We start from the raw sequence: 72,089 nt of genomic DNA, 5'->3' as shown, positions 1-72,089 counted from the left end.
TCTTTCCGGGCACACTTTGTACTATATGAAGGTTATTCGGGTATACTTTGCATAAGATTGTTGTCCGAGCACACTTTACATCTGAAAGAGTGCTCGAGCACACTATGTGTTCAAGCATACTTGAATGAATGCGTCGATTGAATATGTGAGTTAGTATGATAAAATTGTTTAGTGATTCATACTTGAATGAATGCGTTGATTGAATATGTTTGTTAGTATGATAAAATTGATTATGATTCTTATTAGGGTTCATGCTAGATAAGTTTTAATTTGAAATTGAGAAATCTTTATGAGGATCTTAATTGATTCTTAGTAAGAATGTTTATTTGATGGTTATATTTGATTATTTGCCTTGTGATTAATTTCTCAAGAAATCGAGTATTTCGGGTAAGCTTTCTTCATTATGTCTTAACTTTAAATTAATTTACTTAATCGAGCAAGATTTGTAAATGGGCATATTCGGGCAAACTTTGTATATTCCAAATTGAAAAGTATTCCGAGCAAAGTTTGACAGAGTAAGGTTTGTAAGTGGAGATATACCGAGTAGACTTTGGACATATTAATCTTTCGAGTAAGGTCTAATAAACTTAAATGAAATTAAATGTTTTTAATGTATCAAGTGGATAATGTTACTGGTTGACAGCTAGTAATGCACAAGAGGACAAAAAACATTTTAAACCCATTTTCAAAAAGGTATAAAAGAGGGACTTAAGAAAATTTTTCAACATTATTTCCCTCTCTCTCCTTCCACTGCAAATTCCTACTCACTAAGAAACATAACCGACTTATCGAATTCAACATTAATCCAAACCCTAATTTTTATCAGCTTTCTAATTCCGACTCGGTAAGCATTAATAATATGTTTTTCGATCACGATTAGACTGTAATATGACTTAATTATGTATTTGAGTACTGACACTCTGTTTATATGTATAGGTTATAAATTTGTCGAAGAACAGGTTCTTGAAGATTTCTCCCTATCTTCTTCTTTCTTTATAAACTGAAATTTTCTAAAGTACTAAACTTTATGTCTAATTTCACTTTGAATTTGTTTGTTTATGTATAACAGATATGGCAGACAATGAGCCAAAGTATGTTTTTGAGCCGAAGCACAATATGTGCGCATTACTACAAGTGACACCAGAGAATGAACCGATGGCTCGAATGATATTATGGATGGCACGGTCAAACATCAGCTTTGCACTCACTGAAAGCCCTATAATTTACAGAAATCACTCCTTAGATTTCTGGAGATCTGCAGAGTTGGTTGAAGATGTGAATGGAAAACGAATAGAAGCAACCGTGGCCAGACAGGAGATTCAGATCACAGAAAGGATGATCAGAAGGTGTTTGAGACTGAATGACGATGATCACAATCACATAAACTTCAATACAAAGCACTTATTGAAGATTTTTAAAGAAACGATGGGGTATCAAGGAAACTCCATGAAGGACAGTTTCAGAAGGGTCTATTTCCGATGCTATACAGATTTCTTATTCATCATATTATTCATGGATTTGCTCCGAGGAAGGGATCATGGACTTTGATGAGTCATGATCTAGCAAATGCCACAGTTGGAACAATCTTTGATCTGCCCTTTAACTTTTCCATGATGATTTTTGAGGGGTTAGTGGGGAATCTGAAGAAACCAGAAAGGAAAAGATTTTTACAGTACCCAAGATTCCTGCAGATCATATTCAATAGTGTATTACAAGACTTACCAACAATTGGAGACACACATAAATTGCAAGACCCTGATGCTTATAAAAGAATCAAGAATCCTGGTGTCTCTAATACCTTTAATGCAAATGCTCCATTTGAAATTTTACCTTGGTTGTTAAACCATGATTTGGCTATAATGCCAGTGCCTGAGCTGAGCTCAGAGGAGGAAGCAGGGGGTGATGATGAGAGTGATGAAGGTAATTCTGATGATGATGATGCCGATGGAGATGAAGGGGGAGATGGTTTACAAATGGAGATCATGGCACCTGAACAGGGGGAACATAGAGAAGAACTTGAACAACCTATCCCTACACTACCACACTCACCACCACCAACCTCACCACATCAAACACCACCTCAAACCCTTACCCTAGACCAAACTGAAACATCCACACATCAATACACACATCAATCACCAACACCACAAACACCTACCACCAACCAACCTGAATTTGAACCATTTACTACATCAGAACCTACAAGTCCACATGTTGATATATTCCAAAGAAATCTTGAGTTGATGTTGGAAAATGATGAGTTGAAAAGACAAGTTGAGGAGGTTAGGGGTGAGAATGTTGAGTTGAGAAGAAAGAATGAAGAGATAACTAACGAAAATGAAATGTTATTGAGAAAGTTGGCTGAAGCTGAAATGATGATTCGAACCCTAGTGCAGGAGGTTGAGAAGACCTCAGCTGCCCCAAAATAGGGGGAGAATATGGATGATACTGATGTGAGCATGGATGATGCTGAAAGTGTTGATAATGTTGATGCTTTGAAGATGATAACGAACAATTATGATGATAGTGATGAGACTGAAAGGGAAGTGAGAGGAGAGGAAACCATTGATGATGAAGAGGCTGTGCTTACAAAAGAACTGACTGAGATTGTGGATGAGGAAATGACTGTTGAGAATACTGGTTTGAATGCTACTACTGAGGAACTGGTATACACTGAGCCAGAAGATGATCAAGAGGCTAGTTCCAAGAGAGAAGAGCATGATTCTGAACTAGATCAACTGCTCAAAGAAATTGATGAGTATGAAACTTCTAATGAAGAAGAAGATGAAGAGCAGTTGAGAAGGAGGATAGAAAAGGGTAAAGGAATAGCAACAGAGGAAGAACCTGTAATGTATGCTGAGAAAGATGTAACTTTCAAAGATGATACTGCTGCTGCTGCTCTTGAAGAGCAAGAAAGAATAATCAAAGAAACTATGGAAAGGGAGAAAATAGCCCTATCACTGACTCTAGAAGAGATTGCAGAGCAGGAAGATCTGATCAGGAAAGCCAACATTGAAAAAGAACTGGCTGTAGATGAGGCTGAACAAGAAGTTATAGAAGAATTGATTAAGATGAGAAGAGTTGAGGAAGTAGACAACTCTTTGGCTTTGGTAGTCAGCATGTTTCAACCTAAAAGTCAAACACCTGAAACTGCTGATGAACCAGCCACTGGCATGATTCCTGAAGAGGAGATTGGCGAGTCAATTGCTTCAAAGGCTGCCAAGAAATGGGCTGAACAAGTGAAAGAGGATTTAAGAAAGAACCCTACTGATAACTGGCCAGAAAGAAGATTTGAAAAGACTTATGAGAGAAGAAAAAGAACATTTAAACAAAGTCCTATTAGGGCTACACCTTTGCAAAGTCTAAGACCTGATGAACATATGCAAGGTGTCCCTGATGTAACAACTAGAGATGAAGCAGATCATACAGCTCCTGATGAACCAAAGATAGATGCTATGAATGATCTGACAGAAAAGGAGGATGACTCTGAGAACTCTGATGATGACAATAATGACAAACCTGAGAATGATGAAGGGAAAATTGGAACAACAGCTAATGTTATGTCCCCACAAGTTGAAATGACTGATGAACACAGGGCAAACATTAAGCTGAGTATGTTGGAAGACAAAAGACTGATGGAACAGAAGAACAAAGATGCCAAGAAATACAAAGATTATCTGAGAAGACATGGTTACTCTGAGAAAGATTTGGCACATTTCTCTTTTGATGAATTACAAGATTTATACATCAGTGAAAGAGAGAAAATAGTGGAAAAATGTGTTAAAGAAAATGAGGAAATTGAGTTAGAAGAGTTGAAAAGAAAATTCAATGGTATGTGTGGATATTTGTTGGAGAAAGGAATGAAGCCTGAAATTGTGAAGAATTTGGATAAAAAGACTGTTGTGGATCAATATAACAAAAGGAAAAGAAAAGAAAAATCTACAAGGGTCCAAGCTGAAAGCACAATTCAAACTGAAACAACTGATGAGCCACCAAAGAAGAAAAGAAGAATTCAGTCAATAAGGGAAAAAGAAAAAGAAAAAGTCAAACATGTTGAAATCCCTATTATTCAAGAAGAAGTGAAACCTGAACCAGAAGATGAACCATTCATGCCTTGGGAGAATGAGGAAATGATAAACATTCTCAGGAACATAATGGTAAATCAAAGAGGAAAGACTGAAGCAGATTTCAATGCCCTGGAAAAAGTGGATTTTAAAAACTTGTTTTATATTAAGAAGAAAGAATGGGAGAAGGCTTTAAGGGTGGGTGAAAATCCAAGATACTATGGATATGGCAGGTTTGTACCTGCTAGATCAGGAAACACCCCTGGAATGGCCAAAATGCTGGAAGAAATGTACAAGGCAGGATGCAATATTGATGAAATTGTTAATCTTCCTACTGAGATGGTGGAAGCTATGTATGTAAAGCTCTTCACCTTGGGACCTCAAAAGCCCAAGAAGTCAATTCCCTTCAGACCTCCATTTCATCAAAGATTTCCTAGAGGAAGAGGTCAAGGTGGAAGAGGTGAATCAAGCAGCTCAGTACAACACAGAACAAGACCACAATCTGATGTTGATCTACCCAGAGAGCTGTATTATGATTCAGTCACTGATTCCCTCAAAGTGATTATGTAGAGCAGGTTATTAAAAGAGATTGTGGTCAGAAATGACTTCAGGGATTATAATGAAGAACAGCTAAGAAGAATGGAGTCTCTTCACCTGTATGATTTCCGAAACAGGGACTAGTCTGCAAAAAGGCAAATGAATGACTTATCAAAATACCTTCATGAACAGGCTGGTGATGGATTCAGATTTTTGAAAGAAAAGAGAAGTTGGAGAATGATTTAACTCCACAGATCAAAAAGGTCAGAAAAGCTAAAGAGAATGGACAGGGCTAAACTGAACTACCAAATAAGTGTCCGAGATCAGAATGCACTGTCCAACATGAATACATGTATAAACTTGAGAAGAAGAATGAGAAGGCCAAACTATACAGTACAGAAGAACGGTGTCATTACTGAAGTGGAATACAAAGAAGACACAGGTCACTATGTGCTGAGGAACTCTGATGGAAAAGTTTTGGCAATAATCAAGAAGGATGCAGATCTGACATGCTTACACAATGATGATCTTACAGATATAAGAGACTTGGTGATACCAGAAGGACACACTCACTACCAAGTGCTCAATATCTTCAGAGAAAGAGCTACATAAGTAATACAGTTAAGAAGACAAGCAGCCTACAATGAAAGGAAAAGACATAATAGATAGAATAGGCTTTGCTTTGAAGTGTCTTTGGACAACTTTTGATTATGTAATTTTGTTTAGGTAATTTGATTATGAAATTTGACTTTTAATTTGATGTGTATTTTGCTAAGTGTAAGTAACCATAGAGTGTTTTGGGTCAGCTGAGGTGTTCCAATCTAGGGGGAGATTGTTGGGTCAAGAGTTTGACCCAAATGAGGAGATTTGACCTAAACGAAGAATATGGAAGATTGGAATCTTCTCAACCTCCTCAGAAACAGCTAAGTATTGAATCCGAGCACACCTTGGAACTCCGAGCAAGCTTTTACTTAGCCGAGTACGAGATTTTGCCTTCCGGGCAAGGTTTACTTCAAATAGTCTTCTTAAGTGGATATCCGAGCAAGGTATGCTTTTTAGTGATTTCCCGAGTAAGGATCACTGATTTGGCATCTCCGAGCAAGGTTCACATTGTCAAGAAGGGTTGTTCTTCAAGACCAAGTATTTTACTCATCCGAGTAAGGTTTGGTTAACCAAGTCCATGAAGCCAAGTGATTGGAAGACCGGGCAAGGTATTCTTTAATAATTATGGTCCGAGTATACTTGATGAGTTAATGGAATATCTCTAAGTTATATCGAGTAAGGTTCTGCTCAAGTAAGGTATGTACTCCCGTGTACGCCTTATCAACAAGTTATTCAATGACAATGAGCCGAACAGGACCATAGAAGAACAAGGTTGCTCGTAAGGATTTGTAGGGCAAAGTTTGATAAGTTCAAGAAGATTGAAGTCTACTCGGTGAATATTTTACTTGGTAAAATATTCTTTAAGTAAAGTCTACCCGGAAACTGATCCCGAGTACACTTCTATATTTACCAAGTCTGAAGGAAGGCCGAGTACACTGCGTACTCGGAGACTGAAGATTAATGAAAAGCCTACCCGGAAGACTTGTTTTACACTTAGCTTATTTTGAATATGTAATTTGAATACGTATGATTGTATTTAGGGTTTCTAGAAGGAATGACAGCTGTCCTAGGTTGCCAGGCCTATAAATAGAATATTTAGGGCACGCCGCCAAGGAGAGGCAGATGGACACATGATACGGATAAGACCGACACATTAATTGAGAATATTTTGTGTGTGCCAGCTGTCCTAGGATTCCTTATAAAACCCTAAATCGATTTCCCCGTTTGTATGATTAACATTATATAAATGGAAATATTTTGAGTGAATCCTGTGTGTGCCATCTATCTTTGAATATTCATTGCAACCGTATGTTTGTTATTGATTCCGCCTTTAACAAACGGTTATCTTTCTAAATATAGTAACCCGTCATTAACTCTTTTGTCAACACGATTAATTTTGTGTGAGTTATGACATGATTGATTAAGATCCGAGCCGAATCGACCATATGAAGGGACCTGACACACGTTATATTCGGGTACGCTTTTGTTCCCCCAATATACTTGGTAATTTCAAAATTTAACTTTCGGGTACACTTTCTGCTTGATATCTTTTCGGGCACACTTTATACTCTAGTAAGGTTATTCGGGTATACTTTGCTTAAGAAGATTGTCGGGCACACTAGGAGGGTTGCTCGGGCACACTGTGCATCAAAGTATGCTTGATTGAATGTGTTTCTTATACTGATAGGGTTTATGTTATTTCGGAATTTTAATTTAAAAATGAGAAATTTATATGGGTATCATAAGTGATTCCTAGCAAGATTGCTTATTTGATGATTTTATACTTGATTATCTATCTTGTGATTTGATTCTCAAGAAATCTGGTATTTCGGGTAAGCTTTCTTCATTATATCTTAACTTTAAATTACTTAATTTGACCAAGCAAGGTTTATAACTGGAAGGTACTAGGCAAACTTTATCAATTTAAATAATGAAAATTTTACCAAGCAAAGTTTGACATTTTGATTGTATCGGGTAAGGTTTAGCTATTACTGTTTTAAATGGATAAGGTTATTATGTTTGATAGCTAAAAATTCACTACACGACAAATGCATTTAAAACCCACTTTCAAAAGGTATATAAGAGGGAGTTAGAAATATTTTCAACGTTATTTCTCTCTCTCTCTCTCTCTCTCTCTCTCTCTCCTTCCCCTGCAACTGCTTATTCACAAAGAAACCTAAACCGACTTATCACATTCGTTTTTAATCCAAACCCTAACTCTAATAAGCCCTCTAATTCCGACTCGGTAAGTAATAATAATGTGTTTTCTGATAACGATTAGACTCTAATGGGCTTTGATTGTGTATTTATATGCTAACATTCTGTTTTTGTGTTTAGGTTATAAATTTGTCGAAGAACATGTTCTTGATGATTTTTCTCTCTTTCTTCTTCATTTTTTATAACTTGAAATTATTTAAAGTTGTGAACTTTATGATTAATTTCATATTGAATGTGTGTGATTATGTTTTTCAGACACGGCAGATGATGAACAACCGAAGTATCCCTTTGAACAGAAGCATAATATGTGCGCCTTGTTGCGGATTACTCCTGACAATGAAGAGGTGGCGATGATGATAACTTGGTTGTTGAGATCAACTGTTCGTTTTGCCTTCACTGATTGTCCAATCATTTATAGAAATTACTCACTGGATTTCTGGCGCTCAGTAACACTGTTTGACGACGTTAATGGTCGAAGAATTGAAGCGATAGTGGCAAGACAAGAAATTCATATCACGGAACAAATGATCAGAAGATGTTTGCAGTTACACGATGACGACCACAATCATATCAACTTCAACACTGATCACCTGCTGAGAATTTTTGAACAGACTATGGGATACCAAGGGAAAGTTCATGATGGGCAATTTCAGAAAGGAATGTTCCCTTTGATATACAGATTTTTAATTCACCATGTGGTTCAAGGATTTTCTCCAAGGAAAGGCTCATGGACTTTGATGAGTAGAGATTTAGCAAATGCTACAGTTGCAATCATTTATGACCTACCATTCAATTTCTCCAAGATGATCTTTTAAGGATTGGTAGCAAATTTAAAGAAGGCTGAGAAGGATAGGTTTCTGCAATATCCCAGGTTTTTGCAGATAATTTTCAATAGAGAGTTGCGAGATTTACCTACCATAGGCACTACTCATACTCTGCAAAATCCTAACACCTTTAAACGAATTAAAAATCCAAGGAATGCGAATAGATATAATCCAAACATTCCATTTGAAATTTTACCATGGTTATTGAACCATGATTTGGAGATTATGCCAGTACCTGAGTTGAGCTCAGAGGAGGAGGAAGGGGAAGATGATGTTGAAGGTAATGATGATGATTCTGATGATGGAGATAATGATGATGATGGAAATGCAGGAGGGGATGGAGTAGCCATGAATGTTGATGTATTTGATCAGGGGAAGAACCAACCTTTACCACTTAACCAACCAATACAATCACCACCACAAACTCCACCACACCAACCATTACCAACTTACTACCTATTCAAACACCACCTGAATCACCACAACCTGAATCACCTACCCAAACCTTAACCTTGAGCCATCATGAAACATCAACTCATACATCTACAACACCACTAACACCACCAACCAACAACCCAATCCAAACTGATACACTTATTCGAAGCCCTCCCCACACTCAATCACCACCACAAACAATCCCTACAACCCAGCCTACACCTACTCATACTCAAACCCCACCTGAATCACCTACCCCACCCTCAATAACCATCAACCCAATAATCATTCAAACCACTGCTCAAGAACAATCCGAAGCTAACCCTTTCTCTACCTCACCACCAATAACCCATGCTTCTAACAATCTTTTGTTTCAAAGAAACCTTGATCTAATGATGGTGAATGCAGGGCTAAGAGAAAGAAATGAGGAGGTTACTCAGGAGAATGTGTTACTGTTAAACAAGTTGGCCCGGGCTATGATGAAAATTCAATCTCTGGAGCAGGAGGTTTGAGAAGACCTCAGCTACCCCAAAACAAGGGGAGAATGTAAATATGTCAACTGATGCTATGGTGAGTGTTGAAACTGAAAAATATACAAGTGTGGAGACTATGAATGGTTTGACATGCATTCTAAATGCCTATGAGGATGAGGAGGAAAGTGATGAAAGAAGGATGGAGGATGCTGATTATGAAGGAGATAAATTTGATGTAGGAGAGGAAAACTATGGTGTTAATAATGAAATAATGAATGTTGTTTGGAGAGAGGAGGGGTCTAATGAAGATGAGGCAGAGGATGAAATTGAACAGACTAATGAAGAAGAGAATGTGGCTACCTCTGATGTGGTCACAAATGCTTTAACAGAAACTCAAAATGATGAAATCAATATGGGAAATACAAAGAGCCTGTCACTGAAACTGAACAACCTGAAAGCTCCAAGGTAGAGTTTGATCCAGAGTTCGAATCATTTGAAAAAGAGATTGATGATTATGAACAATCTGAGAATGAAAAAGATAAATAGAAGAGATTAGAAAAGGGTAAGGAAAAGTGGTTGAAGAAGAGCCTGTTGAGGCTAATCCTGAAAAAGACATTTTATTTAAAGATAATGAAGAAGTTGCTGCTGATGCAAGGAGAAAGTTTGAGAATGTAATAAGAGAGATAAGGGATAGGGAAATACTAGCCCAAACCTTGACAACTGAGGAGATAGCAGCACAAGAAGAGTTGATCAGTCAAGCCAATGTAGCCAAAGTAATTAATGAAGAGGTTGATGATCAAGATGTCATTGAAGCACTGATTAAGTTGAAAAGAGTTGAGGAAGCTGATAACTCCCTAGCTCTGGTAGTAAGTGTGCTTGCTCAAACTACAAGTCAATCTCAACAGGAACCTGAAAAGGAAAAAGAAAAATCAATAGAAGAGATGTTGGCTAAAGCCTCAAGGATACATGAGAATGTGGGAAGATTTGAGAAGGCTTATTCTAGAAAAAGGAAAACCACTGATCAGGGTATGAAAGATGATTTGAATGTAAAAAGAGGGAAATGGGATGAAAATAACAAGTGTTATGTGGAAACTCCTGATGATGAAGATAGTCCAATTAGGGCAGTCCCCCTACAAACATTGAAACCGGGTGAAAAGATGACTGGTGTCCCTAATGTTCCTGTTGTGAGTGAACCAAACCCAGAACATCCAACCTCTGATGAGCCCAAAATCGATGCAGTTAATGAATCAACAGAAGAGGAGGATGAGTCAGATTAATCTGAAGATAATAATGATAATGATGGAAAAGGTGGTGAAGCTGCCAGTGTTGTGTCTCCTCAAGTCACAATGACTGAGGAACAAAGGGCAAACATTGAGATGAGTATGATAGAAGCAAAAAGGAAACATCCATTGTTTGTGAAATTGAGAAGCTTTGGTGTATGCTTTGAAACTTTGCTGCTATGAATGATGATGAATTGAAGCAGAGATTAGAAAAGGAAAATGACACTATCAAAAAGCTTATGCAACAAAATAATAGAGATGCTCGGAAACACAGAGATTATCTAAGGAAGCATGGTTATTCTGAAAAAGATTTGAGCCACTTCAAGTATGACAAGCTTCAAGATCTCTACAATAGTGAAAGAGAGAAAGTAAAAGAAAAATATTTCAAAGAAAATGAAGATATTGAAAAGATTGAAGCTTTGAATAGGAAGTGTTGGTACATGATGTCAGTAGTTCAGTGTCAAGTGTCTGTAATCGAGTTTGTTAGATTTGTATTTGGATGTAAGCGAAGTTAGCTCACAAGTTCGCTGATACAGGCGAACTTATGAACTAAGCAAAGTTAGGGACAACTTCGCCTGAACATGCTAGGCGAAGTTGTCATGTTTATATATGGCTAGGTTACGGCTTAGAACGTGGTTTTTTTATTGTACGAGTCAGTTAACGTGTTGTGTAATCGGTGATCATTGATATCACGTGTTTCCAGTTGCAATACAAGAGTATTTGTTTATTGTAACGTGTGTTCGATCGTGTTAACGTATATCGTCTTCTACGCTCGTAACGTCTTACGTAGGGATTCCGCACCTACGTAGAACTAGTTATTCCGTGTAGATCCGGCTGGGAACCTACAGGAAGTTTGGAGGCATGTGTGGATACCTATTGGAAAAAGGGTTGAAGCCTGGGGTAGTTGAAAAGTTATCAAAAGAATCAGTGTTGGATCAATACAACAAATTCAAAAGAAAAGAAAAATTGAAAAGAGTCCAACCTGAACCCCCCACTGAGCAATCAAAAGGTGAACAAGAACGTCCCAAAAGGAAGAGAAAATTAATGACTGTAGGGGAGAAACAAAAAGTTCAAGCTGTAAAAGAAAAAGCAAAAGAAGCACCTGATGTTGAAACCCTAATCCCAGAGGAATCAAATTCTGAAACAGCTGATGAACCTATAATTCCTTGATAGAATGAAGAGATGATTAAGATACTGAGGGGTATAATGACAAATCAGAGGGGAATGGATGAAGCCACTTTTAATGCCTTAGAAAAGGAAGATTTGAAAGAACTTTTCTATATTCAAAAGGCTGACTAGGAAAACACTCTGAGGGAAGGTGAGAACCCGAGAAGCTTTATTGATGGAAGGTTTGTGCCTGCAGGGTTTTCAAACAATCCTGGGATAGAGAAGATGATGATTATTCTCAAAGAACAAGCAGGACACAACCTTGTTGATCTTGCCAACCTCCCACCTGAAATGGTAGAATCAATCTACATCAATACTTTCAAATTGGGACCTAGAAAACCCATGAAGTCTATTCCATTTAGGCCACCAATTTCAAGAAGATATCCACAAGCCGGAAGAGGTGGAAGAGGTGAATCAAGTAGGGATGGATCACAAAGAACAACAAGACCACAATCATATGTGGATCTTCCAAGAGAACTCTACTATGATTCTGTGTCTGAATCTCTGAAAGTGATTATGGAAAGTAGATAACTGAGAGACATAGTTGTGAGGAATGACTTTGCTGAATACACTCAAGAACAACTGGAAAGAATGGCAAATCTCAATTTGTATGATTATAGAGATAGAAACAAGATGGCTGGAAGACAGCAGAATGATCTCTCCAAGTACTTAAAAGATGAAGCTAACAAAGGATTCCCATTCCTAAAAGAAAAGAGAAGCTGGAGAACAATTCAACTTAACAAATCAAGAAGGACAGCAAAGTTAAAGAAAATGGATAGTGCTGAAACGTATATAAGTTGAATGCTAATGATAAAAATCCATTGTCAAACGTGAATGCCTGCATCAGCTTAGGAAGAAGAATGACACGCCCCAATTACACAGTTCAAAAGAATGGTGTAATAGCTGACATTGAATATAAAGAAAACGGCTATTATGTGCTAAGAAACTCTGATGGGAGAATACTGGGGATAATCAAAAGAGATGAAGACCTGACTTACCTGCACAATGAAGATCTGATAGACATCAGGGACATGGTCATTCCTGAAAATCACACTCAGTACCATGTCCTTGAAATCTTTAAACAAAGAGCAGGGAGTGTCATTGCAACTAGAAGACAAGCTTACTACAATGCAAGAAGAATACAAGATTCTTAGACTAGGATTTACTATGTAATGTCTTCTGACAGCATTTGATTATGTAATTTAATTATGTTATTTGAATATGTAATTTGACTTTGAATTTGATGTGTATTTTTCATCCTTGTGTAACTGTAGAAATGTTTTGGGACAGCTGAGGTGTTCCAATCTAGGGGGAGATTGTTGAGTTAAGATTTGACCCAAAACTGATCAGATTGAAAATTGGAATCTTCTCAACCTCCTGAGAAATAACTAAGTATGGAACCGGGCACACCTAAGACATCCGAGCAAGGTTTTACTTAGCCGGGCATGATATCTTGCCTACCGGGCAAGGTTATCTTCTAGAAGTCTTCTTTAGTGGATATCCAGGCAGAGTTCACTCTTTTGTGTACAGCCAGGGAAGGTTCACTATATCAAGCAGGTTTGTTCTTCATAGCCGAGTAAGGTTTACTTCAGAGTAAGCTCTTGGCTAACCAAGCTCTTGAAGCCAAGTAATTGGAAGATCGGGCAATGTATTCTTTAATTATGCAGTAGTCCGAGTAAGCTTGATGTGTAAAGAAATATATTAAGGAACATCGGGCAAGGTTCAACTCAAGCAAGGTACAATGATCCCAAACACACTTTGCAAATAAGCTTATTCCAAGCAAGGAGTTGATGAGACCATTGAAGAACAAGATTGCTAGTTGGATTATGTTGGGCAAAGTCTAATATAATCAGAAAGATTGAAGTCTACTCGGTGAGTATTTTTCTCTTGGAAAATACTCTAAGTAAAGCATACCCGGAAAACTGTTCCCGGGCACACTTCAAGGTTACCAAGTCTAACAAGGCAGGTAAAGCACACAGTCTACTCGGAGAAGTTTACTTCTACAAAGCCTACCTGGAATACTTGTTTTACACTTAGGATTATTTTGAATATGTAATTTTAGTATGTACGATATATTTAGGGTTTCTAGAAGGAATTACAGCTGTCCTGAGGTGTCACGCCTATAAAAGGAATAATTAGGTCACACCTCAAGGAGAGACGGAAAAACAGACGGCTGAATAGAATTCTATGGAAATAACTTTCCCTTCAAGAAACCCTAAATCGATTACCGTTTGTATGATGAACATTATATGAATGGAAATCTTTTAAGTGAATCTCGATTGTGTTAGTTACCTTTTGATTTATTTTTCAGCAACTACCCTGTTTGTTATTGATTCCGCCTTTAAAAAACTGTTATCTTTCTAAAAATAGCAACCCGCCATTAACTCCCTTGTCGACACATTTATCTGTGTGAGTTATGACTTGATTTTGTAAAGATCTACCTGAAATCGGGGACCTGACAATTATTAGCATAAATAACCAACGTACAATCATTTCCAAAAAGGTTTGATCAATTTACATTGAAAACCTTTTAAGCTTCTACAAAGCTTTGAACTGAATAATCTTATCATGTATATGAACCATACAACTTGCTCACATTGTCAAAAACAATTTTCTTGAAAATACTTCTTTTACAAAATATTCATTTAAGCATACAAGTTTGACACACAAACTTAGTATTGACACAAGCAGTAGGTAACATATTCATGAATAATCAGAACATCAATGACACATTTAAAAAAAGAAGACTTAACATAATGTACATCCAAGATAGCTTATGCAAAGGCTATCCTATTCTAATCACATCATCAGTTCAAATTATCCAAGTAATCAAGAATATCAGACAAGCACTCAGATTCATCATTTCAAGTCATATTCAAACACACTTATCCTGATATCACACAAATTCACTGAATATAAGTAACCTAAGAATCATAAATACTTAAGTCACACAAATGATCATTCAAAGCACATATCAGTTAAACATGCACATAGTTACAACTTTCACTCATAAGACCATCAAAGATAATCGGTTAGCACAGTGAGCACACATCGTTAATCAGATCTCATCAGAGTTGATCAATCCCAATGCTTTAAGGAGAATGTTGAATTTGGTTTTATCTATTGTCTTGGTGAATAGGTCAGCCAAGTTGTCACTAGTGTCAACTTTTATTCATTTCAATCAGTCCTTTCTCATTGCAATCTCTAATGAAATGATGTCTGATTTCAATGTGCTTGGTCTTAGAATGTCGGACAGGATTCCTATCAATGAACAAAGTAGCAGTATTGTCAATAAAGATAGGAGTGTTCATGAATGTCAAACAATAGTCTAATAGTTGGTTTTGAATTTAAAGGACTTGTGCACAATAGGCAGATGCAGCAATGTACTCAGCTTCAGCAGTTGAAATAGACACTGTAGTTTACTTCTTGCATTGCCAAGAAACCAGCCTGTCTCCCATATTTCAAACAGTTTTATCATTAAAATTCATTGAGAGAAAATGGTACATTAAGAGATCAAATTTTAGTTATTTCCTTCCAAATATTTTTCTAAAAAGATTTCGACACGGGATCATATTGATTAATTCACCTTTCAATACTTCATTCTTAGTATTATTATGACATATCAGACAGGTTATAGCAGGTCTAGACTTAGCATTAATTTCGTTACATATTGGTGATATGATTATGGTTCAACTAATTTACATAATTTAAAAATGGATAACACTTATTGTGCTATGACGTCCCATATATCTTCTCAAAGCTTATTTTGTTTTCCCCAGATCACCCCAATTTGACTTCAACCCCCTAATATTTGGTCAAAATATTTTGTATTACACAACGTATAAATTTTTATGGATTTTTTTTCTTTTCAAAGATTTCAAACAAATTGAGGTTGAACGTCGGACATACATGCCACGCAATACGGACTTACATGCCTTTCATTCAAGATGTGACAGGACTTATTTCTGTGCCCCCATCTTTGTAGTACTATAGTTAACCCTCATGTTTGCATTTTTCTCAAAATTTGTGAACATTTTTCAACTTTTGGTTGATAATAAAACTTTGCTCACATTTGTTCTTTGTCATATATATAAAATGTTTCATTTTTTGTGACCAAATACCAACAGGCTCGTGTATGACTGGGTAATCACTTTTCTGCCTATCATTCGGAGAGATTTATCTTGAAACATGCATATTCAACAATGTATCTCCACATTAAGATTTGCATTTTCATTTTTTTTATATCACCTCAGTTTTACACATCATGGAAAGCAATCATACATATTAATGACTTCACTAATAGTCTTATTAGCTTATTAAATCCATATGATTAGCATAAATAACCAATTTATTATCATTTCCAAAAAGGTTGGATCAATTTTCATTGAAAACCTTTTAAGATTTTACAAAGCTTTGAACTGAATAATCATATCATGTCTCTACACCATACAACTTGCTCACTTTGTCAAAAACAATATTCTCGGAAAAACTTCTTTTGCAAAATATTCATTTAAGCATACAAGTTTGATACACAAACCTAGTATTGACACAAGCAGTAGGTATCATATTCATGAATAATCAGAACATCAATGACACATTTAAAACAAGCAGACTTAATATAATGTACATCCAAGACAGCTTATGCAAAGGCTATCCTATTCTAATCACATCATCAGTTCAAATTATCAAAGTAATCAAGAATATCAGACAAGCACTCAGATTCATCATTTCAAGTCATATTCACACACACATATCCTGATATCACACATATTCATTGAATATAAGTAACCTAAGCATCATAAACACTTAAGTCACACAAATGATCATTCAAAGCACATATCAGTTAAACATGCACATAAATACAACTTTCACTCATAAGACCATCAAAGATAATCGGTTAGCACAGTGAGCACACATCGTTAATCAGATCTCATCAGAGTTGATCAATACCAATGCTTTCAGGAGAAAGTTGAATTTAGTTTTATCTAGTGTCTTGGTGAATAGGTCGGCCAAGTTGTCACTAGTGTCAACTTTTTTTCTTTCCAATCAGTCCTTTCTCATTGCAATCTCTAATGAAATGATGTCTGATTTCAATGTGTTTGGTCTTAGAGTGTTGGACTGGATTCCTAACAAAGAACAAAGCAGTAGTATTGTCAATAAAGATGTAGTGTTAATGAATGTCAAACCATAGTCCAACAGTTGGTTTTGAATCTAAACGACTTGTGCACAGTAGGCAGATGCAGCAATGTACTCAGCTTCAGCAGTTGACATAGACACTGTAGTTTACTTCTTGCATTGCCAAGAAACCAGCCTGTCTCCCATATTTCAATCAGTTTTATCATTAAAATTCATTGAGAGAAAATGGTACATTAAGAGATCAAATTTCAGTTATTTCCTCCCAAATATTTTTCTGAAAAGATCTCAACATGGGATCATATTGATTAAGTCAACTCTCAATACTTCATTCTTAGCATTATTATGACATATCAGACAGGTTAATAGCAGGTCTAGACTTAGCATGAATTTCATGATATATTGTTGATATGATTGAGGTTCAACTAATTTACATAATTCAAAAATGGATAACACTTATTGTGCTATGACGTCCCATATATCTTCTCAAAGCTTATTTTGTTTTCCCCAGATCACCCCAATTTGACTTCAACCCCCTAATATTTGGTCAAAATATTTTGTATTACACAACGTATAAATTTTTATGGATTTTTATTCTTTTCAAAGATTTCAAACAAATTGAGGTTGAACGTCGGACATACATGCCTCGCAATACGGACTTACATGCCTTTCATTCAAGATGTGACAGGACTTATTTCTGTGCCCCCATCTTTGTAGTACTATAGTTAACCCTCATGTTTGCATTTTTCTCAAAATTTGTGAACATTTTTCAACTTTTGGTTGATAATAAAACTTTGCTCACATTTGTTCTTTGTCATATATATAAAATGTTTCATTTTTTGTGACCAAATACCAACAGGCTCGTGTATGACTGGGTAATCACTTTTCTGCCTATCATTCGGAGAGATTTATCTTGAAACATGCATATTCAACAATGTATCTCCACATTAAGATTTGCATTTTCATTTTTTTTATATCACCTCAGTTTTACACATCATGGAAAGCAATCATACATATTAATGACTTCACTAATAGTCTTATTAGCTTATTAAATCCATATGATTAGCATAAATAACCAATTTATTATCATTTCCAAAAAGGTTGGATCAATTTTCATTGAAAACCTTTTAAGATTTTACAAAGCTTTGAACTGAATAATCATATCATGTCTCTACACCATACAACTTGCTCACTTTGTCAAAAACAATATTCTCGGAAAAACTTCTTTTGCAAAATATTCATTTAAGCATACAAGTTTGATACACAAACCTAGTATTGACACAAGCAGTAGGTATCATATTCATGAATAATCAGAACATCAATGACACATTTAAAACAAGCAGACTTAATATAATGTACATCCAAGACAGCTTATGCAAAGGCTATCCTATTCTAATCACATCATCAGTTCAAATTATCCAAGTAATCAAGAATATCAGACAAGCACTCAGATTCATCATTTCAAGTCATATTCACACACACATTTCCTGATATCACACATATTCATTGAATATAAGTAACCTAAGCATCATAAACACTTAAGTCACACAAATGATCATTCAAAGCACATATCAGTTAAACATGCACATAAATACAACTTTCACTCATAAGACCATCAAAGATAATCGGTTAGCACAGTGAGCACACATCGTTAATCAGATCTCATCAGAGTTGATCAATACCAATGCTTTCAGGAGAAAGTTGAATTTAGTTTTATCTAGTGTCTTGGTGAATAGGTCGGCCAAGTTGTCACTAGTGTCAACTTTTTTTCTTTCCAATCAGTCCTTTCTCATTGCAATCTCTAATGAAATGATGTCTGATTTCAATGTGTTTGGTCTTAGAGTGTTAGACTGGATTCCTAACAAAGAACAAAGCAGCAGTATTGTCAATAAAGATTGTAGTGTTAATGAACGTCAAACCATAGTCCAACAGTTGGTTTTGAATCAAAACGACTTGTGCACAGTAGGCAGATGCAGCAATGTACTCAGCTTCAGCAGTTGAGATAGACACTGTAGTTTACTCCATGCATTGCCAAGACACCAGCCTGCCTCACATATTTCAAACAGTTTTATTAATAAAATTCATTGAGAGAAAATGGGGCATTAACAAATCAAATTTCAGTTATTTCCTCCCAAATATTTTTCTGAAAAGATCTCAACATGGGATCATATTGATTAAGTCAACTCTCAATACTTCATTCTTAGCATTATTATGACATATCAGACAGGTTAATAGCAGGTCTAGACTTAGCATGAATTTCATGATATATTGTTGATATGATTGAGGTTCAACTAATTTACATAATTCAAAAATGGATAACACTTATTGTGCTATGTTGTCTCATATCTCTTCTCAAAGCTTACTTGGCTTTCACCAGATCACTCCAATTTGACTTCAACCCCCTAATATTTGGTCAAAATATTTTGTATAACAGAACGCATAAATTTTTATGGAATTTTTTTCTTTTCAAAGATTTCAAACAAATTGAGGTTGAACGTTGGACATACATGCCACGCAATACGAATTTTTATCAAAATTTGTTAACATTTTTCAACTTTTGGTTGATAATAAAACTTTGCTCAAATTTGTTCTTTTTCATATGTATAAAATGTTTCATTTTTGTTGACCAAATACCAACAGTCTTGTGTATGACTGGGTAATCACTTTCTGCATATCATTGAGAGAGATTTATCTTAAAACATGCATATTCAACAATGTATCTCCATATTAAGATATGCATTTTCATTTTGTTTATATCACCTCAGTTTTACACATCATGGAAAGCAACCATACATATTAATGACTGCACTAATAGTTTTTTTATTCTATTAAATCCATATGATTAGCATAAATAACCAATGTACTATCATTTCCAAAAAGGTTGGATCAATTTTCATTGAAAACTTTTAAGCTTCTACAATGCTTTGAACTGAATAATCTTATCATGTATCTACACAATACAACTTGCTCACTTGTCAAAAACAATTTTCTTGGAAAAACTTCTTTTGCAAAATATTCAATTAAGCATACAAGTTTGACACACAAACTTAGTATTGACACAAGCAGTAGGTAGCATATTCATGAATGTGACACTCGTCAATTTTAGGTTAACTCCGTTAATCCAAACTCCGTTAGTTCAAATGCAAGATCACACGAATTATGTCATTCTAGTTAACGCATATGTCATTACATTTAATTAGTGTTTAAACGACGCATGACAATCATAACTAAAGTAGTCTTTCGGAGTTTCACCGAAACACACACGAGTCGACTCAAACCTTTGGTGAACAAACAATAAATATTATAAACAAGTACTTGGTATAATTAGGTGTTATGTTCATATATGACTTCATGTTTTCATGTATAACAATTATATTATGGATGAAAAAGAATAGTTGTGCAAGAACTAACTAAACTAGAAGGCTAGGGGGTAAAATGTAACTTGGATCATTATATAAACAACTTAAAATAACAAATCCTAACCCTTTCCCTCCCTCCCTCTCTCCCTTACGATGGCAGCCACCCACACACCCCTCCCATCTCCTTGTTCGATCGAAACACACCACACACACATACATGCATACATCAATCTTGCAAGCTTCTTGAAGGTTTAAGGTGCTAACTAGGTAAACTAAACACTATACCTAATCTATACTATGAACATTGCATCATTAAACATATTAATCACAATCCCTAAATGCTAAATATGTTGATTGTTGATGAGTTAGAGTTGTATGCATGATTGTTAGTTCATAGGTTAATAGTTTGTTGAGTTTTTGATGAAAACTGATGCTGGACAGATTCTTAATTTCATGTTTAAATAACTATAACTTGATGTTAATTTTGTATTTGGAAGTGATTATTTACTCTAAAATGTAGTAGGTCGAGTCTAGTTTCTAAAGAGTCTGAGTTTGTAATTTTTGGAGATGTGAAAGTTCGATTTTATAAATTTACAAATCCGTTGTGCAAGTCTGATTCAGGAAGCCTGCTAGTAGGCTGTTTTGTAATTAGTGTATCTCATAAACGGCAAGAGAAATTGAGTTGATTCCACTTCTGGAAGTTAATAATTTTAGTTAGGAATCTGACCCAGTTGGCCTTGCATTAATTGGATTTTCCATGTAACGGGAATAACAAATAACGTTCTGTTGCGCAACGCTTAAATTTACTAAAACCAGTGAACTCACCAACCCTGTGTTGACACTTTTAGTATGTTTATCTCAGGTAGCCGAAGCGGGCGAGCGGTATAGGAAATGCATTCTTTGAACACCATTGTTTTAAACTTCTTTTAAATTTTATCATGGAAATTGTGTTTTAAGTCGTCCTGTGTGGCCCAACTATTTGCTTTAAATTCACGCTTCCGCATTTTTACTTAAGACATGTTTGTCTTGGTTGTTTTTGAAAACTTTAAATATGGTGTTTGATATAACTAATGATTCCGATCCTGTAAGTTCACACCCTCTGACGGTAAAACTCCGTTAGTGGATTTTGAGGGTGAGACAATGAATAATCAGAACATCAATGACACATTTATAACAAGCAGACTTAACATAATGTACATCCAAGAAAGCTATGCAAAGGCTTTCCTATTCTAATCACATCATCAGTTCAAATTATCCAAGTAATTAAGAATATCTAATAAGCACTCAGATTCATCATTTCAAGTCATATTCAAGCACACTTATCCTGATAACACACATATTCACTGAATATAAGTAACCTAAGCATCATAAACACTTAAGTCACACAAGTGATCATTGAAAGCACATATCAGTTAAACATGCACATAAATACAACTTTCACTCATAAGACCATCAAAGATAATCGGTTAGCACAGTGAGCACACATCGTTAATCAGATCTCATCAGAGTTGATCAATACCAATGCTTCAGGAGAAAGTTGAATTTAGTTTTATCTAGTGTCTTGGTGAATAGGTCGGCCAAGTTGTCACTAGTGTCAACTTTTTTTCTTTCCAATCAGTCCTTTCTCATTGCAATCTCTAATGAAATGATGTCTGATTTCAATGTGTTTGGTCTTAGAGTGTTGGACTGGATTCCTAACAAAGAACAAAGCAGCAGTATTGTCAATAAAGATTGGAGTGTTAATGAATGTCAAACCATAGTCCAACAGTTGGTTTTGAATCTAAACGACTTGTGCACAGTAGGCAGATGCAGCAATGTACTCAGCTTCAGCAGTTGAGATAGACACTGTAGTTTACTCCATCCATTGCCAAGACACCAGCCTGCCTCACATATTTCAAACAGTTTTATTAATAAAATTCATTGAGAGAAAATGGGGCATTAACAAATCAAATTTCAGTTATTTCCTCCCAAATATTTTTCTGAAAAGATCTCAACATGGGATCATATTGATTAAGTCAACTCTCAATACTTCATTCTTAGCATTATTATGACATATCAGACAGGTTAATAGCAGGTCTAGACTTAGCATGAATTTCATGACATATTGTTGATATGATTGAGGTTCAACTAATTTACATAATTCAAAAATGGATAACACTTATTGTGCTATGTTGTCTCATATCTCTTCTCAAAGCTTACTTGGCTTTCACCAGATCACTCCAATTTCACTTCAACCCCCTAATATTTGGTCAAAATATTTTGTATAACAGAACGCATAAATTTTTATGGAATTTTTTTCTTTTCAAAGATTTCAAACATATTGAGGTTGAACGTTGGACATACATGCCACGCAATACGGACTTACACGCCTTTCATTCAAGATGTGACAGGACTTATTTTTGTGCCCCTGTCTTTGTAGTTCTATAGTTAACACTCATGTTTGCATTTTTCTCAAAATTTGTTAACATTTTTCAACTTTTGGTTGATAATAAAACTTTTCTCAAATTTGTTCTTTGTCATATGTATAAAATGTTTCATTTTTGTTGACCAAATACCAACAGTCTTGTGTATGACTGGGTAATCACTTTCTGCATATCATTGAGAGAGATTTATCTTAAAACATGCATATTCAACAATGTATCTCCATATTAAGACATGCATTTTCATTTTGTTTATATCACCTCAGTTTTACACATCATGGAAAGCAACCATACATATTAATGACTGCACTAATAGTTTTTTATTCTATTAAATCCATATGATTAGCATAAATAACCAATGTACTATCATTTCCAAAAAGGTTGGATCAATTTTCATTGAAAACTTTTAAGCTTCTACAATGCTTTGAACTAAATAATCTTATCATGTATCTGCACCATACAACTTGCTCACCTTGTCAAAAACAATTTTCTTGGAAAAACTTCTTTTGCAAAATATTCAATTAAGCATACAAGTTTGACACACAAACTTAGTATTGACACAAGCAGTAGGTAGCATATTCATGAATGTGACACTCGTCAATTTTAGGTTAACTCCGTTAATCCAAACTCCGTTAGTTCAAATGCAAGATCACACGAATTAAGTCTTTCTAGTTAACGCATATGTCATTACATTTAATTAGTGTTTAAACGACGCATGACAATCATAACAAAAGTAGTCTTTCGGAGTTTCACCGAAACACACACGAGTCGACTCAAACCTTTGGTGAACAAACAATAAATATTATAAACAAGTACTTGGTATAATTAGGTGTTATGTTCATATATGACTTCATGTTTTCATGTATAACAATTATATTATGGATGATAAAGAATAGTTGTGCTAGAACTAACTAAACTAGAAGGCTAGGGGGTAAAATGTAACTTGGATCATTATATAAACAACTTAAAATAACAACCCCTAACCCTTTCCCTCCCTCCCTCTCTCCCTTATGATGGCAGCCACCCACACACCCCTCCCATCTCCTTGTTCGATCGAAACACACCACACACACATACATGCATACATCAATCTTGCAAGCTTCTTGAAGGTTTAAGGTGCTAACTAGGTAAACTAAACACTATACCTAATCTATACTATGAACATTGCATCATTAAACATATTAATCACAAACCCTAAATGCTAAATATGTTGATTGTTGATGAGTTTGAGTTGTATGCATGATTGTTAGTTCATAGGTTAATAGTTTGTTGAGTTTTTGATGAAAACTGATGCTGGACAGATTCTTAATTTCATGTTTAAATAACTATAACTTGATGTTAATTTTGTATTTGGAAGTGATTATTGACTCTAAAATGTAGTAGGTCGAGTCTAGTTTCTAAGGAGTCTAAGTTTGTAATTTTTGGAGATGTGAAAGTTAGATTTTATAAATTTACAAATCCGTTATGCAAGTCTGATTCGGGAAGCCTGCTAGTATGCTGTTTTGTAATTAGTGTATCTCATAAACGGCAAGAGAAATTGAGTTGATTCCACTTCTGGAAGTTAATAATTTGAGTTAGGAATCTGACCCATTTAGCCTTTTGCATTAATTGGATTTTCCATGTAACGGGAGTAACAAATAACGTTCTGTTGCGCAATGCTTAAATTTACTAAAACCAGTGAACTCACCAACCCTGTGTTGACACTTTTAGTATGTTTATCTCAGGTAGCCGAAGCGGGCGAGCGGTATAGGAAATGCATTCTTTGAACACCATTGTTTTAAACTTCTTTTAAATTTTATCATGGAAATTGTGTTTTAAGTCGTCCTGTGTGGCGCAACTATTTGCTTTAAATTCACGCTTCCGCATTTTTACTTAAGACATGTTTGTCTTGGTTGTTTTTGAAAACTTTAAATATGGTGTTTGCTATAACTAATGATTCCGATCCTGTAAGTTCACACCCTCTGACGGTAAAACTCCATTATTGGATTTTGAGGGTGAGACAATGAATAATCAGAACATCAATGACACATTTATAACAAGCAGACTTAACATAATGTACATCCAAGAAAGCTTATGCAAAGGCTTTCCTATTCTAATCACATCATCAGTTCAAATTATCCAAGTAATTAAGAATATCAAATAAGCACTCAGATTCATCATTTCAAGTCATATTCAAGCACACTTATCCTGATAACACACATATTCACTGAATATAAGTAACCTAAGCATCATAAACACTTAAGTCACACAAATGATCATTCAAAGCACATATCAGTTAAACATGCACATAAATACAACTTTCACGCATAAGAGCATCAAAGATAATCGGTTAGCACAGTGAGCACACATCGTTAATCAGATCTCATCAGAGTTGATAAATGCTTTCAGGAGAAAGTTGAATTTAGTTTTATCTAGTGTCTTGGTGAATAGGTCGGCCAAGTTGTCACTAGTGTCAACTTTTTTTCTTTCCAATCGGTCCTTTCTCATTGCAATCTCTAATGAAATGATTTTATATTTCAATGTGCTTGGTCTTAGAATGTCAGACTGGATTCCAAACAAAGAACAAAGCAGCTGTATTGTCAATAAAGATTGGAGTGTTCATGAATGTCAACCATAGTCCAGCAGTTGGTTTTGAATCTAAAGGACTTGTGCACAGCAGGCAGGTGCAGCAATGTACTCAGCTTCAGAAGTTGACATAAACAATGTTTTACTCCTTGCATTGCCAAGACACTAGCCTGTCTCCCATATTTCAAACAGTTTTATCTTGAAACTCATTGAGAGAAAATGGCGCATTAAGAGATCAAATTTCAGCTATTTCCTTTCAAATCTTTGAAGATCTCAATATGGGATCATATTCATTAATCACCTCTCAATACTTCATTCTTAACATTATTATGCCATATCAAACAGGTTAATAGCAGGTCTAGACTTAGCATGAATTTCATGACATATTGTTGATATAAACATACTTATTGTGCTTTGATGTCCCATATATCTTCTCAAAGCTTATTTTGCTTTCCCCAGATCACCCCAATTTGACTTCAACCCCCTAATATTTGGTCAAAATATTTTGTATAACACAACGTATAAATTTTTATGGATTTTTTTTTCTTTTCAAAGATTTCAAACAAATTGAGGTTGAACGTCGGACATACATGCCACGCAATACGGACTTACACGCCTTTCATTCAAGATGTGACAGGACTTATTTCTGTGCCCCCATCTTTGTAGTACTATAGTTAACCCTCATGTTTGCATTTTTCTCAAAATTTGTGAACATTTTTCAACTTTTGGTTGATAATAAAACTTTGCTCACATTTGTTCTTTGTCATATATATAAAATGTTTCATTTTTTGTGACCAAATACCAACAGGCTCGTGTATGACTGGGTAATCACTTTTCTGCCTATCATTCGGAGAGATTTATCTTGAAACATGCATATTCAACAATGTATCTCCACATTAAGATTTGCATTTTCATTTTTTTTATATCACCTCAGTTTTACACATCATGGAAAGCAATCATACATATTAATGACTTCACTAATAGTCTTATTAGCTTATTAAATCCATATGATTAGCATAAATAACCAATGTATTATCATTTCCAAAAAGGTTGGATCAATTTTCATTGAAAACCTTTTAAGATTTTACAAAGCTTTGAACTGAATAATCATATCATGTCTCTACACCATACAACTTGCTCACTTTGTCAAAAACAATATTCTTGGAAAAACTTCTTTTGCAAAATATTCATTTAAGCATACAAGTTTGACACACAAACCTAGTATTGACACAAGCAGTAGGTATCATATTCATGAATAATCAGAACATCAATGACACATTTAAAACAAGTAGACTTAATATAATGTACATCCAAGACAGCTTATGCAAAGGCTATCCTATTCTTATCACATCATCAGTTCAAAGTATCCATATAATCAAGAATATCAGATAAGCACTCAGATTCATCATTTCAAGTCATATTCAAACACACTTATCCTGATATCACACATATTCACTGAATATATGTAACCTAAGCATCATAAACACTTAAGTCAGGCAAATGATCATTCAAAGCACATATCAGTTAAACATGCACGTAATTACAACTTTCACTCATTAGAACATAAAAAATAATCGGTTAGCACTTTGATCTCACATCGTTAATCAGATCTCATCAGAGTTGATCAATCCCAATGCTTTAAGGAGAAAGTTAAATTTGGTTTTATCTAGTGTCTTGGTGAATAGGTCAGCCAAATTGTCACTAGTGTAAAATTTTATTCATTTCAATAAGTCCTTTCTCATTGCAATCTCTAATGAAATGATGTCTGATTTCAATGTGCTTGGTCTTAGAGTGTTGGACCGGATTCCTAATAATGATCAAAGCAGCAGTATTTTCAATAAAGATAGGAGTGTTTATGATTGCCAAACCATAGTCCATCAGTTGGTTTTGAATCTAAAAGACTAGTGCCCAGCAGACAGATGCAGCAATGTACTTAGCTTCAGCAGTTGAGATAGACATTGTAGTTTACTCCTTGCATTGCCAAGAAACCAGCATGTCTCCCATATTTCAAACGGTTTTATCATTAAAATTCATTGAGAGAAAATGTTGCAATAAGAGATCAAATTTCAGTTATTTCCTTCCAAATCATTTTCTGAAAAGATCTCAACATGGGATCATATTGATTAAGTCACCTCTCAATACTTCATTCTTAGCATTATTATGACATATCAGACAGGTTAATAGCATGTCCAAACTTAGCATGAATTTCATTACATTTTGGTGATATGATTAAGGTTCAACTAATTTACATAATTCAAAAATGGATAACACTTACTAAGCTATGATGTCCCATATATCTTCTTAAAGCTTATTTGGCTTTTCAAAGATTACCCCAATTTGACTTCAACCCCCTAATATTTGGTCAAAATATTTTGTATAACAGAACGTATAAATTTTTATTGATTTTTTTTTCATTTCAAAGATTTCAAACATATTGAGGTTGAACGTTGGACATACATGCCACGTAATACAGACCTACACGCCTTTTCTTCAAGATATGACAGGACTTACTTTTGTGCCCCCATCTTTGTAGTTCTATAGTTAACCCTCATGTTTGCATTTTTCTCAAAATTTATGAACATTTTTCAACTTTTAGTTGATAATAAAACTTTGCTCTTATTTGTTCTTTGTCATATGTATAAAATGGTTCATTTTTGGTGACCAAATACCAACAGGCTCGTGTGTGATTAGGTATCACTTTTCTGCCTATCATTCATAGAGATTTATCTTGAAACATTGATATTCAACAATGTATCTCCACATTAAGATTTGTATTCATTATCATTATATCCACTCAGTTTTTACACATAATTGAAAGCAATCATAAATATTATTGACTGCCCTAATAGTCTTTTTAGCCTATTAAATCCATATGATTAGCATAATTAACAAATGTACTATCATTTCCCAAAAGGTTTGATCAATTTTCATTGAAAACCTATTAAGCTTTTACAAAGCTTTGAATTGAATAATCTTATCATGTCTCTGCACCATACAACTTTCTCACTTTGTCAAAAACAATTTTCTTGGAAACATTTCTTTTGCAAAATATTCATTTAAGCATACAAGTTTGACGCACAAACTTAGTTTTGACACAAGCTACTATATGACACATTTTCTGGAATAATCAGAACCTCAATGACACATTTAAAACAAGCAGACTTAACATAAAATACATCCAATACACCTTATGCAAAGACTATCCTATTCTAATTACATAATCTGTTCCAATTATCCAATTAATTCATAATATCAGATAAGCACACAAATTTATCATTATAAATCACATTCAAACATACTTATCCATATATCACACACATTCATTGAATTTAAGCAACTTAAGCATCATAAACACATAAATATCCAACATACCAGTTAATCACAAATGATCATTCAAAGCACATACCAGTTAAACATGCATATAATCACTACATTCACTCACTAGACCATCAAAGATAATTAGTTAGCACAGTTAGCACACATCATTGATCAGACCTCATAAGAGTTGATCATTCCCAATGCTTTCAGGAGAAAGTGGAATTTGGTTTTATCTAGTGGCTTGGTGAATAGGTTAGCCAAGTTGTCACTACTGTCAACTCTTTTCATTTCAATCAGTCCTTTCTCATTACAATCTCTAATGAAATGATGTCTAATTTCAATGTGCTTGGTCTTAGAGTGTTGGACTAGGTTCCTAACAATGAACAATGCAGCGTTATTGTCATTAAAAATAGGGGTGTTCAAGAAATTCAAACCATAGTCCAGTAGTTGATTTTGAATCTAAAGAACTTGTGGACAGTAGGCAGATGCAGCAATGTACTCAGCTTCAGCAGTTGAGATAGACACAGTAATTTGCTTCTTGCATTTCCATACACCAGCATGTCTCCTAGAAATTGACATCCACCAGATGTAGACTTTCTACTCATGTTGCAACCATCATAATCACTGTCAGTATAAGCAATCAAATCAAAGGCATGGTTCTTTGGATATCATATCCCTAAATCAGGTTTTCCTATCAAGTATCTAAAAATTCTCTTGACAGCGGTCATGTGACATCTTTGGACTTGATTGGAATCTTGCATACACACAGACAGCAAACATAATGTCTGGCCTTGAACAGTCAGATACATCAGTGATCCAATCTTTTCACTGTATTCATGTTCATCAACAGGCCCCCCCTTTTCGTCAGCAATCATCTTTTCATGAGTATCCATTGGAGTTGAAGAAGTCTTGAGATCTTGACATTTAAACTTGTTCAGAATGTCCTACACATACTTTGATTGACAAATGAATATACCATCTTTCTTTTGTTGAAATTGCAATCCTAGAAATAAAGTTTTTTCACCCATAGAACTCATGCACTATTTTGATTTCATGACTTCTTCAAATTCCAAGAACATTTGTTCATTAGTAGACCCAAAGATGATATCACCTACATAAACTTGTAGAAGGAGTAAATCTTTTCCTCTCCTCTAATAGAAAAGGGTCTTGTCAATTGCTCCCATTTGAAAGCCATTAACAAGAAGGTAGTTTGATAACTCATCATACCAAGCTCTTGGAGCTTGATGAAGTCCATATAGAGCTTTGTTTAACTTGTAGACTCTATTTGAAAATTCAGGATCCTAAAAGCCTGGAGGTTGAGCCACATAAACCTCCTCTTCAATTTTTCCATTTGGAAAGGCAGATTTAACATCCAATTGAAACACATTAATATTCTTTGAAGCAGCATAGGCTATAAAGATTCTGATAGCTTCTAGCCTTTCCACTTGTGCAAACACCTCCTCAAAATCAATTACCTCCTCTTGTAAGCAGCCTAGTGCAACTATTCTTACTTTGTTCTTTATAACAATTCCTCTTTCATCCCTCTTTTTCCTAAAAAACCATTTGGTTCCAATGGCATACTTGTTTCTTGGCTTATCTACAGGTTCCCACACTTGCAGATCTCTGAATTGAGCCTACTCCTCTTGCATTGCTTCTACCTAATTATTGTCTTTTAAGGCTTGAACAATGTTCTTGGGTTCAACTTAGGATAGGAAGTAGGAGTACAAACAGATGTTTGCAAATTCAGATGCACTTCTTGTAACTCTTTCATTAATGTCACCAATGATGTTTTCAGGTGGATGATTTCTTTCAACATAGGAAGTTTGCACAATTAGATCAGTAAACACAGTAGAATCAAGATTTGTGTCATTGAGATCAGGTTCCTCATTGATCAAATCTGCAGTTGCATCATGAAATTCAGTTGATTCAGTAAACTGTTGAGAAGTTAAATCAACATTGTTTTCAATGTTCAAACTTTGAAACAAAGTCTCAAAGTCTGGTTGACTTTCTTGAAAAAAAGTTCATTAGGTTTTCCTTCATTGTTGACAGCCTCTTGATCAGTTTGATCATTAGTTTGCTCATCATTCATGATAGGATCTTCTTGAACAGGTGGTTGCTCAAGATTGTCATTTTGTTCAACTTCTATTCATGATCACAAGCATTCTTGTCAAATGAATATTCAGCATTTTTGTCAGCAACTTTTGACCACAACTTATCCAAATCAATCTTCTTTTATGATTTTTCTTCTTGGACAGTTGTTCTATACAAAGTTTCATCAAAGTCTTCAGGATAAATTTTGAAATACTTAATTAACTTCTTAAGATCAAATACCAGGATGCTCCATCAACTATATTTAATTGGTTTTCATTGAATATCACATCAGAAGATTCAATCACACCCAAGTGATCCTTCACATATACTCTATAAGCCTATGAGTGTGTGGAGTATCCAACCAAGAAACAATCTAATGATTTTGATTGAAACTTTTTCAAGTAGTCTTTAGTGTTCAACAATGAGCACTTGCATCTAAATGACTTGAGAAACTTGATGTAGGGTTTTTTATTGAACAAAATCTCATAAGGAGTCTTTTCTTGTGTTGAGTCAAGATTTTACCCAAAACTGATCAGAAGGAAGATTGGAATCTTCTCAACCTCCTCATATATTGATAAGTATGGAACCGGGCACACCTAAGACATACGAGCAAGGTTTTACTTAGCCGGGGATAATATTTTGCCTATCGGGCAAGGTTATCTTCTTGAAGTCTCCTTTAGAGGATATCCGGGAAGGGTTCACGCTTTAGTTTTAACCAGGCAGGGTTCAATAGTTAGTGTATACCCGGGCAAGGTTCTCTATATCAAGCAAGTTTGTTCTTCATAGCCGAGTTAGGTTTACTTCAGAGTAAGCTCTTGGCTAACCAAGCTCATGAAGCCAAGTGATTGGAAGATCCGGCAAGGTATTCTTTAATAATAAAGTGGTCCGAGTGAGCTTGATGTTTAATGAAATATCTCAAGTAACATTAGGCAGGGTTCAACTCAAGAAAGGTACAGTGATCCCAAGCCCACTTTGCTAATAAGATTATTCCAAACAAGGAGCTGATACGACCATTGAAGAACAAGGTTGCTTGTTGGATTATATCGGGTAAAGCCTGATATAATCAAGAAGATTGAAGTCTACTTGTTGAGTATTTTCCTTTGGAAAATACTCCAAGTAAACCATACCCGAAAAACTGTTCTCAGACACACTTCAAGGTTACCAAGTCTAACAAGGAAGGCAGAGCACAAAGTCTACTCGAAGAAGTTTACTTCTACAAAGCCTACCCGAAAGAGTTGTTTTACACTTAGGATTATTTTAAATATGTAATTTTAATGTGTACTATATATTTAGGGTTTCTAGAAGGAATGACAGCTGTAAAGGAGGTGTTAGGCATATAAAAGGAATAATTAGGTCACGCCTCCAAGCTGCGACTGAATACAATATTAGAAAGAATATTTGTCAAGTGACAGCCGTTCTTAGAATTGTACGGACAAACTTTCTCATCAAGAAATTGTAGATAGATTATCATTTGTATGATTAACTTTATGTAAATGGAAATCTTTTGAGTGAATCTTGTGTGTTAGTTAACTATGTTTGATTGTTCAGCAACTAAGTCGTTTGTTATTGATTCCGCCTTTATAAAACGGTTTTCTTTCTAAATATAGCAACCCGTCATTAACTCTTTTGTCAACACTTTATTGTGTGAGTTATGACCTAATTTGTTAACGATCTACCAACAATCGGGGACCTAACTAGTGGTATTAGAGTTGGTCACTGCTATTTTAGTAAGAAATTGTTGCTGATTGAAGACTTGAAGAACAATGACGTAAGCAGAACATTGTTCCATTAAAGAGTGACATCAGCTACTCTGTTCTTCATTTCAGTCCAGATCTACATCTTTCCTATGTTTTCTCTTCCTTATTTCAATTAAAGTTTAAATCTTTACCTCTGATTCTTGTTCTATTCGCACCAGATTCATCAAATCTGAACAACCGGTTTTCAGATCTGATTGTTTTAAAACTTGTCTTTTACAAATCAACTGATTTTGATTTTCAAAATGTCTGTTTACGAATAACAAGAGCTATCTACTAATAAGATTCCTTGACTCAATGGAAAGGAAAACTTCACAAAATGGAAGGTCTTATTTGAAGCAGTCGTTTGCTATAATGATGTGGATATGTGAAATTCAATCAAGAATGGTCCCCAAAACACTAATGATGGTGCTAATACAACTGCTGCTATAAGAAACATAATAAGGAAAGTGGATGATAGGTCCTTAGCAATGATAAAGCTAGGTCTGTCATGGGAAATATTGACCAAGGTTGCACATCACACCACAGCTAAGGCTATGTATAATGCAATCCTTGAAATGTTTGAGGGAAACACTGAACTGAAGAACATCAAAAAACAAAGGCTCGAACAACAGCTAGACGGGTTCAAATATAAGGATGGAGAGAGACTGAAATCAATCCTGGAAAGATTCTTAGCAATTGTGAACGAACTAAGAACCACTAACTATGTCATGACTAATTTTGACTTGAATACCAAGCTGCTTAACTCAATGCCCAAGGAATGGTACACTGCTTGCAAATTCATTCTCCAAAAGCCAAATTTCAATGATTTGAAGGTGGATGATGTAGTGTGCTTCCTTCAGGATGCAGAAATAGAAATGATTGAGAATGAAATGCAAATAAAGAGAAGCCATGTTTCCATGTCACTAATGCTCTCATTGCACCAATGGGAAACTTGTCAACCAAAAATCAACAACAGATTCCCATCATTGAAGAACCAGTTGAGCATGGTGTTGATACACCTAAATCTCTTGTTGGTGGTAGTACAAGTCACCATGGAAACCAGCAAAGGTTCAATGTCCAACTGATGGATGACACTGATTTTGCCTCAATGGCAAGTGGACATGTACCTTACACTGGTGGACGAAGTGGCAAAGGAAGTGAAACACAGGCTTTGCTCTCCATGTTTACAGAATCATACAATGCTTTTGTAGCAAAAAATATGATTCATACAAGTTTCATCCAGGATGACCTTGAATAGGTAGATGTTGATGATTTGGAAGACATGGATTTGAAATGGCAAGCAGTCATGTTGGCTCTTAGAAGCAAAAGGTTATACAACAGGACTGGTAGATCACTTCTATCAGGACCAAATGAAAGAATTGGTTTTGATAAGTCAAAAGCCCTTTGCTATAACTGTCAACAACCTGGTCATTTTGCCAGAGAATGTAACATGCCAAGCAATTTTCAGATGAACCAGTACCAAAACCAGTCAAGAAATCAACAGCACCAATATCAACAGAATCAGCAGAGAAACAACAATCCCAACAACTTCAATAACTACAATTCCAACTTCAACAACTTTCAACAGCCTCAAATGAATAATAATCATCAAGTTGTGCCTCAGAATCAAAGCTTTCAAAGAAACAACAATCAACACCTTCAAACTATTCCAAACAACTCAGTCCCAACTAATCAAAATCAACCCAGAAATCAAGGGAATGTGGCTGTTACCACACAGCATGATGGTAGTTTTGATTGGAGCAATAATGAAGAAGATATTGCAGATGACATTATGAGGGCAAATGTGGCATTTATGGAATTTATTGAGAAAGGAGCTAAATCATCATCTCAGGTACACCTTGCTCCTATTATTGATTTGAATGAAATAATCAATGAATTGAAAACATAAGTACCCAAGCTGAAAATGAGTGTTTTAGGAAGCAAAGTATCATCAATGGATATGAGGCAAGTGAGTTGATAAGTGAAGAAAATATTAAAAGTTTAGAAGATGACTTCATAAGTAGTTATAAACCACTGAAATTGATGGATTGAAGAAGATGATTGTGGAAGAAAAGGTGCAGAACAAAAAACTGCAAGTTGAGAATGAATTCTTGAAGAACTTGGTTTCCACAGGAAACATATGTGGTATTCTAAACCAAGTAAGTGAGAAATATAAATACAAATCAGTTCCACCACCATTCAACAACAACTTTATGCCAAAAGTTGATAACGAGAAAAGAGATGCATACCTGCAACAATTCATAGATGTCTTTCAAGACAAAGAGGAATTTGTTGATCTGTATAAGAATGTTGAAGTGAATCAAGAAGGTGAGTTTGTGGTTAAGGAAGAGGTGAAGGAAGAAAAATCAATTGGAGTTCAAGTCTCTGAAGATAACTTTGATTCTGATGATCTCAATCAAGATGATTTGAGTGATCAGATCACTGATGAAGAAATAAAAGCTGCTAGAAGGGGTAGAAAAGTGAAGAAACCTGAACCAATTGACAAACTTCCGGTGTATCCACCTATCACAGCAAGAATGAAGAATCAAAATGAAAAAATGAAAAGAGAACATGTGTCTTTTGATATTTGTGACAGAAATAAGATAAGCTACAATGCAGTGAGGCCTCCAAGCAAAGCTGTGTTGGAAAGGATAAAGCAAAACAACAAGAAAAAGGTGACTGAAACTATAGATGTTGAAAACTTTATCCCTGTTTATCTAGTCTTTTCTAGTCATAAGGTTCTTGATGTTGGAGAAGTGGAAACCATGGAAGAATATGAGAAAAGACAGTCAAGGCATAGAAAAAGTCAAGATGAGGAACCTATAATTATGGAAAAGATTGTCTTTATCAAAAGCAAGACAGAAAAACAAGATATCAAGATTGAGTAATTTGTTCCTTTTTCAATTGATTATGATCGTCTAAAGACTCAAAAGACACTTGGAGTCAAAGCACCTAAACCAAGTGAAAGATTCAAGAAACCAAGTGAACATGAAAGATAAAAGGGAAAGGTTTGGTGCAAGAAGTGTGATGAGTATGGTCATCACACAGACTCATGTAATGAGAGACTCAACTTCAAACCTTTTCATGTCCCAGATGAAACAAAGTATGGACAAGACTTTGTTTTGTACAAGCAAAAGTATGATGCATACCTGGGAAAGGGGAAGGTGTGTGAAAAAGAAACAATAAGTGCAGATGAATTGAAATCAACTAAGGAGACAAAGAAAGTATAGAAAAAGGAGGTCAAGTCAAAGAAACTTGTAACCAAATTAGCAAGAAGAAGTGTCTCTCCTAAGAAGCAAGAAAAAGCTGTGAAAAAGAGTTTTCAACCCTTGAGAAGTATTCCCAACAAAGACACACAATCTATGAAGTCTGATGATTCTCAAGGATCATTAGGAAGTGACAAGACAAAGAACAGAGGTATCTTTTCTAGAAAGAAACCAACTGAACTCACTGGTTATGAAAAGTATCTTTTGAAACATGGTTATAAACCACAAGTTTTTCTTTGGAAACCCAAGGTTGAAACCAAAGTTGAAAAGACTTTTGATATGAGAGATTATTCTGAAAAGAAAGATTATGTTGTGCAAGAAGCTGACAAGTGTGTAGATGGTGAAAGCAATAACACAACTCCATTTGTGAAAACTCCAAGGGAGTGTGGATATGAAACTGATAATTCAGATAATATTGAAGTCACTCATGAAGATCCTGAACCAACAACACTCACTTTCACTGCTGCCACTGAAATTGAAACTGATGAGCTGCAAGTTGAAATAGCTTGCACTTCATCACTCAACTAATCAAACACTTTCTTTCGTGCGAGAACAGTCCACTCCACTAAATGACATATGGTACATGGATAGTGGATGTTCTAGGAACATGACTTGTGACAGAAGGTCACTTGTTAATTATGAAGAAAAGTTTGAAGGTCCTATGGCATTTGGAAGTGATGAGAATGGAGGAAAGTGTAACAATTCCGGCAAATTCAGGTATACCCTAGCCGGAATATACTATTTACGTGTTATTTAATACTGAATATATGAATTATAATGTGATTATACGAGTATATAAGATTCTCAGTACGAATTATACTCAAATGTACAACTACTCGTATCGGAATTACGATTAATCGATGAACGGTTATTGAAACCCGAACGAATCGGGAATTACATTATAGACGAAATATATAATGTTTAGTGATGTTTACGAAGTATTAAAGCTTCGGGATAAGTGAATTATAGCACAGAAAAAGGATTTCGATTTATTAGTACGTCGGTACGATAAACGAAACCTTTAACATCAAACCAAGCAAGAGACGATCGATCAAGCCGAAAAAGATGCACAATTACCGACAATATGATGTGATAAGTCAATAAATGTCATGGTTTAAGTTTTTAAAGTTTTTAAATCGGTTTTATATAAATTTTAATTTTAAGCCGAAAAACGACCGTTTTGGTCTCGTTTTGAGCGAGATTTAACGTTTAACCGAAAAACGAACTGAACCAGATTATCCACAACATTATCCGGATTACACAATCCAAATGTGTGGCCAATATTTGAGATGTGGGCCCCACCCCCCACCATGTCTTGGACCGATGGGTCCCCCCCTCCCCACTTTAACATATCATTTTTCTTTTTTCCACTTTCTAACTCTCCAAATCCTCTCAACACTGTTCAACATCCATCCAAAACCCAAGTTTTTAAGCAAGAACACAAGGTAAAAACCGAGTTGTAATCGTGTTTATCTTCTTTTCTTGGTTCATTTACAAGGAAATGAGGTTTCAAATGAAAAATGGGTGAAAATCCGAGATGAAACCGATTCTTGCATGATCAAGTGATGTATACAAGTTATACAAGGGATCTTGGTCCAAGAAAGTAGCTAAAAGAGTTAAAAACGAATTTTTACGGTCAAAATCTTTATTTTGATGTTTTATTCGAAACCATGAAAGTAATGGCTTGATTGTGGGTATAACTTGCTTGGTGTGGTGTTATTGTGCTTGTAGGTGTTGTATCTAGTGGCTAGCAAAGACTAGAAACCAAGATCTTTGCGATCTAACGCTAGAAAACACAAGGTAGTTCGGTTTTCGTATGATTTAGATAATTTGGACAGATTGTGATAGACCTAGAGTTGGATCACGAAATTTCACGGAAATGATCTACACATGAAAATATGAGATCTGTGAATTTTTGGTAATTTTTGGATAAAGGATGAATATTTGGTGAATTTAATGCTCGGTTTTGGCCAAATATGGTGAAAAATAGCTAAACATCATGAAAAATTCTGGAAAATTTAAGATAAGCTTTTTATAACATATAAAAGTCACACACAAAATTTCAGGTTCATTGGAGAAGTCTAAGTAGGCTTTTCAGTAAAACGAGTTCTAGGGATTTCTAGCACGGTTTTGGTAAAAATGGCATGAAAAAATGAGTTTTTGGTTCTAGAAAAATTACAGGGAACTATGTGGGTGACAGGGGTCATCTCAGAAAAGTTTGGGATTTTTCGAAGGTCGTTTGGTATTTTCGACATATTTGGTGTTTAAATGACGTTTAAAAATGGTTAAACAAACTTTAGATATAAAAATTAATTCTGGAAAAATTTTATAAAATTCCTTACTGTCAAAATATGGTTTGTACAAAATTTCAAGGTCCGAGACTAAACGGATATTTACTTGTGCTAAATGGAACTTAAAAACAAACTTTTAAAGCTTAAAACGAGTAAACCGGCGAAGTTCGCCTAAGCGAGCTGACTGGTGCATAAAAACCTTAAAAATGGACTATTTTCATGAAAATAAGTTAATCAAGTAAAAATAAATCATCCGAAAATAATTCGGATGATTTGGGTAATTTTACCCGATTTAACCGTTTCCGGTGTATTAAAGACGGAAACGGGCCCCGCGGCCAAACGGGGTGTCTAACCGAGCTCTAATTTCACCACTTTAATGAAAATATCAATAACAACTATTTTCGGGTCGTGTGTGGTCAAACTCATTTTTTGAAAACATAAAGACGGATAACCGTGCTAGGCACGCAAAACGAGAAAACAAACTATCGGTAGTTTTGACTAAAGAACTCTAAGTGATATCACAATCTAAGTCCTGAAAAGTATTTCGGGGTTAACATTGTCCCCGGATCGTGTACGGTACTGGGTTAACAGTGTCCCCAGACGTACCGGTTAACACGAATTTAAGTTATATTGATAGAAATTGGGATCGTATTACAGATCTGTACCAGTAGCCGTGCACCGTAGTACATCTTTGCTCACAAGAAGGTGAGTTTTCACGAGCCCCTTTTTACTGAACTGTTTTAAATATTTTCTCGGGGCGGAAAGCATGTTTTTATCAAAGTGTTTAAGTACATGCCGATCGCATGGAAATAAATGCATTTATTTAATGTTTATTGTACGGGAATCGTACGGTAATGTATTAAGATGGTAATTGTCTGAGTTGTTAATCTTGTAAGGCCCGAAACAGTGTTCTGGGTTAACCGTGCCCCCAGAGGTTATTAAATATGTTTCTTGGTTAACCGTGTCCCCAGAGGTTATTAAATGTGTTTCTGGGTTAACCGTGTCCCCAGAGGTTATTAAATGTGTTGCTGGGTTAACAGTGTTCCCAGAAGTTATTAGAGGAGTTTCTGGGTTAATAGGGGTTTCATTTGTGAGCTCAGCATAATTTCATCGTTAATATATGATTTTTATACTGATTTGACATGGTTTATTTAAACTAGTGAAACTCACCAACTATTCGTAGTTGACCCGTTTCTTTACATGCTTTCTAGGTACCCCCAAACTGGAGTAAGTGCTATATGCTTGTTGATGCGTGTTTTGTGGAAGCATAGGGATCATTTTGTATTATATATGTTAATGTAATGTTGGTAAAACACATGTGTTAACACCTAGACGGTAATGGAACAATGTAATACGTTTAAATTAATGTAGTGGTGTTTTCTTTATAAGCAATGCTGTTGATATCAGATGTGTCTGTTGCATCCCGTGTACGTTTCCACTGCGGTTACGGGGTGTTACAGAACTTGGTATCAGAGCCATTGGTTATAAAGAATTAGGATGTCTTTAAAAGATACCTAAAATATAACCAGTAGCTCAAGTATTATAGGATCGGAATATCAACTAATAATTTATTGTGACGAGATCGGGATGAACTTGGATGGACAAGTGGGTTATTATGGTCCGGAACATAATAACAGACTTGTCTGCACGAGGGAATTCAGGGAAAGTCACGGGGGACTTTAATAGGTAAAACTGGCAACATACGTGCAAATATGTGATAATATTGTTATGTGGTCAAGTTGTATAAGTAAGTGTATATTAATTTGATTATGATTTACACTATGGAAAGAACTATATGTTTGTTAACTTGTGTGCAGGTAAAATGTCAAGAACTCCTAGTTTGTCGATTGAGGAGGACCCGGAGGAGGTCAGCTCCGGGGACTCTGGGAGCCCACTCGTAGCATCTAGCACAGAGCCTAGCGAGGCTAGCCTTAGGAGTTCCGGCCAGTCCTCCCCAGCTAGGATTGCCAGATCCCCTACCCCACCCGCACCACAGGCCGCCCCTGCACCCCCCGGATTCGGACCCCGCCTCACGGCGCGGATCAGTATCCCACATGTCCGACCTACCTCGCCCCCACCCAGACCTGCTACCCGCAGGGGCGAGTCCTCCCGCTCTCAGCCCGAGCATGCGACTCCACCTGTGTGGGGTCTTCCTAGACAGGAACGGGACGCGGCGGCCTGGCTCCGAGTGCTCACTGAAAAGGTGAATGAGCACTCCGCCGCCCTGACGGTGGGAGTCCAGAGGAGGATGTACTTGGGGGATTGCATACTGGACCATCAGTATGCGATTGCCCAGCTGAAGAGGGAGTGCTCATACTCCCAATGGATGCTCGGCCGGATGGAGATGCGGGTTCGGGTTATGATGGCTGTGTTGGTGGTGTTGGTGGCGATATTGGTGGGGTTGGTTTACCACCGTGTTTAGTTGTGTTGGGATGGGAATAGACAGGGACCGCTTTTTGATACTCTGTGTAAGCAGTTAGTGGTGATGCTAACATGGAGTGAATCTTGTTTAGTTATAATACAACCACTGGCCCTTAGGGGGGTCTCTTTTGGGGCATATCAGTATAGATACTTTTGGGTATCATTCAAGCACTGACCCGTTGCGGGTTATGTCGAGATGATGCCGACATAGGCCCTACGTATGAAAACTTAACTAATGTAATAGTGACAGGAAAGTAATATGAACGGATGTTTGTGTAACATGTACTAACGTTTATTAATGAATGGAATGTTTGTTGTGTTTTATGATTGGAACTTGTATTGATTATATATATTTTCTTGATGTTGTGTAGAATGGCACCAAAACGTTCAGCCCAATTCTCGGAAGTGGACGTGAGCCGTCTGATTGCTCGCCAGTTGGAGGCGGCGATACCGGATATAGTATCGCGCATCGCCGCCAGTATTAACAATTCGACCAATCCCACCCCTCCGAGCAATCAAACGACCACCAATAATAACGGGGAACAAAATGCTAATCCTCCACAAAACGATAACACGATTCCGAGTAATGACGCACCGCCTACGGTGGTCGCTACAGACAGTAATGGCCCTATACCTACTGTAGAGACGAACCGTACTGAAATGATTCCTGCATCCAGGGGATGTTCGATCAAAAACTTTATGTTGTGCAAACCTCTAGAGTTTAGCGGGTCTGAAGGACCAAATGGGTTAGTTAAATGGATCGAGAAAATAGAATCCGTTGTGAACATCAGCAACTGCCCCGAGGATTGTGTCGTTAAGTACGCCACCTGCACACTCATGGACCATGCCTTGACATGGTGGAACACCATAGTGCAGACTTGCGGTCAGGCGACGACAAACCGCATGACCTGGACAGAGCTCAGGGCTCTTGTATTGGAACATTTATGCCCGAGGAACGAATTGCAGAAATTAGAAAATGAATTGTGGAATCTGGAGATGCAGGGGGCGGACCACTTGGGTTATACGAACCGGTTTAATGAGTTGGCGCGATTGGTACCATGGATGGTCACCCCAGAGTCGAAGAGGGTGGAGCGTTATATTTGGGGACTAACTCCTTTAGTAAGGAGTATAGTCAATTCTGGGGGACACCAGACGTATGAGGGTGCGGTGACACAAGCTGGTATCGTCACGTATGATTTCGTAAGAAGCGGGTCACTGAAGGTGACGGGAGAATCCGCTGGGGAAAGCGGAGTACGCATGACCATAGGAGCCGGGAAAAACAGCAAAGTAAACGTGCTAGGCCCACTGCCCAGAACTACGCCATGACTAGTTCGGGCGGACGGCAGGAACCGCAGACAAGGATGTTTTCCAGGTGTGGGAAATGCGGTTACCAACATGGTGGCGAGTGCAGGGTGGTAGTGTGCCATCGGTGTGGCAGGGAAGGGCACTACGCACCGAGATGTAGGACAAACCTGAACACTCTGAACCGACAACCGCAACCTATCCGTGCGCAGCCAATTAGGAACCAACCAACCCAACAGCAAAACCCGCAAGGAAGTCAAATGGTGACCACTAGCCGTGCTTGCTTTGAGTGCGGCGGCACAGATCACTTCAAGAAAAACTGTCCGAAGCTGAACCGGGGAGGGAATGGGAGGCAAACTGTGGGCCAGGCATCGTCGTCCAATCCGGCGCGAGGCCGAGCATTCGTGATGGGGGCGAACGAAGCACGCCAGGACCCCAGCGTAGTGACAGGTACATTCCTCGTCTCTGATCATTACGCTTCTGTATTATTTGATACAGGCGCCGATAGAAGTTTTGTCTCCATTAGATTCCTGTCGATAGCAAACCTTCCTATTGGTGAAACCATAGAACCTTACACCGTAGAAGTCGCTAACGGTAAAACCATGATAGTTAATCAGATAGTTCGGAATTGCCCTTTTATTCTGAACGAACAATCCTTTCTGATTGACTTGTTACCGGTAGAATTGGGTAGTTTTGACGTGATAGTGGGAATGGATTGGTTAGCACGTAACAAGGTAGAAATAAACTGTGAAAAGAAAATCGTCAAGATCCGGGTGTCAGATGACGAAGAGGTATTAGTGCAGGGTGAGAAGTCGGGCAATATGATACCGTTTATATCCTACCTCAAGGTGTTAAAATATATACGCCAGGGATGCGTGGCGTATCTAGCGAGCTTGACGGCCACGGATCCTGAGGAAAAACGGGTGGACGATATCCCCGTGGTACGCGAATTTCCTCAAGTTTTCCCAGAGGAACTTCCTGGATTACCGCCAACCCGACAGGTCGAATTCAGAATCGATCTGTTACCTCAAGCTGGCCCTGTTGCTAAGGCACCTTACCGACTTGCACCATCAGAGATGCAAGAATTATCCAACCAGTTGCAAGAATTGTTGGATAAAGGATTTATTCGTCCTAGTTATTCCCCGTGGGGGTGCACCGGTACTATTCGTGAAAAAGAAGGACGGGAGCCTTAGAATGTGCATTGATTACAGGGAGTTGAATAAGTTGACAATCAAAAATAGGTATCCTCTCCCCCGAATCGATGATCTGTTCGACCAACTACAAGGTGCGAGCTACTTCTCAAAAATAGATCTTAGATCGGGATACCATCAGGTTAGAATTCAGGAGGAGGATATCCAAAAAACCGCATTCCGGACTCGCTACGGTCATTACGAGTTCTTAGTTATGCCTTTTGGGCTAACAAATGCGCCAGCAGTGTTCATGGATCTCATGTATCGAGTCTGTAAACCCTACCTCGATAAATTCGTCATCGTGTTTATTGACGATATTTTTATATACTCGAAGAATAAAGAAGAGCACGAGCAACATTTAAGATCAATTCTAGAACTTCTAAATCAGGAGAAGTTGTATGCAAAATTCTCCAAGTGTAACTTCTGGTTACAAGAAGTGCAATTCCTTGGTCACGCCTAAATCGCCAAAGAAATCCGCCAATTCTTAGGCTTAGCTGGATATTATCGTCGATTTATAGAGAACTTTTCCAGCATTGCCCAACCTTTAACCCTTCTGACCCAAAAGGATCGAAAGTATGAATGGGGTGAAGAGCAGGAAACGGCGTTTCAAACGCTAAAACAAAGATTGTGCCAAGCGCCAATCTTAAGTCTCCCCGACGGAGACGATGGTTTTGTCGTGTATTGTGACGCATCCCGGAGAGGGTTAGGATGCGTGTTGATGCAAAATAATAAGGTTATAGCCTATGCTTCTTGACAGTTAAAAATACACGAGAAAAATTACACTACTCATGACTTAGAACTGGGAGCAGTTATCTTCGCACTTAAAATCTGGAGACATTATCTCTACGGTACAAAGTGCACCATCTTCACCGATCATAAAAGTTTGCAACACATATTCGATCAGAAAGAACTGAATATGAGGCAACGAAGATGGGTCGAGTTGTTAAGCGACTATGACTGTGACATCCGTTATCACCCCGGCAAGGCTAACGTCGTAGCCGATGCCTTGAGTAGGAAGGATCGGGGTAAGCCATTGCGAGTGCGAGCGCTGGGGATGATAGTCCAGTCGAACCTTTCGGATTTGATTCGAGTCGCTCAACGCGAGGCGTTGAAAGAGGAACAATTGGAAAAAGAGGGACTTTACGGTAACGAGAAGAATTTCGAACAGCGCGTGGACGAAATTCTCTATTTCAAAAATCGGATTTGGATCCCGACCCTCCATGACCTCGTGAATTGATCATGGACGAAGCGCATAAATCGAAATATTCCATACATCCGAGTTCGGATAAGATGTACAAGGATGTGAAAGAATTCTACTGGTGGCCGGGTATGAAAAAGGATATAGCCACGTACGTCAGTAAGTGTATGACTTGTGCGAGGGTTAAGGCGGAACACCAGAAACCCTCGGAATGTTACAACAACCGGAAATTCCTGAATGGAAGTGGGGAGCAGATCACAATGGATTTTGTGACACACCTCCCCAAGACATCCCGAGGACATGATGCAATTTGGGTAATCGTGGATCGATTAACCAAATCGGCACATTTTATTCCGATTAGGAATAATTATAACACTGAGAGGCTTGCGCAGATTTATATAAATGAAATTGTGTCTCGTCATGGTATACCCATCTCGATCATCTCTGATCGGGATAGCCATTTCACCTCCAACCTTTGGAAAGCTGTCCAAGAAGCGTTGGGAACGCGTATTGATCTAAGCACAGCTTACCACCCTCAGACCGATGGTAAGTCTGAGAGGACCATCCAAACACTGGAGGATTTGCTTCGCGCATGCGTACTGGATTTTAAGGGAAATTGGGATCAACATCTCCCACTCGTTGAATTTTCCTATAATAATAGTTACCATAGCAGTATAAAGGCAGCGCCTTACGAAGCATTGTATGGTCGGAAATGCCGATCACCACTCTGCTGGACTGAAGTGGGCGACACACAGGTTATTAGATCAGATCTGGTCCAGGAAACGACCAGCAAAATTCTTGAAATTAAGAACAATCTGAAGGCCGCACGGGATCGGCAGAAGAGTTATGCCGATACCCGTAGAAAACCGTTATCATTCGAGAAAGGTGATAAAGTGTATTTGAAAGTATCACCGTGGAAGGGTGTGGTTAGATTTGGAAAGGCGGGGAAGTTAGCCCCTAGATACATTGGACCATTCGACATTATTGCAAAAATCGGTCCTGTAGCATACCGATTAGAACTGCCTGATGAACTGAGTGCAGTTCACAACGTGTTCCACGTGTCGAACTTGAAAAGGTGTCTGTCGGATGAGACATCGGCGTTACCCTTAGAGGGTGTCCAAATAAGTGATAAACTCAACATTGTAGAAGAACCCATAGAAATAGTGGATGGGAAAATCAAGCAACTTAGACACAATAAAATCTCGTTGGTCAAAGTTAGATGGAAATCGCAACGAGGCCCAGAATATACGTGGGAACGAAAGGACGAATTTCGGAAGAAATACCCCCACCTATTTCCGCAAAAGGAAGTAGTCGATGCGTAAAATTTCGAGGACGAAATTTTTGTAACGAAGGGAGAATGTAACAATTCTGGCAAACTCAGGTATACCCTAGCCGGAATATACTATTTACCTGTTATTTAATACTGAATATATGAATTATAATGTGATTATACGAGTATATAAGATTCTCAGTACGAATTATACTCAAATGTACAACTAGTCGTATCGGGATTACGATTAATCGATGAACGGTTATTGAAACCCGAACGAATCGGGAATTACATTATAGACGAAATATATAATGTTTAGTGATGTTTACGAAGTATTAAAGCTTCGGGATAAGTGAATTATAGCACAGAAAAAGGATTTCGATTTATTAGTACGTCGGTACGATAAACGAAACCTTTAACATCAAACCAAGCAAGAGACGATCGATCAAGCCGAAAAAGATGCACAATTACCGACAATATGATGTGATAAGTCAATAAATGTCATGGTTTAAGTTTTTAAAGTTTTTAAATCGGTTTTATATAAATTTTAATTTTAAGCCGAAAAAACGACCGTTTTGGTCTCGTTTTGAGCGAGATTTAACATTTAACCGAAAAACGAACTGAACCAGATTATCCACAACATTATCCGGATTACACAATCCAAATGTGAGGCCAATATTTGAGATGTGGGCCCCACCCCCCACCATGTCTTGGACCGATGGGTCCCCCCCTCCCCACTTTAACATATCATTTTTCTTTTTTCCACTTTCTAACTCTCCAAATCCTCTCAACACTCTTCAACATCCATCCAAAACCCAAGTTTTTAAGCAAGAACACAAGGTAAAAACCGAGTTGTAATCGTGTTTATCTTCTTTTCTTGGTTCATTTACAAGGAAATGAGGTTTCAAATGAAAAATGGGTGAAAACCCGAGATGAAACCGATTCTTGCATGATCAAGTGATGTATACAAGTTATACAAGGGATCTTGGTCCAAGAAAGTAGCTAAAAGAGTCAAAAACGAATTTTTACGGTCAAAATCTTTATTTTGATGTTTTAATCGAAACCATGAAAGTAATGGCTTGATTGTGGGTATAACTTGCTTGGTGTGGTGTTATTGTGCTTGTAGGTGTTGTATCTAGTGGCTAGCAAAGACTAGAAACCAAGATCTTTGCGATCTAACGCTAGAAAACACAAGGTAGTTCGGTTTTCGTATGATTTAGATAATTTGGACAGATTGTGATAGACCAAAAGTTGGGTCACGAAATTTCACGGAGATGATCTACACATGAAAATATGAGATCTGTGAATTTTTGGTAATTTTTGGATAAAGGATGAATATTTGGTGAATTTAATGCTCGGTTTTGGCCAAAAATGATGAAAAATAGCTAAACATCATGAAAAATTCTGGAAAATTTAAGATAAGCTTTTTATAACATATAAAAGTCACACACAAAATTTCAGGTTCATTGGAGAAGTCTAAGTAGGCTTTTCAGTAAAACGAGTTCTAGGGATTTCTAGCACGGTTTTGGTAAAAATGGCATGAAAAAATGAGTTTTTGGTTCTAGAAAAATTACAGGGAACTATGTGGGTGACATGGGTCATCCCAAAAAAATTTGGGATTTTTCGAAGGTCGTTTGGTATTTTCGACATATTTGGTGTTTAAATGACGTTTAAAAATGGTTAAACAAACTTTAGATATAAAAATTAATTCTGGAAAAATTTTATAAAATTCCTTACTGTCAAAATATGGTTTGTACAAAATTTCAAGGTCCGAGACTAAACGGATATTTACTTGTGCTAAATGGAACTTAAAAACAAACTTTTAAAGCTTAAAACGAGTAAACCGGCGAAGTTCGCCTAAGCGAGCTGACTGGTGCATAAAAACCTTAAAAATGGACTATTTTCATGAAAATAAGTTAATCAAGTAAAAATAAATCATCCGAAAATAATTCGGATGATTTGGGTAATTTTACCCGATTTAACCGTTTCCGGTGTATTAAAGACGGAAACGGGCCCCGCGGCCAAACGGGGTGTCTAACCGAGGTCTAATTTCACCACTTTAATAAAAATATCAATAACAACTATTTTCGGGTCGTGTGTGGTCAAACTCATTTTTTGAAAACATAAAGACGGATAACCGTGCTAGGCACGCAAAACGAGAAAACAAACTATCGGTAGTTTTGACTAAAGAACTCTAAGTGATATCACAATCTAAGTCCTGAAAAGTATTTCGGGGTTAACATTGTCCCCGGATCGTGTACGGTACTGGGTTAACAGTGTCCCCAGACGTACCGGTTTAACACGAATTTAGTTATATTGATAGAAATTGGGATCGTATTACAGATCTGTACCAGTAGCCGTGCACCGTAGTACATCTTTGCTCACAAGAAGGTGAGTTTTCACGAGCCCCTTTTTACTGAACTGTTTTAAATATTTTCCCGGGGCGGAAAGCATGTTTTTATCAAAGTGTTTAAGTACATGCCGATCGTATGGAAATAAATGCATTTATTTAATGTTTATTGTACGGGAATCGTACGGTAATGTATTAAGATGGTAATTGTCTGAGTTGTTAATCTTGTAAGGCCCGAAACAGTGTTCTGGGTTAACCGTGCCCCCAGAGGTTGTTAAATGTGTTTCTGGGTTAACCGTGTCCCCAGAGGTTATTAAATGTGTTTCTGGGTTAACCGTGTCCCAGAGGTTATTAAATGTGTTGCTGGGTTAACAGTGTTCCCAGAAGTTATTAGAGGAGTTTCTGGGTTAATAGGGGTTTCATTTGTGAGCTCAACATAATTTCATCGTTAATATATGATTTTTATACTGATTTGACATGGTTTATTTAAACTAGTGAAACTCACCAACTATTCGTAGTTGACCCGTTTCTTTACATGCTTTCTAGGTACCCCCAAACTGGAGTAAGTGCTATATACTTGTTGATGCGTGTTTTGTGGAAGCATAGGGATCATTTTGTATTATATATGTTAATGTAATGTTGGTAAAACACATGTGTTAACACCTAGACGGTAATGGAACAATGTAATACGTTTAAATTAATGTAGTGGTGTTTTCTTTATAAGCAATGCTGTTGATATCAGATGTGTCTGTTGCATCCCGTGTACGTTTCCGCTGCGGTTACGGGGTGTTACAGAAAGATTGTTGGAAAAGGAATTTTAACCAATGGAAAGGTTTCATTTAGCAATGTGTTTCATGTTGAAGGACTCCAATATAATCTGCTTAGTATATCACGAATGTGTGATAAGGGTTACAAAGTTGGTTTTGATGACTCACACTGTTTCATCTTAAAACCTGAATTTGTTGTCCCACCTGAAATGATTATGATGATGGCCCCAAGAAATGGCAACTTATATGAGTTAAATATGAAAGAAGCTGTTTCAAGGGGGTGGTACATGTTTTGTTTCTAAAGCCACTGAATATGAGTTAAAATTGTGGCACAGGAAACTATGTCATGTGAATCTGAAGAACATGAACAGACTTGTTAAGGGTGAGCATGTCATTGGCTTACCTACAAGAGAGTTCAAACTGGATGATCATTGTAGTTCATGCCAAAAAGGCAAGCAGCACAAAACATCTTATAAGACAAAGCTCATCAACACAATTGATCAAGCACTTGAATTACTTCTCATGGATCTTTTTGGTCCTGTGAGTGTGCCAAGTTTAGGAAAGAAAAGATATTGTCTTGTTATCATTGATGACTACTCAAGATATACTTGGGTTTATTTCCTAAGTACAAAGGATGAGACTGCAGAATCGATAAAGGGGTGTGTGACAATGATTGAGAACAAACTGAATAAGAAAGTTAAAACAATGAGAAGTGACAATGGTACAGAGTTCAAAAATGGATTCATGGAAGAATTTTGCACAGAAAAGGGAATATTTCAGCAAGTCTCAGCTCCTAGAACTCCTGAACAAAATGGTGTTGCAGAAAGAAGAAACAGGACACTTATTGAAGCTGCAAGAACCATGATAGCAGATGCAAATCTACCAGTTACCTTTTGGGCTGAAGCCATTAATACTGCTTGCTACGTTCAGAATAGGGGTACTTGTCAACAAAAGCATAACAAGACACCATATGAAATTTTCTATAATAGAAAGCCTTATTTAAAGTTTTTCAAGACCTTTGGATGCAAATGTTTTCTTCTGAATACCAGGGATTATTTGAACAAGTTTCAAACAAAATCCTTGGATTGCTTCTTTGTTGGTTATTCTACACACTCAAAAGCATACAGAGTATATGTGAAAGATCATATGAGTGTAATTGAATCATATGATGTTATCTTTAATGAAAATCAATTCAACACGGTTGATGGTGCAGCATGGCTGTTTGATCATGAGAAATTGATAAGGTCTTTTAAGATTTATCCTGAAGACTTTGATGATTCTTTTTACAAGACCAGTGTGATTGAAAAGAAAAGTGGGAAGACATTGGACATGGAGAAGTTTATGGAAGAAGGTTGCTAATAAAGAAAAGGAATATACATTTGTAAAGGGTCCCTCAAGTGATACTATTGTACAAGTTCAAGACAATGATCAAGGAAACAATCACAGTCCTTAACAAGATCATGCAGATGTTCATCAAGATAATTAGGAAGTGCAAAATGATCAAGTTCAGAATGAGGAGAACCCAAGCAACCAAACCAATAAAGAAGAAGCTGCATCAACCGCAAGATTTCAACATTTGTTTGAAAGAATGAATATTGGAAACAATGGTGCATCTACCTCAAGACAATACAATGAAGAAGCACCAGAGTTTCATGATGCTGAAACAGAATTGATCATTGAAGAACCAGAACTCAATGAATCAAATCCTGACACAAATATGTCTACAGATATGATAGTTCAAACCCTTTATGTTGAAAAGAATCATCCTTCTGAAAACATCATTGGTGATCTACATGAAAGAGTTACAAGAAGCCATTCTGAATCTACAAACATCTGTTTGTATTCCTGCTTTTTATCCCAAATAGAACCAAAAAATATTGTTCAAGCTTTAAAGGACAAAATTTGGGTAGAAGCAATGCAAGAGGAGTTGGCTCAATTCAGAGATCTACATGTTTGGGATCTTATTGATAGGCCAAGAAACAAGTTTGCTATTGGAACAAAATGGGTTTTTAGAAACAAAAGGGATGAGAGGGGTTTGGTGACTAAAAAAAAGCTAGAATTGTGGCACTGGGATGCCATCAAGAAGAAGGAATAGACTTTGAGAAAGTCTTTGCACCAGTTGCAAGACTTGAGGCAATCAGGATCTTTCTTGCATATACTGCCTCAAAGAACATTAGGGTGTTCCAGCTTGATGTTAAGTCTGCCTTCCTAAATGGAAAGATTGATGAAGAGGTGTATGTTGCTCAACCTCCAAGTTTTGAGGATCCAGTGTATCCAAACATGGTGTACAAGCTAAATAAAGTATTGTATGGTTTGCATCAGGCTCCTAGAGCATGGTATGATGAGCTGTCAAATCATCTTCTTGAAAATGGTTTCAACAGGGGAGCCATTAACGAGATCTCTTCTACAAAAGAAAGGGATCAAATTTGCTACTGTTACAAGTCTATGTAGATGATATAATCTTTGGTTCAACCAATGAACTAATGTGTATGTAGTTTGAAGGGGTGATGATATCCAAATACAGCATGAGCTCTATGGGTGAAATGAACTTCTTTCTGGGATTGCAAGTTCAACAGAAAGCTGACGGGATTTTCATTTACCAAACTAAATATGTGTAGGACATTTTGGATAAGTTCAAATTTCAAGAGTTCAAAACAGCTTCAACTCCAATGGACACAAAAGAAAAGATGATAGCTGATGAAAAGGGGGGAGCCTGTGGATGAGCATGAATATAGAGCCAAAATTGGATCCCTGATGTACCTAACTGTTACAAGACCTGACATTATGTATGCTGTGTGTGTCTGTGCAAGATTCCTATCAAATCTAAAAGTCTCCCACATGAATTCTATCAAAAGAATTTTTAGATATTTGAAGGGAAGACCAGACTTAGGGATTTGGTATCCAAAGAACCAATCTTTTGACCTTATTTCCTACACAGACAGTGATTATGATGGCTGCAACATGAGCAGGAAGTCAACTTCAGGTGGATGTCAATTTCTGGGAGACTGGCTGGTGTCATGGCAATGCAAGAAGCAGACCACTGTGTCCATATCAACTGCAGAAGCTGAATACATTGATGCATCTGCTTGTTGTGCCCAAGTTCTCTGGATTCAGAACCAAATGTTTGATTATGGTTTGAATTTTCTGAACACTCCTAATTTTATTGATAATACTGCTGCATATTTTACTGTTAAAAATCTAGTTCAACATTCAAAAACTAAGCATATTGAAATCAGACATCACTTCACTAGAGATTGCAATGAAAAAGGCTTAATTGAGATGATAAGAGTTGATAAAAGTGACAACTTGGCTGACCTATTCACCAAGCCACTTGACAGAACCAGATTCAACTTTCTTTTGAAAGCCCTGGGAATGATCAACTCAGATGAGGTCTGATTGAGGATGTGTGCTTAATGTGTGTCTCTATGTGCTAATTGATCATTTTTGATTGAGGTAACACACATTGAATTTTTTTGAATATGTTTGAATATGTTAATTGCTTTGTGTTAACTGATATGTGTTATGTGATTATCTGTGCAACTTAGGTATCATTGATGCCTATGTTTGATTGTCAGTTAACTGTTTTTGATATTATGATAAGTAGTTTGAATTGTCTAAACTGATTAAATGCTTATCTGAAATCATGATTTTTTGTCTGACTGTGTGTTTTATCTGATCACTTGATGTTATTAGGATAGGCTAGACCTTGAATATTAGTCCTGTCAGCTTGTCTTGATGATGTATATTATGATTAAAATTTGAATATGTTACAACTGTTTATGTCAAAATTAGTTTTTATGTCAAAATAAAATGATAAATTGAATTTTCCAATGAATTTTGCATAATTACAAAAGTTTTGATCACAACATGAGCAAGTTGTTAATGGTGTGGAGATATGATAATACTATTCAGTTCAAGCTTTATAGAAGCTTAAAAGAAGAATTTTTGAATGAAAAGTCTCAAGTAGTTATTTTTGCTGAAAATTATGTCATTTGCCCAGTTAGAAGGAAATACACATGTATGTTTGGTCCTATAATCCGTATAGATTCAAAGGTTAGCCATTAACCAGAAAAACTGAAAGCATTTGGGGCAATTATGACTTGTTTTCTATCCCTTCACTTGAAACTATGTCAATAACTCTTATTCTGAAGGGTCATATGTTCACATGTGTGTTTGGTCCTGTTAATCACTTGTGATCAAACAGGATAGCCATTTACCTGACATTTAAGAGATATTGGGGTGACTGAATATTAAACTGAATTTTATATGAGAAATGATAGTACATTGACTTCTTAGCCAATCATATGGATTTAATAGGCCAAAAGGGAACTTAGTACAGTCATTAACATGTATGGTTGCTTTCTCATGATGTGTAAAATCTAAGGTGATATAAACATAAAGAAACTGATATATCTTATGTGGAGTTACATTGATGTCTATGCATGTTCCTATATATATCTTTCCAAATGATAGGCGGAAAAGTGGTTATCCAGTCATACACAAGCCTGTTGGTATTTGGTCACCAAAATGAAATGTCTAATTTAAAAGAATGTCATAGAACAACAGTGAACAGTATAATTTTTAAGTATCTTATAAACCAAAAGTTGATTGATGTTCACAAAACATTTTGAAACAAAATGCAAACATGAGGGTTAACTCTAGAACTACAGGGGTGGAGGCAATTATATAAGTCCTTTAAACATCCTGAATGAAAGGCCTGTAAGTCCGAATTGTATGGCATGTAAGTCCAATGTTCAACCTCACATATGTTTGTAAATTTGAAAAGAAAAAAAATCTTAGGAATTTTCAAAAAAAAATTATGTTCTGTCATTAAAAGTTTTGACCAAATCCAGGGGGTCAAAGTCAAATCTGGAGAAAGCCAAATAAGCCTTGAAAATAGATAAGGAGCATCAGAAAACACCATGTGTTAGCCATTAAGAATCATGCGTATTAAATGAAATTAAATCATATCACCAAAGAGATGAAATTAATGTTAAGTCTAGACCTGCTGTTGACCTGTCTAGGTTGTCATAATATGGCTGAGGATGAAGTATTGAGAAAGCTACTAAGTCAATATGATCCCATTCTTGAGATCTTTTCAGTTAAAGAAAGAAAATATTTTGAAGAGAAACATGACTGAAATTTGATTCTAAATGCACCATTTGCTCTTAAAACTATGATCTTTAATGAAACATATTCACAAATGTCATGACATGTAGTTTTAAGTCAAAAGAGTTGCATTTTGCCTCAAAAAGGTTGAATATGTATTTTCGGGTAAGGTTTGATGTTTTAAAACCTTCCCGGGCACAAAACAGTTGAATATGTATTTTCGGGTAAGGTTTGATGTTTTATAACCTTTTCGGGCAAGCTTAGTCACTTTGGACTAAGTTTATGATTTTCGGACCTGCTTTAATGTATTTACACTTACCGGGTATAGTACACTTAGTGTACTTCATTCCCGAGCAAGCTTGAAGTCTTTGAATATGTGACCAAGCAAGCCTTCAACAAGATATTTCTTGTTCCGGGCAAGTTTTGTATACTAACAGCTGCATAATGTACCAAGCAAGCTTTGGAGATCTTAGACCATAGCATACTTAGGTGTTTTTATGTTTAATTTTGTTCCGGGCATGCTATGTGTTATTTGTGATATTGATTTCTTTGAAATTACAAGTGTTTCCGGGCAGACTTTGTCTTCCAGGCACACTTTATATTCCGGGTACACTACTGTTTCCGCAATATACTTGGTAATTTCAAAATTTGACTTTCCGGGTATACTATCTGCTAGATCTCTTTTTCCGGGCATCCTTGTACTCAAGGAAGGTTATTCGGGTATACTTTGCATAGGCACAATTTACATCAAAGTATGCTTGATTGAATGTGTTTCTTATTCTAATAGGGTTTATGCTAGATGGAGTTATTTAATTTATATTTGAAAATTGTATATCGGTATCTTAATTGATTCCTAGCAAGGATGCTTATTTGATGTTTTATACTTGATTTTTTGCCTTGTGATTAAGTTCTCAAGAAATTTTGTATTTCGGGTTATAAACTTGTCGAAGAACAGGTTCTTGATGATTTTTTCTCTCTTTCTTCTTCATTTTTATAACTTGAAATTACTTAAAGTTGTGAACTTTATGACTAATTTCATTTTGAATATGTTTTATTATGTTTTTCAGATATGGCGGACAATGATCAACCAAAGTATCCCTTTGAACAGAAACACAATATGTGTGCCATGTTGCAGATTACACCGGACAATGACGAGGTGGCGATGATGATAACGTGCTTGTTAAGATCAAATGTTCTTTTTGCCTTCACCGAGTGCCCGGTTATTTATAGAAATCATTCACTAGATTTCTGGCGCTCAGCAAGACTGTATGATGATGTTAATGGGCGAAGGATTGAAGCTACAGTGGCAAGACAAGAAATTCGAATCACAAACAAATGATCAGAAGATGCTTGCAATTACACGATGACGACCACAACCATATCAACTTCAATACTGATCACCTGCTGAGGATTTTTGAACATACTATGGGATACCATGGGACAGTACATGATGGGCAATTTTAGAACGGAATGTTCCCTTTGATATACAGATTTCTGATTTACCATGTGGTTCAAGGATTTGCTCCGAGGAAAGGCTCACGGACTCTAATGAGTCGGGATTTAGCAAATGCCACAGTTGCAATCATTTATGACCTACCATTCAATTTCTCCAAGATGATTTTTGAAGGAATGGTAGCTAATCTGAAAAACACTGAGAAAGATAGGTTTTTGCAATATCCCAGGTTTCTGCAGGTAATTTTTAACATGGAGTTTCATGATTTACCCAATATTGGCACTACTCATGTTTTGCAAAATCCTAACACATTCAAACGAATTGAAAATCTGGGTAATGCCAACAAATTTAATCCAAACATTCCGTTTGAGATTCTGCCATGGCTATTGAACTGAGCTCAGATGAGGAAGAGGAGGTTGATGAGTTGGAGGATGATGATGATGATGATGATGATGATGATGAAGAAGATGAAGGAGGGGCTGGAGGAGCCATGATTGTTGATGCACAAGATCAGGGGGAGAACCAACCTATACCATCACCACCACAATCACCACTACCCATTGACCAACCTATACCATCACCCATCCTAAACCAATCACCACATATGTCACCACAACCACAATTACAACAATCCCCAACCCAAACCTTAACCCAAAACCAAAATGAAACATCCACTCAAATATCCCCAACACCACAAACACCACCAACCAAAAGCCCAATCCAAACTGATACATTTATTCCAAGCTCACCACATACCCAATCAACACCACAAACAATCCCTACTATACAGCCTACACTTATCCATACTCAAACTCAAACCCCATCTGCCCCACCCACATTGACCATCAACCAAATAATCACTCAAACCACCACTCAAGACCAATCTGAACCTAACCTTTTCTCTACCTCAACACCAATAACCCCTCCTTCCACAAACTTGCCATTTCAAAGAAACCTTGATCTAATGTTGGAAAATGCTAAGCTAAGGGAGAGAAATGAGGAGGTGACTAAGGAGAATGTGTTGCTATTAGACAAGTTGGCCCGGGCTATGACGAAAATTCAATCCCTGGAGCAGGAGGTTGAGAAGACCTTAGCTGCCCCAAAACAGGGGGAGAATTTAATTGTGCCAACTGATGCTATTGTTAATGTTGAGGATATAGTGATGGAGGATACAAGAGTAAATTTTGATGGGTTGACCAGTATTTTAAATGCTTATGAAGATGAGGAGGAAAGTGAAGAAAGGAGAATGGAGGATGTTGAGTATGAAGGTGACAAATCTGATGTTGGAGAGGAAAATTATGATGTTAATGATGAGATCATGAATGTTATATGGAGAGAAGAGGATGATGGTGAGAGTGATGAAGAGGAGACAGAGGATAGAGTTAAAAAGACATATGATGAAGAAAATATGACTACCACTGAAGTAGTTACTAATGTGTTAACAGAAACTCAAACTGATGAAATCAATGAGGGAAATACTGCTACTTAGGAGCCTATAACTGAAACTGAACAACCTGAAAGCTCCAAGAGGGTAGAGTTTGATCCAGAATTAGAAGCACTTGAAAAGGACAATCTGATGTTGAAGAAGATGAACAAAGGAGAGTGGAAAAAGGTAAGGCAAAGGTGTTTGAAGAAGTGCCTGTTAAGGCAAATCCAGAGAAAGACATTTTGTTTAAAGAAAATGAAGAAGTTGTTGTTGATGCAAGGAGAAAGTTTGAGAATGTAGTAAGAGAGATATGGGATAGGGAAATGCTAGCCCAAACCCTGACTCCTGAGGAGATAGCAGTGCAGGAAGAATTGATCAGTCAAGCTAATATTGCTAAAGTGATTAATGAAGAAGAAGCTGATGATCAAGATGTAATTGAAGCTTTGATTAAGTTAAAAAGAGTTGAGGAAGTTGACAACTCTTTGGCCATGGTGGTTAGCATGTTTTAACCTCAAAGTCAACCACCAAAGGAATCAACTGAAACTGCTAAACCAACCAGTGTGAATATGGACTTGAATGTGGAAGAAGAAATTGGAGAATCTATTGCCTCTATGGCTACAAAGAAATTGGCTCAACAGATTGAATATGACATTAGACAGAACCCAGATGAATGGGAGTGTGTGGATGATCACAAGTATGGAAAGAAATACTCTAGAAAAAGGGACAAACCAGAGTCATTTAAACCAGCTGAAAGAGCCGAGTCTGCCAAGAAAGGGAGATGGGATGATCAAAATATATACTTTGTAGAGACTCTTGATGATGAGGCAAGTCCAATAAGGGAAATACCTTTGCAAACTTTAAAGGCTGATGAATATGTGCAAGGAGTGCCCAATGTACCAATCCCTGAAGAGCCAACTCCTGATGAACCAAAAATAGATGTTGTTAATGAAACAACTAAGGAGGAGGATAACTCTGATGAAACTGATAATGACAATAATGATGATCAGGGAAAGGATGCTGAAGCTGCTAATGTTATGTCCCTACAAGTTACAGTGACTGATGAACAGAGGGCAAATATTGAGCAAAGTCTTTTGGATTCTAAAAGGAAAAATCCTTTGATTGTGAAGCGGAGAAGCTATGGCATAGGCTTTGAGAGCTTAGCTGATTTGAATGATGATGAACCGGAGAAAAGATTGAACAAAGAGAGAGGCACAATTGAGAAGTTGATACAACAAAAGAACATGAATGCCCAGAAATACAGAGACTATTTGAGAACTCATGGGTATTCTGACAAAGATTTATCTCATTTCAAGATTGACAAGTTGAGAGAAGCCTATGAAAACAAAAGGGAAGAGATAAAAGAAAATTTTTTTAAAGAAAATGAAGAGGCTGAAAATCTTGAATCTTTGAAAGAAGGATTTGGAGGAAAATGTGGCTACTTGTTAGAGAAAGGGATGAAACCTGGAATGGTTGAAGGATTGGATAAAGCCTCAGTTGACACAATTTTCAACAACATGAAGAAAAGAAAAACTCAAAAGGCTACAACCAGAGCCACTTGATGAACAGTCATGGGTATTCTTACAAAGATTTATCTCATTTCAAGATTGACAAGTTGAGAGAAGCCTATGAAGACAAAAGGGAAGAGATAAAAGAAAAATTTGTTAAAGAAAATGAAGAGGCTGAAAAGCTTGAATCTTTGAAAGAAAGATTTGGAGGAAAATGTAGCTACTTGTTGGAGAAAGGGATTAAACCTGGAATGGTTGAAGGATTGGATAAAGCCTCAGTAGACACAATTTTCAACAACATGAAGAAAAGAAAAACTCAAAAGGCTACAACCAGAGCCACTTGATGAACAATCAAAGAAAGCTCAAGCTAAACAAGAGCCTGCCAAGAAGAAGCGAAGATTAACAACTTTGAGGAAGAAACAAGAGGCTGAAAAAGAAAAATCAATAGAGGCAACTGCTGTTGAAACCCCAATCCTAGAGGAATTAAATCCTGAACCAGAAGATGAACCAATAATATCTTGGGAAAATGAAGAAATGATTAATATATTGAGGGGAATAATGATAAACCAGAGGGGAATGGATGAAGCCACTTTTGATGCCTTAGAAAACGAGGACTTGAAAGAATTTTTCTACATATAAAAGGCTGAATGGGAAAAGGTTCTGAATGAGGGTGAGAACCCTAGAATCTTTGTTGATGGAAAGTTTGTACCTGCAGGATTGTCAAACAATCCTGGGATAGAGAAAATAATGATTATTCTCAGTAAAGAAGCAGGACAAAACCTTGCAGATCTTGTCAACCTTCCTCCTGAGATGGTAGAATCGATTTACATCAAAACATTCAAGTTAGGGCTTAGCATACCTAAGAAGTCTATCCCAACTAGGCCCTCTACTTCAAGATTGCATTCCTCATCAAGCAGAGGTGAATCGAGTAGAGCTGAACCCCAAAGAACAGCAGGACCACAATCCAATGTGGATCTTCCCAGAGATCTCTACTATGATTCTGTATCTGAATCACTGAAAGTAATTATGGAAAGCAAACAGCTGAGAGACATAGTTGTGAGAAGTGATTTTGCTGAATATACTCAAGAACAACAGGAAAGAATGGCCACACTTACTTTGTACGATTATCGAGATAGAAATAAGATGGCTGGAAGACAGCAGAATGATCTCTCTAAGTTTTTAAAAGATGAAGTTTACAAGGGATTCCAATTCCTAAAAGAAAAGAAAAGTTGGAGAATGTTTCAACTTCACAAAGCAAGAAGGACAGCAAAGTTGAAGAAGATGGACAGTGCTGAACTGTACTACAAGATGAATGTCAGAGATAGGAATCCTATGTCAAATATGAATACCTGCAGAAGCCTAGAAAGAAGAATGACACGCCCCAATTACACAGTTCAGAAGAATGGCATCATAATTGAAATTGAATATAAAGAAGATGATGGCCATTATGTGCTAAGAAACTCTGATGGGCGAATATTGGGGATAATCAGAAGAGATGAAGACTTGAGTTATTTGCACAATGAAGACCTGATGGATATCAGGGACATGGTCATATCTGAAAGTCACACTCATTACCAATCCTTGATATCTTTAGACAAAGGGCAGGAAGTGTCATTGCAAATCGAAGACAGCCTACTACAATGCAAGAAGAAGATAATGATCATTAGAATAGGCTTTATTTTGTAATGTCTTCGGACAGCTTTTAATTATGTAATCATTTGTTTATGTTATTTGAATATGTAATTTGACTTTAATTTGATGTGTAATTTAATCTTGTGTAAGTAACTGTAGAAGTGTTTTGGGACAGCTGAGGTGTTCCAATCTAGGGGAGATTGTTGAGTCAAGATTTGACCCAAAACTGATCACAAGGAAGATTGGAATATTCTCAACCTCCTCAGATATTGATAAGTATTGAACCGGGCACACCTAAGACATCCGAGCAAAGTTTTACTTAGCTGGGCATGATATTTTGCCTATCGGGCAAGGTTATTTTCTTGAAGTCTTCTTTAGAGGATATCCGGGCAGGGTTCACACTTTAGGGTTTAACCAGGCAGGGTTCACTAGTTAGTGTATACCCGGGAAAGGTTCTCTATATCAAGCAGGTTTGTTCTTCATAGCCGAGTAAGGTTTACTTCAGATTAAGCTCTTGGCTAACCAATCTCATGAAGCCAAGTGATTGGAAGATCGGGCAAGGTATTCTTTAATAATACAGTGGTCCGAGTGAGCTTGATGTTTAATGAAATATCTCAAGTAACATCGGGCAGGGTTCAACTCAAGCAAGGTACAGTGATCCCAAGCACACTTTGCTAATAAGCTTATTCCAAGCAAGGAGCTGATAGGACCATTGAAGAACAAGGTTGCTCGTTGAATTATAACGGGCTAAGTATGATATAATCAATAAGATTGAAGTCTGCTTGGTGAGTATTTTCCTTTGGAAAATACTCCAAGTAAAGCATACCCGGAAAACTGTTCCCAGGAAAACTTCAAGGTTACCAAGTCTAACAAGGAAGGCAGAGCACAAAGTCTACTCGGAGAAGTTTACTTCTACAAAGCCTACCCGAAAGACTTGTTTTACACTTAGGATTATTTTGAATATGTACTATATATTTAGGGTTTCTAGAAGGAATGACAGCTGTAAAGGAGGTGTCAGGCACATAAAATGAATAATCAGATCACGCCTCCAAGCAGCGGCTGAATACAATATTAGAAAGAATATTTGTCAAGTGACAGCCGTTCTTAGAATTGTACGGACAAACTTTCCCATCAAGAAACCCTTGATATATTATCATTTGTATGAATAACTTTATATAAATGGAAATATTTTTAGTGAATCTTGTGTGTTAGTTAACTTTGTTTGATTGCTCATCAACTAAGTCGTTTGTTATTGATTCCGCCTTTATCAAACAGTTTTCTTTCTAAATATAGCAACCCATCATTAACTCTCTTGTCAACACTTTAGTGTGTGAGTTATGACCTAATTTGTTAACGATCTACCAACAATAGGGGACCTGACATCTTGGCTTTTGTTGAGAAGAACCATGTTGGAACATAGCAAGCAGTGTTGATAACTTCTGCCCAAAATGTGACAGGGGAATAAGCATTTGCTAACATGGTTCTTGCAGCTTCAATGAGTGTTATGTTTCTTATCTGAGCTACACCATTTTGTTCAGGAGTTCTAGGAGCACTGAATTATTGTAAAATTCCTTTTGCAAGAAAGAATTCAGTCATTACTCCATTCTTAAAATCAGTCCCATTGTCACTTCTCATCACTTTCACCTTCACATCATGCTGGTTCTCCATCCTTGTAACACAACCCTTGATCAATTCAGCAGCCTCATCCTTGAAATTCAGAAAATAAACCCAAGTGTATCTTGAAAAGTCATCAATGATCACTAAGCAATACCTTTTCTTCCCTATACTAGGAACACTCACAGGACCAAAGAGATCCATATGGAGCATTTCCAGTACACTTTCAATTGAGTTCACAAGTTTTTCTTTGTGTAATGACTTGTGCTGCTTAACCTTTTGACAAGAAACGCATTTGTCATCAAGCTTGAACTCCCTTGTAGGTAAACCAATTACATGTTCACCTTTAACAAGTTTGTTCATGATCTTTAAATTAAGATGACAAAGCTTAATGTGCCACAATTTGGTTTCATTTTCAGTGGCCTTTGACACAAAACAAGTTCCACCCCTAAAAACTGCATCCTTCATCTTCAATCATAAAAATTTCCATTTCTAGGAGCCATCATCATAATCATGTCAGAAGGGATTACAAATTCAGGTTTAAGGATGAAACAGTGAGAATCATCAAAACCAACCTTATAACATTTGTCACACATTTGAGAGATGCTCAAAAGGTTATATTGCAATCCTTCTGCATAAAACACATTGTCAAATGACACTTTACCATTGGTTAGAATACCTATCCCCACAATCTTCCCTCCATTCTCATTACTCCCAAATGCAACTGGTCCTTCAAACTTTTCTTCATAGTTCACTAGTGACCTCTTGTCACAAGTCTTATGCCTGGAACATCCACTGTCCATATACCATACATCATTGATTGGTGTGGACTGTTCCTGCACAAATCAAAGAAAAGGATCAGTTAATGGATGAAACACAAGCTAAAACAGCTTGCAAATCATCATCAACATTATCAGTTGATGCATTGGGTTTGGGGTCTTCATAAACAATCTCACAAGATGCATCAGAATCATCAAATTCATATCCAGTTTTATGTGATCTTTTCACATATGAAACTAAGCTAGAGCATTCCTCAACAACATACTCTCTCTTCCCATTTGTCACTAATGATTCACATGTCACTTTTGCTTTATTTCTTGGTTTCCAAAGAAATCCTTGAGGTTCAAACCCATGTTTCAAAAGAAATTTTTCATCTCCATTCAACTCTCTGGATTTCTTTCTTTTATCCATCTCTCTCTTGACTTTTTCTTCACCTTCTGTTGACTTCCCACTTGTTTCGATGAGTAATTGTCATTGAAATGTGAAGGAACAACCTTGTACTTGTCTTTTTCATTGATCTTGAGTAGCTTTCCAAAAATGTTTCCTGTTGAAACTAAGTTTTTCAGGAAATCATTCTCAACTTGAAGTGTAGTGTTCTTAAATTTTTCATCAAGAAACAACTTTTCCAACCCTTCTATCTCACTGACATATCTAGACTGTACCATATAGTTGTCCATAAAATCTTGTTCTAGACTTTTGATTCTTTCTTCATAAGTCATGTCACTTGCCTCATACAAATTTATTATACTTTGTTTATTGAAAAATTCCTTTTGAAGCTTACCAATTGTCAGTCTCAATGATTCATTCAATTCAAATAATTCAAGCTTAGAGAGATTTGAATGTACTTAAGGTGAAGAGGATTCAGCTTCATTCTCCATTTTAGCCATGAATGCTACATTTGCTTTCTCAATCTCACTTGCATGATTGCTCCAATAAAAATCACCTTCTTGATATGCAGCTAATGCAACATTACCCTGGTTTCTTGGTTGGTTGACATTGTTTCTGTTAGAGTTTATAGGATCATGTGGAGGGTTTTGATTATTTCATAGAAAATTATGATGTTGGGGAATAACTTGCTGGTGATTCTATGGTTGTTGGTTGTTGTAGTTGTTGTTGAAATTTCTTTGTTGGCCTTGGTTCTGGTTCTGGAACTGTACTGGTTTCTTGGTTGTGCAAACTGATTGTTTTGAAATTTTCTTGGTTGATTACATTCCCTTGCAAAGTGTCCGGGTTGTTGAAAGTTGTAGCAAATTGCATTTGATTTATCAAATCCTATCCTGTCATTAGGACCAGCCTTGAAATCTTTTTTTTCTCAAGGCTAGCATAGCAGCCTGCCATTTCAAATCCATGTCCTCTAAGTCATCTACATCAGTTTGCTCTAAAACTTCTTGGACCACATTGGTGTGAATCAGATTCTTGGCCACAAAAGCAATGTATGACGGTGTAAACATTGAGAAAAAGGCTTGGAACTCAATTCCTTGATTGATATTTCCCCCCACCAATAGGAGCATGTCCATTGGACGTAGATGATGTATCATGATCATCAATCAATCGAACATTAAACCTGGATCGTCCACCTTGATTGTTTACATTTCCAGCAACAAAACTCCTTGGTGTGTCACCACCATAATCACTTGGTTCTTCAATAATGGGAACCTGTTGTTGATTCTTTTAGGACAGATTTCCGATGGGTGTTATGAGAGCATTGGTCACCTGAAAGCTTGGTCTGTCTTCTTTGTTCATGTTATTTTTTATCATCTCATGTTCTGCTACTTGTAGAAAGCAAATGACATCATCTAGCTTCAATTGAGGGAAATTTGCCTTCTCTTTGATGAATTTCCTAGCAGTGTACCATTCACCAGAAAGAGATAACAATAACTTCTTGGTCAAGTCATAATCAGTGATTGCCAAATTAGTTGTTCTGATTTCATTCATAATTTCCACAAACCTCTGCAGCACAAACCTTAGCTTTTCACCTTCTCTGAATTTAAAACGATCAAGATCAGACTTCAATCTATCCTTTTTAATGTTCTTCAACTTAGTGTTGCCTTCGAACATTTCAACAATAGCATAAAACATTGCTTTGGTTGTTGTGTGATGAGCCACACTAGTTAAGATTTCCCATGACAAGCCCAGCTTCAGCATAGCTAATGCTATGTCATCCTTCTTATTCATTCGAACGTCAACAGTTTGATTGTTTCCTGTTCCATCTGACACATAGGGCTTGTTCTTGATAGAGTTCCACATCTCAACATCATTGTAACAGACATCAGCTTCGAACATTACTTTCCATTTAAAGTAGTTTTTCTGTCCATACAAGGGTATCTTATTAGTAGACACCTCCTGCTCGTCCATAGAACCAGACATCTTTTTGGTATTTTTGAAATATTTGAAAAATAGGAAAGAAACTTAGCAAACTTGAAAACTTAAAAACATTCTGGAAAAATAATCAGATATGTGGTCAAAAACCTCATATCTGAAATATCTGGATGGATTAGAGCAAGATCTAAAACAAAAATAAGAATTATAATGAAGATCTAAGTAAGAAGGCACTTTTAAACCTCACACATATTGTATATCGGGTAAAAATGAAGAAGAGGACAGCAGCCGTCACAAACCAATAGAACAGTTGTCAGCTGACGTCATTCTTCATCTTCAAAATCAGCAATATTCAGCAACAATTCTTCAAAGAAATAGCAGTAACAGGCTCTGATACCACTTGTCGGTCCTATCTCTCTTGTATAACTCACTAAATCACTAACGTAACCCATACCTAAGTGTCTACAAGAAGGTTAATGACACTACTATTTTATGAAGAACACTACAGTATTAATGGCGGAAACACAAACATTCTAATTGTTGCACACTGAACACTAAAGTAACAAACACACACAATAACTCAAAAGACTTCCATTTAAAATTGCGAAAGATACAAACGAAAATCAAATAGGGTACAAAGGTGGAATGCCTGGATTCTTTAGTAGATTTTTCTGTACAGGATTTGGTCTGCCGTCAAAATCACTATTCTATCGCAGGTGTCAGGTGTGTCATATGCGTGCCCTAAAATAATCCTTTTATAGGCCTAGCCCTAACATCTGACTTTCAACTTTTAGAAACCCTAATCATTGGTACATAATCAAATGTATTACAATAAATGCTAAGTGTAAAACAGGTCTTCAGGCAAGCTTTGCAGCATTTGTCTTTATCGAGCAGACTTGGTAACCATTAAGTGTGCTGGGGAACAGTTCTTCGGGCACTCTTTACTTAGAATATTTTCCTTAGAAAATATTCACCTAGCAGACTTCAATCCTCTTGGCCATATCAAACTTTGCTCGATATAGTCCTACGAGCAAACTTGTTCTTCAGAAATCCCATCAACCCTTTGTTAATCTTAACTTATTGAACAAACCCCAAGTGTGCTGGTAACACTGTAGCTTGCTCTGAGTTGAATCTTGCTCGGCAGAAGTCTTTAAATAATTTCTTGATCAACTTGCTTAAAGGTTGTTGGGGCTACGGTTTATAGAATAAACTTTTCTAGATTTACCAAAAGACTTGGTTTCAGCTTGGTCTAGTCAAGAGTTTGCTAGGAAACAAACCTTGCTTGACTTGAAGAACAAAATTGCTAGACAAAGTGAACCTTGCTCGGTGTAACACTTAAGAGGAATTTTAGAAGATTACCTTGCTGGGAAAGCAAAATACCTTGCTAGGATAAGTAAAAGCTTGCTGGAAATCCTGAGATTGCTCGGTTTCCATACTTAGCCGTTTTCAGAGAGATAGAGAATATTCCAATCTTTCTTTAGTATTTTCTCATCCCAAAAAATCACATATGTAATAATTATAAGAAGTTTGTAAAGGCATTTAGTGACGAGAAATGTGAGTTAAAAAGCGTCGGTTAAATAAAATAATGTTGGTTTTATTAATATATGCTTATAATATATAACACACACACACACACACGAAAGCTTCCAACGAGATTAATTGACAATGACGTAAACTTAATGATGTTGGTTTAATAAATTAATATTATTTTATATTTGATATTATTTATAATAATTTATAAAATATTTAAATCATTAAAGAAATCCAAAAAAAACAAAATAACAAAAAGTTGGGTTGGGGGTGGCTCAAACTTACGCCCCCAGCCTGCTCTAGCCTTGAACACACACACTCAAACTAGCTAAGCTGGGGGTGTCAGGTGATTAAAGCTAAGAATAATAACTTAAATACATAAACTGATAAATCCCAATATTGATGAACAAACCCTGAATCTACAGTCTGATCAATTGCTCATTGTTTGTTTGATTAACCTTAGGGTTAACATTATATATTGAACAACGAACATGTTACATAACTTAATTACCTCTATCAATGATCAATTGATGATGAACAACGAACAGTAGCCGACGACATAAGATTGAATTAAAACTGATATTGCCAGGCTTATATGATTCAATTAACTATGGGTTGTGGGTTTGGGTTAAATAATATAATAATGTGTATAATTCAATGTTATAATAACAATCATTTTAATATAATAAACAATAATAAAAATAATAATAACTTGATAAATACGATATTTCGTTGATTAAATTTACCCCAAAACGAAAACGGGTCAGGTATGAGATACTTATTTAATAAATGAAAAACCGAGTTGTTACAATTCTGCCTTGTTTATCTTTTGGCTTGATACAATGCTACAAAGGTTTGCAGGATCAACACGGGATTCACATGCTATCAACGATTAACTCTCTCATCTTATCGATCAATCCCATTGATCTTGAATATATGAAATGTTGTTCATGTAAATAGTAGTTGCATTAGTTTTTCTCTGATTGCAGTTGCACATCCTGACATCCATGTGGAAATGACTAGAAAAGTTCCCGACGGTAATCCGTTGATGCTACATTTTATCACTATTTTTTATGCTATATTAACATTACATATATGGATAAAAATCCATGCAATCATGAATACATCGACATTATAAACTATGTTGATTCTCCAAACTGTGACCGTCTAATCATTCACATCAATTTTAGAAGCCATTTTGAGATAGCTAGATATGATCTGTCCTACAACCGGATATTTCTTGTTTTTTACCTGGTTATGTTAACTAAATTACAACATTTTCTTCATGTAATGATGTAAGCTGCCACATTACTTAAATAGAACTCCGTGCCAATTCCTCCATGGAGATCACTTGAATATCTTCAATCAAAATGGAAATGTCCTTATGAAAGTTATGTATCCGGAATCTGAACTCGTTCCTAAACCATTTGTTTCTCATCATAAACTATGGTTGGGCATTTGAACCGAGTCAAATCCTTGATCCAGTTCAAGATGGAAACATGTAGGGGTCATTTGAAGAAGGTTGCAGGTGAGCGAAGGTGGATAGGCAGGGGAAAAGAAACTAAGATTTTAGAACACAGAGATGTGAAGAATATTGCATGGTTAAATAAGGTGATTATTAATTTTGAAGTTTAAACCTCTCAAGATTGATTCTTTTTTTTTCGAGTCATCAGAGTTGTGACATGGACTGTAACACCCCGCAACCGCAGCGGAAACGTAAACGGGATGCGACAGACACCTCTGATATCAACCACATTGTTTATAAAGAAAACTGAATGCATTAATATACTTCAAAATTACATTATCTCATATTTCATCACCGTCTAGGTGATACACGCATCATACAATACGGTACACAATTCTATTTGTTATAATCGTGCATCTTTTTCGGCTTGATCGATCATCTCTTGCTCGGTTTGGTATTAAAGGTTTCGTTTAACGTACCGACGCACTATTAAATCGAAATCCTTTTTCTGTGCTTTAATCCACTTATCCCGAAGCTTTAATACTTCGTAACATCACTAAATATCATATATCTCGTCTATAATTGAACCCTCGATCCATTCGGGTTTCAATAACTATCGATCGTTTGATCGCATATTCAATACGGTGAATTATATATTCACGTACAATCAATACAATGAACCATGTATTCTCGTATAATTTCCATGGTAACTCATGTACCCGACATTACATATGACGTAACTAACGTCTACCGGTTAAGGTATACCTGGTTTCGTCGGAATCGTTACATGGACAAATACTTTCTTTTTTGATATTTTTTATATGTTTTTGAAAGTTACTTTGTTTCATATTTTGATATTGAGATGAGATACCATTGGTTTGTTTGAAGTTTGTTAAGTTGTATTAAAAGGTTGGTTGGATAATGTTATATTCTTTAATTTACCAATAGTGATGGTTTATGCTATATTTTTATGTTGTATTGGTTTCTAAATATCATTCTTGAAACAAACATACTAAAATCCCACTAATAGCATTCAGGGTTTGGGGATGGTTGTACGAGTGCATAACCTTACTCGATCTAATATAATATACCTTACTCGATCCAATATAATATACAGACTGCTTCCAGAAAAATAATCTTGGAACCTTTTTGTTTGGTACTATTGTAATCCATCCAGTTTAATATAAATTATGAACAAAAGATGGGGGATAAATATAAGACATCAAGTTCGAAAAATACGTAGAAAACTATAATAAGTTACATTTATAAAACAAAGGCAAAAAGTAGCTTTGACTAAAGTATCTATAATACTTGTAATACTTACAAGTAAAATATCCGATTGCGTCCCCACCGCAACACATGGTGTAACAGCCCCTTATCCCTATATCCTGGGAGGGGGACCGTGAACATTGAGTGGTGGTATCAGTGTTAATTAAATAAAGTTTTGTAGTGTAATATTTCATCAAAACCGTAGTTAGTTAAAATGATCAGAGTTATAAAAACACCATGATTGTTATTTCGTAATCAGGGAATAAAACCCATTTTTATACAAACATAAGGTTTATAGGGATAAACCCTAATTTACAAAACACTTTTTTTTTATTCTGGTGACAAACCACTTATTTAAGCTGGAAGCCCACAAACATCATTTATTTGTCTCTAACAAGTCACTAGAAACATGTTTAAAAATATTTGATCAGCAAAAAATACTGGTGAGAGCATTCACATATAAATGACATATTTTATAGTTACAACATTATGATGCTTATGTATCTGTCTGCTTATAAATTACCAAAAGGTACTTGTCACTCGACCGTATCTATGACTGTGGTAATATTACTTATTGGCGAAAACTTGCTTAATAAGTCACGTGTAATAGCCCAGTAGGCAGACATTGTATACAAAACCCCATAATAACTAGTAGTAATCATCCCCAAAGTCTATTGATAGTTAATCACTACAATGTATATTAAAACATTTTGAAAATACATTTGAAAACAATTATATTATCCGTCATGAGTTTAATTAGGTTTAAAATCATAATGACACGATTAGAAAACTAGTTGTCTCATGTAAATGTGACTTGTACAAAGACTCGAATGTCTCACCTTGTAATTTTATAATTAACGAGCACTTCCTAGTATTAAACACCTAGGTTAAATACAATGTAGAATATTTAAATTAGTATAAACCCAATAATTATAACGATAATCACGAGATTAGAAACTTTACATGATGGCACAATGTCTTACCTTGTACAGGCAGAGCTTTTGAATTCGAGTATAAAGTTTCTTATCGATCGGAGAGGGTATTGTTACGACTACACGAGGGGTATTATACTAACATAGTTATAAGAAAAGCGAAAGAGAAAGTAAAATTTTGGACGAAAAATGAAGGCTGAGCTTCCAACCTATTTATTCTTGAAACTGGGTTAGTTTGGGTAGCACAAACTAACACTATGAAGCGCATCGTGCCACGTGAACGAAAGATAGGGTTGTCGAGTCGGCCCTAGCTAGGCCATGTCGCATGCTACGTGACACTGTTGCGTAGTGCGAAGAAACAAGTTTTCAAAAACACTAAGGCAACTCTCTCAAGCCGCTAGCGGCGATGCGAACGTGCGAAGTGAAAAGTGCGCCATCAAAGCGTCACATTGCGCCCATCGCCCGAGCCCGTGTGCGTCGGGTGCTTCGCACCCTCTGCTAGGACCACTGGGTGCATGCTAGGTATAAAAGAGTATTATTATGGAAACTCATATTCTTATAAAGAGCTTCCAAATTTATCTTACTTTCAATGTGGGATAAGAACTTAGTTTCATATTTATACCAAGGTGTAGGCATTCCATTTTCTTTCCTCCACCAATATGGGATGGAATTCTTTTATTTTCTTCACTTTTCCTTTTGTTTATTTTTAGGGGTTGTTATAGTCCCCATCCTTATTTTGAATCTCGTCGAGATCTAATGGAATAAGTGTGGATACTTTCTTTTCATTTCGGATTCCAATTCCGCAGCATATTCTGGTCCACATCTTGAATCTCATTTCACTTTGACATAACAATTCTTTTATGCTTAAGATTCTTGAATCTCTTTCTATCTTCAATTTCTAGAGGTTTCTCAACGAATTTTAACTTTTCGTATACCTTTATATATTGAAGGGGTCCTTTCAATGATTCATCAGCTAAGTTTTCGTTAAGTTGCTTACATGAAATACATCATGTATACTTGTCATTTCTTATGGTAATTCTAGTTGTTAGGCTACTAGTCCAATTCGTTTAATAATTTGGAATGGTCCAACAAATCTTGTATTCAACTTTCCTCTTTTTCCAAATAGAATTACTCCCTTCCAGGGAGATACTATCAGTAACACTTTATCTCCAACCTGAAATTCTAATGGTTTACGTCGATGGTTTGCATAACGCTTTTAACGATCTCGTTCCATCTTTAATCTTTCTTTGACTTGACTTATCTTGTCAGTAGTTTCTTGTACGATTAAAGGACCTGATAACTGTTTTCATCCTATTTCTGCCCAACACACTGGGGTTCTGCACTTTCGTCCATAAAGTGCTTCAAATGGGGCAGTATTAATGCTTGTATGATAATTGTTATTATAAGACAATTCTATTAGTGGTAAATGTCCATCCCAATTTCCACTAAAATCTATTACACATGCTCTTAGCATGTCTTCCAATGTTTGTAGGGTCCTTTCACTTTGACCGTCAGCATGTTGACGATATGATGTGCTGAAGTTTAACCTTGTTCCCATGGCTACTTGGAAACTTTTCCAAAAATGAGAAGTGAATTGGCTATCCCGATTAGACATGATAGATAATGGAACTCCGTGTAATGAGACAGCTTTGTCTAAATATAGGTTAGCCCATTGTTCCGTTTTAAAAGTTTCCTTCATTGGTATAAAATGAGCTGACATTGTTAATCTATCCAGAATCACCCAGATTGTGTCATTACCTCTTCTTGTTTTAGGTAATTTAGTAACAAAATCCATTGTAATTAACTCCCATTTCCATTCTGGCATTTCAAATTGTTGAAGTAATCCTGATGGCTTTTGATGTTCAACTTTAACTTGCGAACAAGTTACGCATTTTGGAACATAATTAGTTATGTCATTTTTCATTCCTATCCACTAATAGATTTTCTTCAAATCCTGATACGTTTTATCTCTTCCAGGATGCATTGTATATTTGGATTTATGGGATTATTCGAGAATCCTTTCTTGTAATCTTTAATGATTGGTACCCAGATTATGTTTCTCATTTGGAGAATTTCATAATTTCCTTTTTCAAGTTATTCGATGGTACCATTTCTTTTCTCATCAGCAATTTTATTTTCTTCCATTGCTTGTTTTTGAGCATTCTTCACTTCATCAATTAAATTAATCTGAAGTTCTAACCTTAGAGCTCGTACTCTTTTAGGTTTCTCGTGTTCTTTTCTACTTAATGCATCGGCTACTACATTAGATTTACCTTCACGATATTGGATTTCAAAATCATAGTCGCTATGAATTTCCATCCAGCGTCTTTGTCTCATGTTGAGCTCCTTTTGTCCAAAAATATATTTTAAACTTTTATGATCTGTGAATACTATAAGCTTACTGCCGTACATATAATGTCTCCAGATCTTTAGGGCAAAAATTATTGCTCCTAATTCTAGATCATGTGTTGTGTAATTCTCTTCATGTTTCTTTATTTGTTTGGATGCATAAGCAATAGCTTTCTCACGTTGCATTAATACAAATCCCAATCCTGATTTGGAAGCATCACAACAAACTGTGAAATCTTCAGTTCCTTCGGGTAATGCCAGTATCGGGGCATTTTATAACTTTTGCTTAAAAGTTATTAAAGCCTCTTCTTGCTTGGGTCCCCATTCAAACTTGACATTTTTACATGTTAACTTTGTTAACGGAATTGCTATTCGGGAAAAATCTTTAATAAAGCGTCCATAGTATCCTGCTAATCCTAAGAAACTTCG

The sequence above is a fragment of the Bidens hawaiensis genome, unplaced genomic scaffold, assembly GCF_021521415.1.
Source record: "Bidens hawaiensis isolate Kalapana, Puna unplaced genomic scaffold, B.hawaiensis_p1.1 tig00003654_1, whole genome shotgun sequence".
Lineage (NCBI taxonomy): Eukaryota > Viridiplantae > Streptophyta > Magnoliopsida > Asterales > Asteraceae > Bidens > Bidens hawaiensis.
This window is presented reverse-complemented; position numbering follows the sequence as displayed.